This window comes from Aedes albopictus, chromosome 2 (assembly GCF_035046485.1).
Source record: "Aedes albopictus strain Foshan chromosome 2, AalbF5, whole genome shotgun sequence".
NCBI lineage: Eukaryota > Metazoa > Arthropoda > Insecta > Diptera > Culicidae > Aedes > Aedes albopictus.
The window spans coordinates 171,792,907-171,857,922 of NC_085137.1; the positions used below are offsets into that span (position 1 = coordinate 171,792,907).

General features: G+C 40.9%; 1 protein-coding gene across 1 annotated transcript; it reads right to left on the reverse strand.

Moving 5' to 3' along the window:
• Positions 1–3,732: 3,732 nt before the first annotated feature.
• Positions 3,733–60,347, reverse strand: LOC109404609 (protein Atossa). Its single transcript, XM_019677514.3, has 8 exons — positions 59,464–60,347; positions 27,434–28,285; positions 27,231–27,367; positions 25,181–26,241; positions 23,977–24,857; positions 22,712–23,632; positions 22,379–22,638; positions 3,733–9,359 (listed from the first exon to the last, which is right to left on the reverse strand). The coding sequence occupies exons 1-8, from the start codon at positions 59,521–59,523 to the stop codon at positions 9,167–9,169; spliced, it is 4,365 nt and encodes a 1,454-aa protein (XP_019533059.3). The 5' UTR covers positions 59,524–60,347; the 3' UTR covers positions 3,733–9,166.
• Positions 60,348–65,016: the final 4,669 nt, after the last annotated feature.

The window sequence follows — 65,016 nt, forward strand, 5'->3', positions numbered from 1 at the left end:
AAGAGTCCTAGGGTGTTAGTTGACCCTTGGTACTCCTAGGCTACATTATCAGCTACAACTTTGCCGAAAACCACATTTGAATCGGACGGCTCATTAATTAGTTATCGATTTTTATCCAGAATGAAAATCTTTGATCATGATGATTACACTATTCGATGGGCATCACTGCAATTTGCCTAGTGGTTTCTGCTTTTAGTGGTGTTGCGTGTACGTACACGTTGCATTACACGAACACTACATGAGTTACTGGTTGAAAATAGTAAACAAAAATCAGCTGTTCCCGGCAAAATCAAATGGGCATATTTTCAACCAGTAGATTTGCATTAGTGTTCGTGACGCCGCGCTGCGAAACCACTCTTGAAACATAGTAGCCATGATTTATGTGTGCTATCTTTGGCGCCATGTGCAGCAATGTTGCCTACTGGGAAGCTGAACGATCACTGTTAATGTTTCTGTAGCTGGATAAAAATCGATAACTAATTAATGAGGCGTCCGATTTGAATGTGGTTTTCGGCAAAGTTGTAGCTGATAGAGGAGCCTAGCAGAACCAATGGTCAACTAACTCTCTAGGGCACTTGGGGAAATGATATGGTCAATTGAATGAAAAACGTCCTTTTCTCATAGTAATTCCCATACAAACTTTGAAGAGCTTGTGCACTCTCAATTTTCAACCAAATCAGCTCATTTTTTGGGAGAAGGCTTAGAATCTGGTTACGAATCGAATAAGCGGTGTGGAGCAAAAACGATTTTTTGAACCACGCTACTGTGCAGTTGTCACCATTTTTCAAAACTGCATCCAGAAAGCATCAAAAAGTCGACCAAAACTGAAAACAGTGCTGTAATAGTTCATTACGCAACGCAAATCGGTACTGTAATGAACCATTACAGCACTGTTAATTTGATGTGGGAAAGTAGGCATTTTCCTTTCTGATTTGCGTGAGGTAAAACAGCCTATTACGATGAGAAATTGCAAAAAAATCTATAAAATCGTGTTTTCCCATCAGAGCAGACGTTGGTGGTTACATCGACTATGCGAATATGGGCAGTACATGGAGCCGCCAAACTACCCAAAATTGAGTTCTTTTGACGCAATCCCATAGTTCGGCCCAATAAGCCAAATTTGAGTAAATCGATTAAACTCACACTAGGTAAATTGCCTTCACCTCCAGCAAAAACATTTACTTAAGAGTAGGTAAATTCAACCCAAGACCCCCCCCCCCCCCACATTCAATCCAAATTTGAGTAAACCTGCATTTACCCAAAATTGGCTTATTGGGCTCAAGGACCCCCGTTGGGTAGATGCATCTCTGTTTGTTTTTGACAACATCGGTGAGGGAAAGAGGGAAAACAACCTAATTTTGGGTAACTAGTTTATTCGATACACTTAGCTTTGAGTAGAATCGACCCAAAAATTAGGTAGTTTGATTTCTCCGTGTATATAATTTGGACAGGGCTATTATTTCAATGTTAAGCCATGAATACTGATAAATATTGGAAGTAGTAAAAATTAACAACGCTCAACAAGTGGCACGGTTTACAAAATGGCAGATAACTTTTGAAACAAGAAAAAGACATCATTAATTTTTTAATATGTTATGTATAAATGTCTCAACTTTCAATTGATGCAAAAATTTTGAAAATTGGTGGTTGCCATCATGGTGAAAACAATGTTTTGGTAAAAAAATCCAAGACGGCGGCAAAATACAGTATGGTTTTGTTTTTTGTTTTTGTATTTTTTGTTAGAAGTGAGCACCCATGAAAACAAAAAGAACGGAGTCGATCGGTGCCGTAATCGCTTGTTTTCGAATAAGATAAAAATGGGAGCCTGAGATTACTGATGGAACACATACCCTAAATAGTAGCTCTATCTTTCCACGTTTGAACAACAATTAGTTAAGAGGTGGTTTTTGAAGAAACTTTCGAGTTATAACGGTTTAACCCTTTATAAGGCAGTGGCAACTATATTGCCACCTACTGTTTGTATTTTTTTTCTGTTTTATAACAAATTATTTCGAACTTTTTTTTTTGGTTTACGCAAAATTGGGACTACTAACAACGCCTGGTATTTTTTGGTACTAAACAAAGCTTTAACAACAATTTAAGAGCCATTTGTAGTCTAAAAAATGGCTAATTTTGACCGCGTGAAGAAAATTAGCTCAAACTTATTGTAAAATTATAGATTTGGTAAATATTTTAAGAAATAATCAAATTCTGGGTTGACATTACACAGTTTATATTATGGGTTAAGTCCCAATCCACTCTAAAATCTCTTTTCCGGGTTTTGTCGAAGTCAAAAGAAGAAAAGTACCCTGAACGGGCAGTGGCAAGAATATTGCCACCAGCGCTGGTGGCCTAAACGGGCAGTGGCAACTATATTGCCACCTCAAAAACTCGTTTTTGGGGTTAACGGGCAGTGGCAACAATATTGCCACCAGCGTTTTTGGCCTAAACGGGCAGTGGCAACTATATTGCCACCTAGATTTTTGAGAGTTTCTTTCAAACAAAAATTGTTTTGAACATGTAATCATGAATATAATCATTTGCATAATAGTATGCGATGACAACTCTTCTAGTTTCCTCTGCCTTATAAAGGGTTAAACGAGCTACCATTTGACCAAAATCGAGGCGTCTACAAAAATTGTTGTGGCTCTAGCTACTCGGATGGGATCGCGAACAAGACATCGTTGTGCAGACCTCTGCACGAAAATGCCCTGTACTGTGCTTCAATGAGGCCGTTGATTTTCTCAGGGACACCCTTGTGCTCGAGGGCTCTCCCAATTGTTTTCGTGATTGAAACGGTCGAAAGCTTTTTCGTAATCAATGAACACCAGGTAGAAAGATTCTTGGAATTCATTGCTCCATGATGATACGGAGCGTGACAATATCTCGCGTTCAGTATTATATAGGCGTATCTACAATGATCGATTGTCTCTTCATCGATGTTCTTTTCGGATTATTCCGCTAAATAAGATCAATATTCGGTATTGACGACTAGGACTAGCTTCTAAAACAACAAAAACAACCGAAAATAATTTGTCGGTCAAGTAGTTATTGACCAAAGAGAAAATCGATGAAGAGAAATCGATCTTTGATGATACTGCGCGAGATATGGTCCACACAGGATCATCCGACACGGAATCTATAGACACATTCCACGCGTTACGTTTTGGGCGAGAATCAAACTTTTGCTTCCAAAAACTGTTATGTTATTAAATACATGCTAACCAGCATATCAAACGATCAGATTTGAATAGAAGATTCATTTTATGCTTTTCAATTGGAAATTGGACCTTTGTACTTCGAGAGAAATCAAGAAATACAGCGTAACGGGACACCATCGCAAAAAATGACGATTTTTGACCGAACGACAAGAAATTTGCTACTTTTTAGAAGCAGTTTCTAAAGTTTCAGGTACTTTCCGAAAAATATAAGCAATTATCTTCATTTTAATGCAAAAAGAATCAAAATCGACAGCAAGAGCTCGGAAATATTGTTCAATGAAGTTCAAAAATCGCGGTGTAGAAGTGCGTGGAATGTGTGTATAGCTTGCTGCCGTCGGAGAGCTGCATCAAACTTCTTCTTTATTCGGTTAAGGATCACTTTGTTGTGGACTTTAAGAACGACACACAGTAACATGATGTATGTTATCAAATGCAGACGAAATTTTCAGGAAACTATTATTCAGGAAAATTTAGGATTTCTTTCAAAACTTTTTAGGTCATTAAAACAAAGTTTTAATTATTTTTCATCATTAACTGAACATCTAAGGGGAACACGATCGGTTCCCCGATGTATTTTATTCGTTAAATATTTTTCATTATGCTGAAAAAAAAGTTTGTATAAATATATAGCATGTGTATATGTTTTTTAGTATTTTTCATTTCTTTTTTTTTTCATCATGTAATTAAACGTCCATTGTTGCTTGTTCTACTACTGAGCTACTAATCACTACTTTACTACTACAAGAAATGTTGGTTTCTTTCTCCATATTTTTATCATCTCATCTTCGGTTATGCTTTCCGCGGTTGTTATTCTGAATGATCCACAAAAAATAAAAGAAAGTAAAACTTTCAATGATTTCCATTACCTGTGATGCAGATGTTTCTTTGTTCCTCACACAGGTTTAGTGTGGATGTAATTGTTATTTTTCCCCAACACTCGTATTCCTAAATTTACCATTTTCGTGTGTATGACTGCGTGAGTCTGTGTTTTAGTGTGGGTATCGGTATTATAATGCTTGTGTTTTACGTGACTTTCTTAAAAAATGATTGCTAAAACTTGTTGTTTGTTAGTTCTCGGTCGGTACCTATACTCCAGAGATTTTTTAAATTGTTTTCACGTCATCGCTACACTGTACTGTAACATATTTCCGTAATGGTGACACAATCATAATTGGAGTTTCTGTTGTATTGCATTTTATGTTTTCGTAATTTATCTTTTGCTTTTTGCTCTCTATATTTACATCTGTTTTAGTTTCCTGGGAAATCCTGTTTTCTATTGTACAGTTGTGTTAGTAAGACGATAAGCGGCACATTTTGTTTTGCACAATGGCCAGATCATTTCGGAACGTTACTACTGCTGCTGCTGCTTTGCTATTTTTTCTTAGCTGACTAGTATGCACATAAGGGTATGTGTGTGGATGTGACTCTGTGAATCGGATTTGTTTTAGTCAAGAAGAGATTTTGAGGTTGGTAATATAAATGGAGCCGCCAGAGAAGTTGTATCTGAATTTTGGGCATTGATTTTGAATTTAGCACTGTTGCCAGTACACAGGCTGTGTCATCCACAGTGCTGCCAACTTTAGGGTGTTTCATATAGTCGATAGGGTGGATATTTCCGATGAGATTGTTCTTTTTCTAGAAGGGCGTCATTGGTCTGGAAAATAAAGGCAAAATCCTACTCTGCAAAGCAGATTTTCCCGTTGCACCCGAACACAATTGAGATGAAATTTTACTAGAGATTGGCACACGGGAAAACGCGTTCATTGCAACCAGTTGTCTACTTTAATCGTTCTTTTTATCTACAGTACCGATTATTCGCTTGATTCTCTCCGATGAGTAGAAGAATGGAAAACAACGATAAAGGATTACACATTTGGATTTATCTATTAGTGGTAGAAAACAAACAAAAACGTGGTAAATATTTCTCCGGCGAATTGGCTATCGATCACCATGTTTGTCTATTTGCACGTCACGCGTGGGAAATTAAATTCATACTTATGGCAGTGTGTATCTCTTTCTACATTTTACTACGAATTGTTTATTGAAAGAATTTACGAATATTACGTTACGCTTTCGAAAGTGGTATGCTCTTCAATCGGTTATGACGCTAGTAGGATGGCAAACCCACCAGTAGTGATCGTGTGGTCTTGAGGGTTTTGGTAGTATTTGTAATTTGTTATGTCTAATATACTCTGTGTTGGTTAAAAACATCTATTCATAATGCTTTGAAGATTATCGGTTCGCTACATCAAATTCTGATATTAGTTTTCACCGGGAAGTGTGGTTTCTCGCATTGTCACTACTACACTGAAAGCGTTTAATTGAATGTCATTTCTATACAAACTTTGGAGAGTAGCATTTTTAGCCTGAATGCCACTTAATGTTCATAATGGGTTTCCTCATGTTCATCGGAACGGAGTGACTGTTTGCTCGTACAGCGTTCCGAAATTCTGAACGAAGTACTTTGGGTCTGACAAATACTATATCGAACTTGCATGAACTTTACGTTACAAAAAGAAGGGTTACAACAATCAGGCTTATTCTACGCGGCGTGTGATGTGAGACGGTCCCTTTTTTTCTCACTTGATGTGAGACGACTAATGCAAATCAAATGGGATCGAGTCGACTTTTGTCACCTCATTTGACTCGTCTCATCTCACACGCCGCGCAGAATAAGCCTGAATAAAGAATCTGTTGCTTAATCAAAGCACATGAAGATCGGCAAATTTCGCTGATTTCCCTCGTGGGATATGTAATCCCTGAAAGAATTAGTATCAAAAGGAATCTCAAAAGAACTCTTGGAGAAATCATTAAAAGAATCCTGAATAGATTCTCTGAAAAAAAACTTGAAAAACTCCTTGCAGAATCCCTAGAGGAAATCCGGGAAGAATAAATTAAGAAATCTCTGAAGGAGTACCTTAATGAATCTCGGGAGGAACATCTGGAAGAATGCCGAAAGGAATCCCGCGAAAATCCTTAAACCGTTGAAAAAATTCTCTTAAGGAAACCTGGAAAGAAAAATGAAAGAATCCCTAGAGGACTCAATGAATATAGCCTGGGTGGAAAGGAGGAGTTCCGCTAGGAATACATGAAGACGCAATTTCTCAACGATTCGTAAAGTAATCCCTAAAAAAAACTCAAAACGAGTACCTTAGAAAATCTCAGGAGGAATCCAGATTAGGAGTCTCTGAAAAAATCCCAGGAGAATCTCTGAAAGGAAGAATCCTGACAACTGATGAATAAGACAAATGGTTCATATGAACGAATTGTGTAAATTTCAATGAGCAATGAAATATTAGGTAATATAGAAGTGTAAAGTTCATGAAAAGTTCAATCTACAAAAGTCATATTCCGGAACGATGTATGAGTACCACAAAATTCGACAATGATACCAAAAAATATCCTCACCACAGCATTACCGTCTCGAACGGCATGTAAATGTATTGTTATTTCAATCGGTAAATAAATTCAGAATTTAGCTTACAGTTAGTTCGTTTGGACCTTAATTTAGGCGGATTAATTTGAACGCGAAACCTATAATTATAATATGTTGTATGTACCACTAAAACAAGAAGTATTAACAATATACACATTTCGCTTTTTGTTTTGTTTGTATCATTTAGAGATGGTCGGCTCTCTTTGGCAACCTACGAACAAGCTTCCGCTTTCTGCCGCCGGAACTGACCATCTTTGCAAATCACAGCATACGCGCGCAACCAATTTGACCCTATCGTTCGGTTTGAGTTCTAATTCTAAAGTAAGATCGAAGCTCGAGCTCGTTTTTTATAGTATTGTTTACTCGCACTGTCTATGATCGCATAATTGTCCCATATGAATAGGAAACCCAGCAAAGATGGGACTGATATGCGATCATGGGTAGCGCATCACTCTACAATACAACCGATTATGACGAAACAGAGCGATGATGGTTAGTCATGGATGATGATGCTTTTTTATTGCTAATTTGATTATTCCCGACGTTTCGATTCTATCTTCTCAATTTTACACCATAACAGAAAAGGTATGGTAAAGATCGAGAAGATAGAACCCGAATTCCAGACTGCTGGAGAAATAACAGTTTATCCGCATCACGATGCGATGGTCCATAATCGATCGGACTAAAACTAAACCAAGGCGAACGTATGACTTTTTAAGTTTAGAAAACCTTAAAGATTGAATCCTTGAAAAAGGTCCCAAGTGGACCGAAACGTCGGGAATAATCAAAAACTAGTTTTTTTTTGTCCATTCCCCCTAAGACTGCGAGGACAAACCGTAACAGTACATAACCTCAGTCGTATCCCCAAAATAATCACTAGTAAAGATTGTTATGCCTACGCTGGCTAGATGCACCGATGCGACGTAAGCTAGGATACAGCGACCAGGGGCCTACATCGTCGAAACCAAAACATGACGCTGAAAGCGAGCGCCCATCAGCATCGGACGGACGCCGACGACGGGAACATTCAAAACAACATGCATGAGCTTCGCTTCATCCGCCCTTCTTGTCACTTTCTCCGACGCAACGACGGGTGGCGGCTCATTTTCACACCGACTGGGATTCAATTGAAATTTTCAAATTGTCTAAAATGTATGTTTGCTAAATATTTTTATGGGTAATAAACTATTTCAGTAAAATATGCATAGCATACATAACCATTACACAGATTTGCCGGTTGTTACACTCATTAATTGAGTTATAACAGAGAAATTCATTCGATGTCGAACGAGCGTCCGTGAGCTTGTGAGTGCGAAACAAAGTGGCATCTGCGACGACGCAGCACCGTCGGTTCATCGGTGACGATGACAGTCGGGCTGAGCGACGACGACGGCGCCTTGTTTCCATTGACGATTGAAAACATTGTTTACAAACTTCGTCTGAAAATTTCAATTGAAATTGAAAATGTAGGGCCCTGACAGCGACACATGTTGTCCTTTACTAGCTTTTACTGAATTTGCGGGTTGTGTCCGAAACAATTCGCTCACAATTGTAATTAGTGGGCACAAACGCGAGGGTGTTATACATTGGCATCTAAGCCAAAAAAGAGATGGATTTGTGAAAACGGAGTCGGTTTGGCTTTCTGTTAAGTAGAATCCATCATTATTTGTGGCCTAGTAGGTTAAAGCGCTGTTAAAACCAACAGACTCGTGGGTTCGAGTCCCACCAGAACGCATTTTTTTCACAAATTTATCTCGCAATTTGTCAATTAACAATATTCTGTGCCTTCTAATTACAAGTTTAGGTAAAGTAAATCAAAAATTTTCACATGATTGACCATCAACGCTCTGTAACGAAATTTCAAAACAGCATCCTCTTAACTAGTCATCTCTATCTACTACAACTCAGAAGAACAAAAGCGTCGTGAAATCGGACACCCCTTGTAATGTTTCAACTCCAGGAAAGTGATAGGTAGTGTACTTCAAATTTCTATATATTATCAACAACAGAATTCACAACAAATGGTTACTTCTAAAATATGGATCGACTCGATAAAATATAAATTTCTAGACGTGCGCGGGTACTTCGTTGCTCTGTTACATCCCTGCAAGCAACGAAGGCCCCTCTCCGAAAGTTTAAAAACGAACTCGCAGCAACCACAATGTGCCATCGAGAGAACAGATTAAAAATTTGAAAACGTGATCATTTCCAATGTAAAAAAGATACGTGAACGTTAGAACGGTTAGAATCTAAAAAAGATACATCTCGGGAGACGCAACACGGACGCAACGAAAGAGGAAAAAAACGGTTTAAAATAGAACTATCTCGCGTGGTACCTACTGTACTGATGACGACGACGACCGAATTCAACAACGACGACGAGGACGCGACGATGGCTTACTGGCTGACGAGAGGCGGATGAGAGGATGAGGATCGGTCGGTTCTACTAACCATATCTATCACACGTCACCGGGGATCGGGAACGGATCCGATTCCGATTGGATTTCGACTACTGCTGTTTGTCCACCCGTAGACTGAATTTGGGATTCTCCGGTACGATGGTGACCACTTTGAGTGAGTCGCTCGGTGACTCCATGAGGTTCTTGGTGTAGGCCGCGGCCGTATCACAGTCGGTGCGACGGGAGATCAGACACCGGATGTCGGTGTGCAGCGTCAGCTTTCCGGAACGGGACGTTTGGAATCTGTGGAGGAAAAATGAACGTTGGAAGAAAAAACGTTAGGATTTGAAGCATGGTTGTAAATGGGTTTGTGTCATTTGGCATACAGTTATTTCTTATACAGTCGTTTAGCATAACGTCAATAGGTATAAAGACAATTAGCATAACGGTCATTTGGTATAATGAACACTTGGCATAACAAAAAAAGAGTGCATTATGTCAAATGTACATTATGCCAAATGACCGTTATGCCAAATCAGGCCAAACATTTCAATAGGTCCTATCTGCATTTGAGAGGCTCTCTTTGTTCACTTTCTCTTTCAATTATTGCAATGTAATGGTACACTTTTGAACTATTTTTTCAGTGCAAATCAAAAGACGATTGTTTTGACCATCGTTCAATGCAAGGAGACAATAATAATACAAATGAACAGCTGAGATATTAACGAAAGAGAGGGAAACCAAAGAGAGCCTCTCTTCTGCAGATTGGACCTTTAGACATGTTTGGCCTGAAATGTCTTCAATCAAAATGACCTAAATTTTGATATGCATCCAGTTATCTTATACTATATTCAAGTGAACAAGGCAGATTTATGATGTTTACTCAAAGATGTTGAACGTTCACAATCAAATGAGCATGTCGAATAACATTTGTAGAGATTGTACTGTTATAAAGGAAATTTGAACACACCTAAAATAATTTATATTAAATTATCTGAAACTTTAAGATTCGGACAAGAAATTGGTAAAATAATTTTGAAATTCGATTGAGTCATCGCTGAGATATAGCCAATTGAAAATTTAATTGCAACTAATCACTGTGCCGGGAGCGCTAGGGATGTTCATTTTTTTTCTTTCGACTAACGATGTGCATTGAATTATCTTATACTATATTCATTTGAATCACTAAGATTTATGATGCAGAGGCGTCTCGTGACTAGCAGACTGACCTGTTCTACAGATTACTATTTTACTAAATGAAAACACATTAGAGTTATTTTATACTATGCTTGCTGTTATTTTTTTGTTTTAGTATTGTGATTTTGAACATAAGCTGATTTTTATCTTCTTGTTTGTTAATAATTTTCTGAAAAATATCTTCCGCATTTTCATCGCAAATAATGATGCGATTCGCATTCAGATGCGCCTTTGAGCGACTTCCGAAGTTTGGTATCTCACATACTTTTAGAAAAATCCATTTTCGGTGGAAGTCATTTTTTAACGTTCTTCACACACCGACGATACTTGTTTTTTTCATGTCCAACATGCTCTCTTTTCCGCAAATGTTCGAAATTTCCACCTCCATAAATTGTTTTAGCTCGTATCATGACCTCGAATTTAAAATTTGGAAACCGTTGCCAACGAGCTAGAGCACATTCGGCACCCCCAGCTTCATCCACGCTGGATGTAATGCATATTATAACAAGCGCGCACGACATTGGGTGTGCCAAAATGTGCTCTAGCTGCGCAAGTTGTTCTCAGCCTACGTAGAACGATAAACCGGGAAGCCACAGTCCAAGCTTTCATTCATTTCTGGTTTTGCTACACACATGTAAACTTTCCACTGAAGAAGCTCTTTGCGTTTAGCTGTGTGCCTCTGGTATCCATCGCTTTTTTCTCTAAAGAGTATACCGAGCAGCATGCTAACAATCATTTACACACATTTGAGAACCTGATCGGTAAGCATAGCTGGCAAAATATTTATTTAAATACTGTGCAATCAATGTTCCTTATTCATTTTTTTAAAGATATTGTTAAATTATCCTTTAATTTCCAACAACGATACAACATACATTTTTTAGCATTCTAAAACTGTAAATTTTCAACATGATTTTAAAGACTTTAGTCGATCGCGCTTAGCGTGCGTGTACGCGTGAGAAGCAGGCGGGAAGTGAAAAATGGAAAGAAACGTTGACAACGCTGCTGCTGGTTCTAGACGAGTAGGGAACGTATGAGCGACAGAGTAAAGTGAAATGAATTCGAATGAACACTGCCATTCGGAGGCAAAAAAGGGAGAAAACTGTTGGTTTGGGAACAGTATCCATCGTTCGCATGAATCGGGGAACCGGTGGCATGTAGTTTCGAAGAGTCGAGCAAGAGAGAGCTGCGCAAGGCTGGCTCTCGCATGCTCTTGTTATATGGTTTCTGCCGGTCTTTCGTTCTTTATAAACCGGGAACGATGTTAGCGCCTTGTGTGCAAGTTGTTGTGGGGTATGTGCGGTGGGAGTTTTAAATTTAGTTTATTCTTTTGGTATATCTACTTAAAGATTATTTTGCGAGTTTTATTCTCAGCCTATACCCGTTCCAAGAACAGGTCGAACATGTGGACGAGGCGCCTCTGTTACTGAACTGTTTTGAACGTTTACAAACAGATGAGCACGTCGAAAAAAAAAATTGTATCGGTTGCACTTTTCTATAGGAAATTTGAACATCCTTAGAGTGATTTCTGTTCAATAATCTGAAACTTTAGGATTCGGACAAGAGATCCATATTTTTTTTTTGAAAATCGGTTGAACCATCGCTGAGATATAGTCATTTGAAGATTTGTTACAACTAATTTTCGATCACGGGGCTCCGCGTAACTTTTTTTTATCTCGGGGCTTCTAGTGTTAATTTATCCAGTGTTTTCATTGAACTTCATAACTAAAGAGAACTGTCGCGGTGCTCTTGGCAAGGCTCTGTTATACACGACCTGAAAACCCTTGTTATAGGCTATTCTTTATATGTAGCTTAACCATTAAGGGATTAGTTGGCGTTGAAAATACCTATGTTTTTATAAGAGATTTTCCTATAAGTTTAAACCATAGGCTGTTCTTTCGAGTTATACTGGAGAGTGGCAAGATTACTTAAGGCCGGACGAGACGGTGGTTGAATCGTCCACCATTGCTCTGTTGTTAGTGAGATGCAAATCTCAACTTCTACTTCATAATCTTGACTAGAAATTTGATCGTTCATTTGCTCACATGTGGTGCACAATCGACTAAAGTTTCAGCTACGTCAGTGCAGTGGAAATTGATATTTGCTTCTTCAAAATCGCGAGGCAAATTGCTAGAAAGAGAGGGAAGATAGGAAAAATTACACGTCGTCCCGTGCGGCCTTAAGTTCATCATTCCTTTTTAACCGGACGTAAAAAAATAGCCAATGCCCAAAGGCAGGAGAGGCGGAAAATCTAGAAAACAAAAAGTTCACAAGGCAGAAAAAACGCCTGACAATCGGTAAGGACAGCATCTGGAGCAACATTTGAAAAGGGCATACGAGCATTGGTAAACAATGACTTCATACGTCGCTCCTGAGCCCCAATCAGCTTATTCATACAAACTAAGACCATTATCAGATAGAGCAAACATCGATTTTTCGGATAACGGTGTTCATTTGCGTGGGCGGGCTGCTGTTAGGCCCTACGAAGCGTTTTCGAAAAAAGACACAAGACCTTTTGGGCCCCTTTCAAATGTTGCTCCAGGCAGCTTTCACCGTGCTACCTATCACGCAGAATCACGCAATATCGTTAGGTTGAACCTAAAATCTCTTTGCTTAAAATCTATCATTTTCGTGCGAATTGAATCAATTCATTTTGTTATTTGTGTCTGCTCTGGTAAATTTTTGAAACAACAAATTTTCTAATTGATTTCAAAACCAGTTCTCAATTTTTATTTCAACAAATTGACCTTATAGACATTGGCGTAACTAGAGGGGGGGGGCCAGGCCCCCTCCAGAATCCGCCAGGCCCCCCCAGAAATTTTTCATGATTTTATATATGGAAATTAGAAAAAATCTGAAAACCACTGTTGTGGTGACAAACATAGATCTATATTCTCAATTTAGTTGAAAATCGGAGTTTTCGACTAGCGAAGTTGGATTTTTCTCCAAATCCGTGCGTCGGACCTAACTTCGGAAGTGGTGCGCTGTATAGCGGACCAGGTTTACTATACAACGCACCACTTCCGAAGTTAGGTCCGACGCACGGATTTGAAGAAAAATCCAACTTCGCTAGTCGAAAATTCCGAGTTTCAACTGCACGTACAGTAATATAAATTTATTTGGCATAATATGTGTTGAAATTGACAGTTATTGGAGACAATTCTCAACTTGTCACTCATTACAAGATCATTGTCCAAAGTTAGTTTTGTTTGGAAATATTATATAATCAGAATTATATAAAAAGTAATACTTTGTACATCTTCTTTTTTAAATCGCTGAGAAGTTAAACCTAAATGATAATTTCCAGGAATTCCTGGATGGGTACCTTTAAGAATCTTTGAATTTTCTAGCAGCATTACTGCAAAATATGGTTAAGTGCTTCTTTATGGAAATCAAGTATCATGTGGGAAAATAACTCTGGTTGAATTTGCAATGGAATTTCAGCAAAAGTTTGTGAATTCCTAGTGAGAATAGATGTACGTAGCTGAAGCGTAAACGCGAGTGTATTCATTAAAACCATGCTGGAGGTGATTTCTGGTCGGTCACTATTAATTTCTTTTATTTCGTGGGCCAGGGGTATTTTTGCGTCTATCAAACAACGCACAAATTCAAATGGTCATTGAGGTTTTTTAATATATTTAAAAGCTGGTGCTGCAAGATGTAATCGTAAGTTTGAAGGTATTCATGATTGGTCTTGTAAAAGACTTGGTATTCATGAGATAATTGTGAAAGAATTCCTGGATGGCTTCTTGGAGAATTTCTTGGCTTCTATGTCCCTCTTAAATTATCTAAAAGAATTTCAATACAAATCGCTGGAGGAATTCCTCTAGAAATCCTTCAAATTATTCAAAAAATCTACAAGTAATCCTAAAAAAACCCTGGGGTGAATCCCTGAAAAACATTATGAACGGAATACAGTAATTTTTTAACTAACCGCTGAATAAATTAAAAAAAAAAACCGAGAGAAATTTCGGAAGAAATCATTACAAGAATTCTCGGAGCAATACCTGCAGGAATCCCTGGAGTAATTTGTAAAAGTATACCTGGAGGAATCCCTGGATGAATTCCTGGAGGAATCCGAAGAGCAATTATGCTAGGAATTTCAGGAAAAAAAAATCTGAAGAATCCGCATCAGAAATCCCTGTAGAAATTACTAGAATTTTTTTTTAGATGAATCCTTGGAAGAATTTCTGGATGCATTCCTGGAGGAATCCTTAGAGGAATTCTTCAAGAAATCACAGGAGGAGTTCCTAGATGTATTTCTGAAGGATATCCCTAATGCCTGGAGCATTAGGGATTTTTTTTTATTATCGTACAAATTGGTATGAAGTTTCTGAAGGTTAATGAAATTAGGTAGCGATCATATATATTTGAAAAACTAAATTGAAAAAATCAGGGTCGCCTAATTTTCCGGAAAACTCCAGTGAAAATCAAACATTTTCCACAGACACCACCTACTTTGAAAAATCATAGAACGAAGCATCATAGGCACATTTTTTTTTGTGAAATTATAAGCAAATTTTCTCAGCCATTCCAAGATGCATTTCTGGAGGAAATCCTAGAAATTTTTTTGGACAAATTCCTGGCGGATTCCCTGGAAAAGTTAATGGATTGATTGATTGATTTGTCTTTTTTAAAGAGACTTTAAGCCCTTGGCTTTAAAGTTAATGGATAAATTTCTGAAGGAGGCATCCCTGGAGAAGTTCCTGGAGCATTAGAGAAATTTCTGATGAAATTCCAAGATAAATTTCTAGAAGAATTCCTAGAGGAATTTCTGGAGGAATTCCAGGAGGAATTCATGGAGGAATCTCACGGAAGAATCCTTAGAGGAATCCCTGCAGGAATTTCTGGTATATTCTTGGAGGAATTCCTGGTGGAATTTCTAGAAGAACCCGTGAAATAACTCCTGGACGGATTCCTAGAGGAATCCCTGGAGTTGAAATTCATGGATTAATTCCCAGAGGAAACCTGAAAGAATTTCCGGAGGAATCCCTTGGAAAAATTCCTATAGAATTTCCTGAAGAATCTCCTGAAAGAATATCGGAAGCAATCTCTAATACCTACGGTAAATCTCGGTGGAATTTCTTGAGGAACCCCTGGAGACACTGTGGTAGTAATTTCTGAGGAATTCCCAGAGGAATTCCTGAAGGAATTCCTATATGAATTCCTGAAGGACTTTCTGCAGGAATTCCTGCGGTATTTCTGAAGATACCTCGTAAGGAATTCCCGCAAAATTTCTTAGAGAAATTTCTACAAAAATTCTTGAAAGAATCCCTGGAGATATTCTTGGAAAGAACCCTGGAGAAATCCCTGAAACAAATTTCTGGAGGAACCTTAGGAGGGATTCCTGGAGGAACTTCCGGACAAGTTCCTGGTGGAATTTCAGGAGGAATTTCTGGACAAATCTTTATAGGAAATCTTGGGGAAATTCCATGGAACTATTCATGGATGAATTCCAGGAGGAATCCCTTAATCAATTCTTTGAGGAATCCTTCAATGAATTCCTGGAAGAATCTCTAGAGGAATTCTGGAAGGAATCCATGGAGAAATGTCTGAATATATTCATAGAGAAATTCCTAAAGAAATTCCTAGAGAATTTCCTAGAGGAATTCTGAGAGGAATTTCTAATGGAGTTCCAGGAGAAATTTCCAGAGGAATTTCTGGAGGACTTACAGGAGCAATTTCAGAAGGAATTTCTGGAAAAATTACTGGAGAAATCATCGGAGCAATTTCTGGAGGAATCCATGAAATAATTCCTAGAGGAATGTGTAGAGGAAACCGCGGAGAAGAAATTCCTGGATTAATTCTTGGGGGAAACCCTGGAAGGATTTCTGGACGAATTCCTGGAACAATTCCTGAAGGAATTGCTGTACGAATTTCCGAAGAAATTCCTGGAGGAATTCCTGGATCCATTCCTGAATAAATTACCGAAAGTATTCCTGAAGAAATACCTGGGGTAATTGTTGGTGAAATTCGTGGTAGAACTCCTGAAGGAGTCCCTGGAGAAATGCCTGGATGAAATCCTGAAAGAATGCCAGGAGGAATACCAGGAATAATTCTTGAATAAATTCCAGAAAGAATTTGTGGGGAATTTTTTAAAAGAATCCCTTGAGGATTTCCTGGAGGATTCCTGAAAAAATTTTTGAATGAATTCCTAGAGATATCTCAGGAGGAAATCATTCAAGAATCCCAGGAAGAATTATTGGAATATTTCTTGGATAAACTCTAGGAGGAATTCTTGGGGTAATTTCTTAATGAATCCCTGGAAGATTTTCTAGATAAATTCTTGGAGAAATTGCGGTAGTAATTTCTGAAGGAATCCTGGATTAATGCCTGAAGGAATCCCTATAGAAATCTCTGGAGGAACTTCTGGAGGAATGCCTGGAGTAACCCCTGGATAAATTCCTGGAGTCATGCCTGTATCAATTCCTGGAGGAATCTCTCGAGAAATTCCTTAAGAAATCCCTGGAGGAAACCCTGGGGAATTTTCTTGAAAAATCCCTGGAGAAATTCCTGGACTAATGCCTGGAGTAATCTCTGGATACATTTCTAAAAGAGTTCCTGGAGGAGCAATCGAGTGCAATTTGGGGTTTTTTTTCTTAAGAACTCCCGAAGCAATCTCTAGATGAATTGCTGGAGAAATCCCGGGATGAGTCCATGGGGAAACTCCCAGGAGAAATTTCGAAAGAAACTTCTCGAAAAATTCCTAGAGGAATCCTTAGAGAAATTTCTAGAGAAATTCTTGGAAGAATCCTTGAGAAAATTCTTTGAAAAATCCCTGGAGGAATTTCTGGAGGAACCTCAGGAAGAATGCCTGGAAAGTTCTGGACAAATTCCTACAGGAAGTTCTTAATAAATTCCTTGCGGAACCCCAGGAAGAATTCCTGGATTAATCTGTAAGGGAATTTTTGTGGAAATTCCTTGGAACTATCCCTGGAAGAATTCTTGAATGAATTCCTGGAGGAATCTGGAGAGAAATTCTGGAAGCAGTTAATGGAGGAATTTCTGAAGAAAAGAAATTTCTGAAGAAATTTCAAGAGAAATTTCTGAAGAAACTCCAAGAGAAATTTCTGAAGAAAATCCAAGAGAAATTTCTAGAGGAATTCCCAGAGGAATTTTTGGAGGAATTCCAGGAGGAATTCCTGAAGGAATTGCGGTAGTAATTTCTGAAGGAATTCTCATGGGAGTTCCTGGATCAATTCCTGGAGGACTTTCTGAAGGGATTCTTGGGGTAATACTTAAGTAACCTCTTGAGGAATTCCTGGAGGCATCCTTAGAGGAATTTCTAGAGAATTACTTGGAAGAATCCCTGGGGGAATTCTTGCAAAAAAAACCTGGAGGAATCCCTGAAACAATTCCTGGGAGAACCTCAGGAGGAATTCCTGGACAAATCTCTATAGGAAATCTTGAGGAAAATCCGTGGAACTATTCATGGAAGAACTGCAGGAGGAATCCCTAAATGAATATCTTGAGAATCCCTGAATGAATTCCTGGAAGAATCTCTAGAGGAATTCTGGAAGGAATCCATGGAGAATTTTTTGAAGGAATTCCTAGAGAAATTTTTAGAGGAATTCAGAAAGGAATTTCTGGTGGAGTTCCAGGAGGATTTTCTGGAGGAATTACTGCAGGAATCATCGGTGGAATTCTTGGAAGGATCCATGAAATAAATCCTGGAGGAATGTGCAGAGGAAACCCTAGAGAAGAAATTCCTGGAAGAATTTTCGGAGTAATTCATGGAAGAATTCCTGGATACTTGAATAAATTCCTGGAGTAATTCCTGAGGAAATACCTGGGGTAATACCTGGAGAAATTCTTGGTAGAACTCTCTGGAGAAATGCCTGAATGAAATTCTAGAGACATGATAGGAGGAATACCTGGAATAATTATTGAAAAAAAAAATCCGGGAGGAATTTCCGAAGGAGTTCCTGGAGGAATCTCAAGATTCATTCCTGATGAAATACAAAGTTCGATTTCTGAGGGAATTCCAGGAGGATTTTCTGAAGAATTCTCAGGGGAAATACTGAAGAAACCGCTGAAATTCCTGAGGAAATCCTGAAATCCTGGATTAATTCCTGCGGGAGTTTCTGAAGGAATCCCAATAATAATTCTTCTAGAAATGTTTAAAATAATCTCGCAATTCGTGTTTGTAAGAATAACAGAAGAAATTTCCGGTGAATCCCTGGAGGAACTCTTGAAGTAATTTCTGAAGAAACCCGATGAGGAATCCCGGAAGCAAGCCCCATTAAGAACTCTTTATGGAATCTCAGGAGAGCTTTCTTAGCGAATACCTGGAACAATTTTTGTAGGAATATTCCTGGATAAAAAAATGAAGAAATCAATGTCTGCAGCAATTGTTGAAGGAATACTAGGATCCCTAGTGGAGCGGACCTGGTGGGATGGTTAGAACACTTGACTATCACGCGGAAGACCTGGGATCGAATCCCACTCCCGACAAACTCGCAAAATGTGAGTTCTTCCGTCGGAAGGGAAGTAAAGCGTGGGTCTCGAGATGAACTAGCCTAGGGCTAAAAATCTCGTTAATACAGATAATAAAACTAGGATCTCTAAAGGTTTTTTGTACAAATTTTTCAAGCAATTCTTGGAGTGTTTTTTAAGAATCTCTAAGTAAAATTTTTTAAAAGAATTTCTGGAATACATTCCTGTAGAAATACTTCGAATCATTCCAGATGTAATTATTGGAGCATTCTCTAGTAGAATTTTGGAAGGCATATGGAAATATCCCTGTAGAAATCTCTGAATACTTGCAGAAATACCTTAAAGGATCTCTGGCGAAATTCCTGAAGGAAACTTCGAAAAAAGCACTGGAACAATTACTGGAGGAACCTCTAAAGATATCCCAGGATATAGTTTACAAAACTATGAACAAATCTGAAAAAGTCATTATGATTACTAAAAACTACAATACTGATTTGCATATTCACATATCGGGCGCCCATCCCGCTTAAAATTCATCTAAGGTCAGGCCCCCCCTGGGCCCCCTCCAGGAAAAAATCCTAGTTACGCCAATTCTATTACATGATTTTGTAGAATCAAAAATATTCTTGCATTACGGCACCATTTTTATGTCTAATATAAACAGTAAACATTTTCTGTTTTCTTGTAAGTGTAAAAAAGTTCTGGTCGAAAAAGTAGGGATCACATAACGTGGAATCACCAAGAATCGAATTTATTCAGACGCTGATGCCTGTTTTTTTTTGCTTGGTAAGTATATAATTTCTGTATCCCATTCTGCATTGTAATTTTATTTATGTTTTCCTTCATTTTAGCTAATTGGTATCGAAGAGGTGGAGAAGAATTCTTATTAACGAGAAGAAAAAACTGGTTGAAAAAAGACAAAGGTAACTATAAATACGATTGATTAGAGTGTTTGATTAACTTATTAGTTTATCTTTCGCAGAATCTATCAGATTTTGATTTTGTGCTGATTGAACCACGACGATGGTACCGGCTACAGAGATTCGTTTTAAGTTACTGCGCCACATAACTACAGACCGGAATCGAATTAGTGACATACATTTTCACTTCACTTGAAAAAAAAAAGTGTTTGCATTCTATTTATATGTATGTAAACAAAACATTCAATAAAACCGTTTTTAATATCAACAAACTAGTATTGTTGAAACAACAAATAACATTTTTCGTTTTAATATGGCTCCTTTTATTATTTTAATACACTATTTTTGTAAGTTCGAAAAATCTTATTTTTGTTTCTAAAAAAATCTGTTTTGTTTTTGACAGCAGCATCTTTTCGTGCATTTTTAGAAACAACAATTACACTAGTTTACAGCATTTTTGAACTCGGTAAGCTGATGATCATTTTTTATGTAGAATCATGCCCTGAGTTCAGAAAAGCGAAGGAAAAAAATTACAGTAGAGCGGAAATTTTTTCGACTTTCCATACAAGGTTGATGGTTTGAAATCGATTTTTGTTCTATTTTTAAGCAAAGTCGCTCACTTCATACTTCTCATTCTCCGTAATCAATGCTCCGATTGAGCTGATTTTTTTTACTGTAACTTGCCTACATATGGTATGTGAAATAAACGTTGAGAAAGAATTTTTATATTGTTTTTTCTTATTAAAAAAATACATTTCTTCATATATTTTTGGAAATTTTGCTAAAATTTAAGGAGATCGTCCCTAAAACTTGCCAATATCTTGAATTTCATCAATCTGACGCATAACCTGTATTCAGATGATCGAATGGTATTGTATTCAGCTTTTAATTTATGGAAAAAGATTTAAAATTTGTTGAACAAAAAGCAAGTTATTTGAATTTCAGTAAATTCCATATTTTAAAAAGTTATAAAACTCGATATTGAGCTAAAACTCAAAAACTGCTCTACTTAAAATTTTTTGAAGCGTGTTTTCGAAATCAGCGCTAAATTGTGCTTCAAAAATTTTGGTCGTTGACAGAAGTTCACGACTTTCGTTTTATTTTGTAAACTAGTGTTATCATTGTTGCAATCAAATTTGCAAATTTATTGAATCAACAAAAATTACTGGTAAGCCCTGAGTCTACAAAATAATTTGTTGAATCTATTCAGATTTTTTTCGGCTTAACAATATTTTTTTCTGGCATGGATATTAGTGACTTTCGATGCAGCTAGAGGGATGACCACAAGCTGAGCCTCTTCAGAAATCCCACACATTCGGAAGCAACTCCGTACAAGCATCATGGCATCGTTTCAGCTCAGCTAGGAGAGCCTCGGGCACATCAGAATCGATGCCAGAGTGTGGCATGGTATTCTGCATGCCCCCACTCGCATTAATATGGGACTGTTATGCGAGTGGGGGTAGTATACTGGATAACGCAATGGGATTGGTAACCGAAATAGTATGTACACGCTTTGATAATCATGCTAAGGTGAGCTGGTAGCTCTTAGTAGGGTCGAGTGACACTGACCTTAAACAGCGGAAAAGTGGAAGAATGTGATGTGTGATTGTTCAAGTAGCCCTCTTGGAAATTTGCAAGGTACCTGAATCTACTTAGAATATGATGCCATCCAAGTATGTAGGTATAACATTTTGAGTCTAAAAGATTCGACGAAGTTATTTCGTTGAGGCTAGCTACTATTGTAGGTACCTAGGTAGGGTAAGAAATCAAACTTTGAACTAGTCAAATTGTAATCTTAATTTGAACCATTTCGAAATTCATTAAAACGACGTACTTTTTAGGCAAATATTATCCCGAAAAAGATGTTAAACAGCTTTCAGTAATATAACCTGATAACATGGACTTTAAAAGCATTGAGAAAGGCGTTTTTGTCATGGAAAACAGGCTTTTGAAAAATCACTGTGATTTCACCCATTTCCCCCCAGAGAAAGCACATTTTCGGTGCACTCGTACAGCCCATGCATTGTATCAAACACAATATGTGAACGCGTCAAATGAAAGCTTATTTATCGTAGAATCGACCAACCGAATAATATTTCGCATTATTTGTCATAAAATTATCAAATTTAAGTAATTCTTACTTGGAGAATGTTATCTTAAGTTGAACCATTTGTAATCTAAATTTGAACTAGTAAACGGGGGCGAGCTTCCAGTGTTGGCCACCAGACTGCGCTAGTGGTTGTTTTGTTTACTCTTGGGGGATGAAAAATTACAAATTAGTTTCCAAGTTCCTGAAGAGTTTAGAACATTCTTAGTTGAAATTCCACTGCCTAATGAAAAATAGTTATGGGAATTAGCAGATCCATGTGTTTTTCTATTGTTCAGCACGAAATTGGCTGTTGTGGGAGATGCTCGAGCTGCTGCCGCCAGTAGTTCAAATTAAGATTAAAATTGGTTCAAATTATGATTACGATGGTTCAAATTAAGATTAAAAATATTGTTGACGAATAATCGAATTTTTCAATGAAATTCGGTGTAAATTCAAACTTTTTACCACTGAACAAGAAGCTCATACCCGTGGCTTTCATGTGCATAATATTTTGCCGTAGTAAATTATTTCCATGTGGGAGAAAAAATCACTCAAAATTTGCGCTACTCCGGAAAGCCGTAATTTGGTTCAACTTTTGATTACCTACCCTACATCTGATTTTTTTTTCAAAAGGACTTACTTTTCGCATCTTGAACTCATCGTTGGACACTATAACTTACCTCAAGTGGATCGCATACCGCAGCAGCTTCATCTGTTCGGCATTGCTGAGCTGTTCGACGTTCTCGATCGCCCCCTTGCTGGTGTCGTCATCCGCTAGGATTCGCTGCCGGATGAACGTCATGGACATGGCTGGCATATCGCGGAAATCGTACGGCACCACAAACATGCGCACCACGGTACCGAGCGGGTTGAGCAACGTGGCCTGTACCGTTCCCTGCCGTGGGATGGAATAACCTTTCCTTGGAAGACGTAGTTCACACTGGGAAGAATAGAAAGGAAAATGTTTTTTGTTTTCTGCTAAATGTAAGCGATAGCAGATAATAGATACTTACCACATAGGGTGTAGTTAGGTGCTGCCCTGGCAGTTCGTAAAAATACGACGCTACCGGTATGGTTAGCTGCGTTGGACAGAAGCTCCCCGAGGCGCCAAGCAGCACCTTGAAATCAGCAACCTGGAACCTTGGGGCGATTCTGCGTTGCAATAGCGACTCCTCCAGGGACCCCAGCAGCGGTAATCGTCCAAATTTGAACAAATTTTTGCTGAAAGGTTTGCTGAACGGTCGTTGAGCGAGGCTACTGGCCTTCAACGGTGTACTGGGCAGTTTGCTAGGGCTGAGACGAAAATTGCTGCCGTTGCTGGAGTTGCTGGTTAAATCCATCAAATAGGAATACTCTTCGTCGGAGAATTGCTCGTCGGAACCGATGGATGAGCGCTCCGAAACGGAGCTCCGTTCCGATAGGTGACGTGAGCGATGGTTCTTGCAGGCGTGACGAAGGAATCTGGGTGATAACGATCCCGGTGACAGTTGGCTTGTCGGAGCAGAGTTGGATTTGTGTACGTTCAATCGGTTGGAATTTGGAAAATAGAACACACTCCCATTGATGGGAATCGGGCTGGAACTGCTGATGAAGCCGGAATCCTCCCGGGCCAAAGGTGACACGTTGAATACATTGGTAAGGTTGATTTTTGGGATGGTGAAATTCGAGGAAGACGACGACGACGACTTACTACCGACCAGGAGGCGCGAACTGCCGGCCATGGCTGCGCTACAGCTGAGTATCTGTTTCTTGTGGGGTGATATGCTGCTGGCCGTGCTGACGGAATAGTCGCTTTCCGTGCAGCTGACGTAGAGAGGAAGTTTGCTTGTACTGTTGGCAGGAGTTGATGTCTGCATCCCGTTGACGATCGGTGTGGCAAATGTGGAGGGACGACGAACCTGACGATCAACCGGTGAAGGTTGGGCGAACATCATCTGAAATGGATTATGAAAGAAGTTGTTAGTCATGTATATGTATGTGTAGTTGTTTACCTAAAATTAGAAACAGTTGTTTTACCTAGAGATCTACACGATTCTAATACCTATTGACTGCCATAACTACTGATTGTTAGACAAGGCTTATTTTAGGAGTCCAGTTTTTTGTTGAGTATATTTGAGGATAACTCCGAGATTATTAGAAAACCGTATGATTTTTTTTCAGAGATTTGATTCAAAATATGTGACGTAAACGGGAGTTGGTTGGAAAATTAACTTTTTGCATAACTAACGACGGAATTAATGACCATGTCTTGCTTTATCATCATCAGTAGTATACGTACCGGACATTCGCAGTTTGAGAAGGTGGCATCGTTCCGTTCGTCCTCATCTTCATCGTCATCCACCGTGCCACCAATCGGAATACCCGAACCGGAGGATGCTGGCTTTCCGAGTGCCACGCTCAGATCAATGGTATCGATGACATCTTCGGAGAAAGCTCGGCGGTAGCCTTTCTTTAGCTGCTCAAAGCTATCGACAACCGTCGCTCCAGCTGAACTGCTCAGAGCAGCACTGAGATCGCTAACGTCCTTACCGCTTTGGCGCGTTTTATGATAGGATGCCGAGTCGGTTTCATCGTCCGCACCACCCGGCGACGAAGACGATGGTATGGTAAAGTGGCCGACCAAACTCTCCGACAGCGTTCGACGACACCCGGGAGGACTATTGTTGGTACTGCTGCTACTGCTACTGCTACCACAGCTGCTGCTATCCGACTTGTTGAGAGCTAACTTAAAATTATGCTTCGTTTTTTGTCGTTTGCATAAACGACAGTCACCTAAATCTAGGGCGTTCTTACTGAAAGTAAAAGTATCACATTCTCTTCGCTCACACTTTGCTGCTGTATCACTACCGGTATTGTTATTATCATTGTAACTGCCACTATAGTAATTATTGTTTTTGAAATGGGCCACATCCGGTAGCTGGTGCTGGTGGTCGTTAATGATGGCTGTCCTTTGGATGGCCTGCAGAAGCAGTTCGGCCTTTCGAAGGCCTCTTGATGTTTCCTCTTCTTCATCTTCATCTTCTATATGATGGCGCTTCGACTGCTCATCATGATGGACCACGGCTGCCACCTCTTCTTGTTGGCTAATATCACAGTCATTATAATTACTATTAATATATTGCATTTTGCTATCACTGTTTGTGCTCGTTGATCTCCCGGCTGAAAGAGAAAATACGAAAAAATAGTTTCGATTAAAACAAGGTTAAGTAGTCTATCTGAAGCGGGCTTGTGTTAATGGTTTGTTAAACAACAATCTGTTTTTTCTAATTACTTCTCAAGACTTAGCAATGTGTTTACGTGATTCTTCCGTGACCGCGCTTTTTGAAGTTCTTCAAAAGCGTTATTGCATTACATAAATTCTCCATCCGTAGACTAACCTTAGCCCAAAATTTCATCATTTGCTATTGATGATTATGCGTCATCTTAAGTTTAAAAGCCCTATTCCTTATTGTTGAAATTCATAAATATTACTCTGAACATACCTCTACTCGGCCTATGACCATTCACCGGCTCCGGTTGCTGCTCTGCACAAAGACAACAGCACCCACTCGCGTCTGTCTGGGTGGCTACGGTTACTACGTTACCGCCACAGTTGGCCATGTTGCTGCTGCCGTTGCCGCTGAGAAAGATGGCAGTCTGAGTTGCTTTCGTGTTGCTGACGGCACACGAGGTTGGTTGGTACAGATCATCGCAATTCGAGTACAGTGGCGGTTGGATCAGATTGATTGACGAAGTATACGGCGAGGAGTTGCTACAGTTGCTGGCATGATGATGATTCACGGTCGGAATATTCAGTGCCGGTGATTTACACACAGGTGGGGTAACCATCATGGGCACCGTCGATTCAGCACGACTACTACTACCGCTCCCATTGCTTGCATCCGGTGCCGTAGACTTCTTCTTTTTCTCTCGTTTCATCATACGTTTCTTGTACTTCATCAGCTGTTTCTCACGGTGACTCACCGCAGCAGGCGACATGTCATCTTCTCCCGTTTGAGGATCTTCCTCGTCCTCGTCCCGGAAAGCACACCGATGCTTCCCCTTCTCGTGGCACGGTAAGTCCATTCGATCGTTCATTTTGGCATCCATTTCATCATTGATACTGGGTATCCGTTCCAGGCGCGGTAAACTCTTCAAGCACACTTCTATAACGTAGTTATCGGCAATGATGGCATCGGGGAAATTGTGCACATTTGGATTATCATTGAAGCAGGCCGTATTGTCGTAACCTCGGATGCGAAACAAAATGTCCAGCTTCGCTTTCGGCAGTACCAACGGCGACGTCCCTCCCCCACTATGGCCTCCTCCGCCTACTCCTGGTCCTCCGCCTACGCCATTGCTACCGATTGGGATGGGTGTACTAACCGACGCTCCGCCCCCTAGTTCACCGTCGACCGATACCTTTTTGATACGTGGATTGTTGAAAATTTCCGGTTCCAGAGAATTCTTTATCAAATCGGTCCAGGCGGATATTTGCGAAAAATATAATTGACTACGGATGGCAGCACAGAGCGATTGTAGCGTCATCGTTGATTCAGATGTTCTGAAAAGGGAAAATATGGATTTTAAAACTGTGTACTGTCTATTTAACTTTTACTTTGGGTTAGGCATTAGTCATGGTTAATTTGTTTTTTTTTTTAACTGTAACATTTCTAGATGACCATGACGAATTTCATTTCTAGGCTGTCACTATCATACTCCAACAGCAGGAACAATTCCTGACGGAAAGATGTGAAGAATCCCAGAAGAAAACCCTTGAAGTGTCTTCTGAGGAATCCTTGGAGGAAGCTCAAACAAGGAGAGAAAAATATTAGAATCTAGGAATGCTTAGAGGAATCTCGAGAGGGATAACTGGAGGGTTTTCTGAAGAAGGAAACGTTAGAAGTATTCTGGAAAGTATTCTGGTAGGAATACTGGAAGGAATCCTGAAACAAAGCTGTGTCCCATTTTTGTTTCGAAATCTTTGGAGGAAGCCCAATTCTTGAAGAAATGAGAAAATTCTAGAGGAATGGCGGAAAGAATCCCTGGTGGCATTTCTGGAGGATTTTTTTAGAGGAAACCTGCGCGAAGTTCCAGGAGGCATCTCGAAGCAAATCCGATTAAAATGATTCCTTTGAGAAATCATTGTAGGAAGCATAATCTCGAAAAAATCCTAGAAAAATCTCTAGAAGAAACCCAGGAGAAAACTCAAAATTAGTTCCGGGATCAATCTCAGTGGGAATACTTGCTGGATTTCCGGAAGAATTACGAAACAAACCCAGAATGAATCTGCTGAAGGATTCTTGGAGAAAGCACGAATGTCGAGGAAACCCCCTGGAATATCAATCAAACTCAGAAATTCCGGTAAGGACCTTAAGAAGCGCGCAAGCAGCTAAAGGAATTCCAGAAGAAATACTATTTATACCTCTTAACCGAACCGAGATATCGATAAAACAGTTGATTTCATTCCCGTCCTACATTAGGGTTAATTCAACTTCAATGTTCCCCTCTGTCAATAAATACACAACTTGTTTTTGATGTTTCAATACTTACTTCAATTTAAGCTTCAAAATCCATTGTTCTAGCAGAATGGCATGATTTTCCGGTCCAAGGTATACTTCTATACAGATCGCTTCACCGCAAGTAAGAATTGACGACAGTTGTTTGAAATAAGCCTGCCAGCGTAGACACTGCAATAGGGAAAAATAATCGCATTAGAGAGCATGATGGTTCAATTAAATCGATCACAGCCTTACGAATTCGTTCCGGTAGCTGCAGCTGTGCTCCGTTTCATCGTTGGGATCCGCCTTGATCACGCCGACTTTCTTCAGAAACTGCTCACAGTGGGGCCCCTCCCGGGAACGTTGCTTGCTGCAGCTGGCTGCTGCTGTTGCTGCCGGAGACGGAATCCCAATACCGGCATCGGATTTCTTCCGGTTCACATTCGATGAAAAATTGATGAACGGTGTAGCGGCAGTCGGTGGAACCTTGATCGGCGAAACGGCACCCAGCAGCTTCATCTTCTCGAACCCACTGTAGATATGATCGCGACCCCATGCCTTGGCGCTGGTCAGCAAGGACGTCGTCTCAGTGGGATTGTGAAACGTCTCGACTCCATATCCGTCTCCTCCATACCCGTCCCGATCGTTTGCTCGGCGACCCATTCCGGAAGAACCGGCGACCACCTCTACGGCAATCATGTTTTCGACGACATCCTTGCTCGTACCGGGACAGGCCCTAATTTGCTGTAGCTTCAGATTGATCCGTTGTGCAGTATCGGACATGAACGACTGCGGCCGTTCGTTGACAAGCAATTCACCCTCGCACTGCACCGATTCCACAAAGTTGTAGTTTCTACTCCTTCCGTCGTCTACCGGTCTATGAAACCCACCATCCTCGTCGGAAGATCCTCCACCTCCTCCCCCTCCTCCACTACTACCACCACCGCCACCTCCGCCGCCTGGACCACCACCGGCGGTTGAGCTATCGCCCGAACGCGCCGAACCTTCGTCAAGGATCGCTGGGCGGCCTTCGAGGACGATCGACGCTATGCCGATCGACACCGGGATGGCCGGGTGTTTGGCTGAGATGTAACTACCGCTGTGCATCTGGAAAAATACAGAAGATAAGGAAATAGAAGTTAGATAAACTGTCGAACATGTAACATCGGAAAAGTATAGTTTACATCGGTTTACATTATAAAATGATAGCAAAAACAATCAGTTGGATTTGTCCTATTGTCAACCAAACTTCAAACGCCCATGGGCTAATGACTACCGAGACTAAAAATGTCGTCAGAAATCCTTCATAAACTTCAACGTTTGTCTTGACTGATCCACCAAACATTCTTCTGATAAAACTGATAAAACTGAATTCTCACTTTAGATAACCACAGATAACAGACGTTCATATTGACGTACAAAAATAAATGTGTGTAAACACTTTCGACCACCATTTAAATCATGGAACGAATGGAATCTAACTGGCAATTATTTGGAGATGGCACAACGATCGCATTCATAGCGTTTTTGCTGTTTTTACACAGGCATTGAGTTAAATTTTGTTCTAGGATAAGCATCTGTTATGTGTGAGATAACCTTTCAGGACGCCCCAAGCACTGTAAGCTTCAGTCATTTGCTTTCTGTTGTGTAACCATCGAATTGAAGCAGTCAACGCTGAATAAAATGGAAGCTAGTCAATTATAAACCATAAGCTAATACACGACTGCAAAACAAGCACCATACAGCTACCAAACTCGGTTTTCAGAAATCAATAATTTTCACTGTGCTGCCTTTACTGCACTTTATTCCAACTTCGGGAGATTTCCCGAAAGATGTAAAAACTTGACCAAATCGAATAGGAGTCCCCACAAACAAAACAGCTGCTATAACTATACAGCTAGGATAGGATGTGACAACGGTAAAGGCTGGGTATGCTGCGCACTAGCCCACTAGCCTCTGTCCAGCAACTCCTATCCCTACCTCCTCGTGGTATCGGTAGCGAAGATTGGGTAACCAACCCGGGTGGGAACTTTGGTCGTAGGCTGACAGGGAAGGGGGGTTTTCTTCGGCAAACCTGAGCGTCTGTTCCCCAGGAGGAGCGGCTCACAACAGCGTCTGATCCCCATGTTAGGGGCGGCTGTTCAACGTCCGAGTGCCAGGGAAGGACTCTAAGCTCAACTGTGCACTGTGGTCCTCTGGAAAGTTGGAGTTGGTGTCAGACCCTACGTAAAAAACCTTTGTAACGGAAAATCAACAACAGAATAATTCGACGAAAGAATGTGCTGGTTGAGGATCAAGGGCCGATTCTTCAACTTCAGCATAATAAACAACTCACACTCCGGAAGCACTGATGATGACAAGGACGCATTTTACGCACAGCTCGAACGCGAGTACGATCGCTGCCCAAGCCACGACGTCAAGATCATCATAGGAGATTTAAACGCTCAGGTAGGCCAGGAGGAGGAATTAAGACCGACGATTGGTAAGTTCAGCGCCCACCAGCAGACGAACGAAAATGGCCTACGACCCATTGATTTCACCGCCTCTAAAAATATGGCCATACGTAGCACCTTTTTCCAACACAGTCTCCCTTATCGTTACACCTGGAGATCACCACAGCAGACGGAATCTCAAATCGACCACGTTCTGACTGACGGTCGGCACTTCTCGACATTATCGAGGTCAGGACCCTATCGTGGCGCCAACATCGACTCCGACCACTATCTGGTAATAGTAAAACTGCGCCCAAAACTCTCCATAATCAACAATGTACGGTACCGGCGACCGCCTCGGTACAACCTAGAGCGACTGAAACAACCGGATGTCGCCTCAGCATACGCGCAGAATCTCGAGGCCGCGTTGCCAGACGAGGGCGAGCTCGATGAGGCCCCTCTAGAGGACTGCTTGAGTACAGTGAAAGCCACCATCAACGACGCAGCCGAGAGCACCATCGGGTACATGGAACGGAATCGACGGAACGAATGGTTCGACTAAGTGTGCAGAACGGTTTCGGAGGAGAAGAACGCAGCGGGGGCGGTAATGCTGCAGCAAGGGACCCGACAGAACGTGGAACGTTACAAACAGAAGCGGAAACAGCAGACCCGCCTCTTTCGGGAGAAAAAGCGCCGCCTGGAAGAAGCGGAGTGCGAAGAAATGGAACTGCTGTGCCGTTCCCAAGAAACACGGAAGTTCTATCAGAAGCTCAACGCATCCCGCAAAGGCTTCGTGCCGCGAGCCGAAATATGCAGGGATAAAGACGGAGGCCTCTTGACGGACGGACGTGAGGTGATCGAAAGGTGAAAGCAGCACTTCGATCAGCACCTGAATGGCGTGGAGAACGTAGGTACGGGAGACCACGTTAATGGAGGAAACAACGACGCCAGTGCAGCGGAGGACGGAAATGACCCAACTCCCACGCTGAGGGAAGTTAAGGATGCCATTCACCAGCTCAAAACCAACAAAGCAGCTGGTAAGGATGGTATCGCAGTTGAACGCATCAAAATGGGCCCAGAAAAGTTGGCCACCTGTCTGCATCGGCTGATAGTCAGGATCTGGAAAACCGATCAGCTACCGCAGGAGTGCAAGGAAGGGATAATCTCCCCATTAACAAGAAAGGCGATCATTTGGAATGTGAGAACTTCAGAGCGATCACTATTTTGAATGCTGCCTACAAAGTGCTATCCCAAATGTCACCTTCCGTCGTCTGTCACCTAAAACGAATACGAACTCATTCGTTATCAGCCGGAAGTTATCAAGCTGGCTTCATCGACGGCCGGTCGACAACGGACCAGATCTTCACCGTACGAAAAATCCTCCAGAAAAGCCGTGAATACCAGGTCCCAACGCATCACCTGTTCATTGACTTCAAAGCGGCATACGACAGTATCGACCGCGCAGAGCTATGGAGAATCATGGACGAAAACGGCTTTCCTGGGAAGCTGACTAGACTGATTAAAGCAACGATGGACGGTGTGCAAAACTGCGTAAGGGTTTTGGATGAACTATCCAACGGACTCTCATGCCTACTCTTCAACATCGCTCTGTAAGGCGTGATGCGACGAGCCGGGCTCAACAGCCGGGGAACGATTTTCACAAAATCCGATCAATTTGTTTGCTTTGCGGACGACATGGACATTATCGCCAGAACATTTGGAACGGCGGCAGAGCTGTACACCCGCCTGAAACGCGAAGCAGCAAAGGTCGGACTGGTGGTGAATGCCTCAAAAACAAAGTACATGCTGGTAGGCGGAACCGAACACGACCGGATCCGTCTGGGTAGTAATGTTACGATAGACGGGGATACTTTCGAGGTGGTGGAGGAATTCGTCTACCTCGGATCCTTACTGACGGCTGACAACAACGTGAGTCGTGAAATTCGAAGGCGCATCATCAGCGGAAGTCGGGCCTACTACGGGCTCCAGAAGAAACTGCGATCGAAAAAGATTCACCTACCACCAAATGCATTATGTACAAAACGTTAATAAGACCGGTGGTCCTCTACGGACACGAGACATGGACCATGCTCGAGGAGGACCTGCGAGCACTCGAAGTCTTGGAGCGACGCGTGCTAAGAAGGATCTTCGGCAGTGTGTAGGAGAATGGTGTATAGCGGAGAAGGATGTATCACGAGCTCGCTGCACTCTACGGCAAACCCATCATCCAGAAAGCGGCCATAACCAAAATGAACCGGCGAGCAGGGCATATTGCAAGAATGCCGGATAACAACCCTGCAAAGTTAGTGTGCGCTACTGATCCGGTTGGGACAATAAGGCGTGTAGCACAGGTAGCACGATGGGCGGACCAGGTGGAGCGTGACTTGGCGAGCCACAAATCGAGTATAGGCCGCTGCATTGTTTTGATCTTGCATGGGATTTTGACGTTTCTTGACTTTGGTGTTTCTGTAAGAGTGAAAGAGTATAGATTTTCATACAGTGCCCTATTGTGGCGTATATTTGTATTGATTATGTCTTATCTTAAATGCGATGTTGAGCAGAAAATACATGTATGTAAACACTGCAGGCCTGCAGGGTTACCAGGAAGTTATCCAGCAATATTCAGGAAATTCTTCAAAAAAAAAACTCAGTTTCATTAAGAATACCTACAGGAAATCATTTGATAGCATCCATTTAAGTAATGCTGAAATTGACGTTTTTTGACTCGTTAACCCATGAAGATAGTATTAGTCGGAACGCTATGCGGACATTTTATACAGGCTATAGCGCACGGCGGAGGCATGTGCTATGAGTTATTGACAACATTGAAGAGTTTATTGATTGTTCAAATCCCACTTGACCCTCAAATGAGGACAACTGGGAGAATTGCTGTAGTTGGGAGTCAGTAGTAAACACCTTGCTACCACCCACCAGCGCAAACAGTGGGCATGAGTTTCCCTTTCTTCCGAGTGACTGAATTACCTTGCATACATGCATCATCGAACAGCTCACACGTGTTCTTGTATGTATGCGGCGCAGCATGTTACACGGCGTGTGTATGGGAAAGGTTTATAACAAAAAATTGGGCATCGCCAAATTTTTCGCTATTCAAAAATAGAGACTTCCAGCTTTCATTTGCACGGTCCCTCAAAAAAATCCACCGAGGGATCTCGAACAACTTTTTCAGAATACTGTTTTTCCCCATACAAAATGAACGGTTCCAAATTAATCCCTATTTCTACTTAACAAACATACCCAATTTTTGTATGAAAAAGTTCCCCCGATGGAATATTTCGATGTTGGGCTTGAATGAAAGCTAGTAGCGTCAACTTTCACGTAACGTAAAAATTAGCGATGCCTATTTTTTTGTAATAAATTTCTTATACCAGACACACCGTGTGTTGAATGATGATACCGTTCAACGCCAGCACCATCCGCCATCCATCATCACTCTCCACCATTATGAGAGAGGTAGGTGGTGGGCTGTTTGGCACATAGATGGGAGTTACCCATGCTGCGATGCGATGATGATGCAGGGCGACGACAACGTCTTCACTTTCATATCCAACTGTACGCGGAGTGCGCAATGTGCAGCAGCTACCTCTATATGTGTATCCACCAACCGAACGGGGCCCGTGTGTTGCACTCCCCTTTCGTGGTGGATTTCTCACTCCAATTCCAAAGTTACCTCACCGCGCACTACTAGAGCGCTCAAAAGTAGGTCATTCAAAATTCTGGTTCATGCAACAGAGAGTACATAGGTACATATGTAAATGGCAAAGGGGGAATTCCGATGGTTTGGTTTGGATAGTGTGGAGGATCCGCCTAAGTGGTCACATGGTGCACCTTTGTCATATCCAGATGAAATTTGTTAATGTTGTCTACGAAGTAGATGGACAGCTATCAGAGGATCCCTGCAACCTTGAGATTTTCTTTGAGCGCATCTATGTATATGAATAGATAAAATAAAATAACATAGTGTTTGTATGGCATGATTTAGCTCGATGCTTTCGCGACTCCTGTTCACCAGTCTAAGTCCTCTTGGGGAGTCTTTAGTTAGCGAATACCAGGCTGATTTTCGCGAAGACCGATCAACGATGAATCGGATGATTAACTTGCGAATGCAAGTTATATGCTATAGCAGATAATTTCTGAGCATGGGTTTCCGGCGAAACTAATTAGGCTAATATGCGCAAGCCTGGCTGGACCAAAATAATGGGTTCAAATCGCAGACTTCAGTTCGTTTATGAACTTTTATTATAGAATTAGTTTTGCCGGAAAACCATGTTCTGGTATTCCTCGAAAAACCAATTTCTTGAAGCACACTTATTTTTGAAATGCCAGTTTGGTACTTTATGTCAACTGTACGCTGAACTTGTTCAATAACAACAAGTTTAGCTACCCTTTCCACATTTTTGACAATTATGTTGTACTGAAGTCCAGGAACAAGCAATTACCGAAACTACCGAAATAGGTAGTACTGCTGCTCAAGTTAGTAGTCTGGCGTACCAGAACAATCACGTTCCAGAACAACACAATCGAAATGTAATGCGGACATTACGAAAAAAGATAAAGATCTATGAACCATCACTTATCATGTAGGTGCAGTACTTGGACCTTCATCATGACAAGCAACATAATTCCATTCACTTTCTCGCAAACCTGTCCCTATCAATTGGATTCGGCTTCACATGTCGTAACAGTCCCATGCCAAGATAAACTGTGTTAATTTAATAGCATTTCCTCTTCCCGCTGAAGCCCATAAAATGCCTTCGGTGGACCGCGGTAGGTAAGTGTAAGGTACTCCCTTGCACACGTCTCATACCACCCTCCCTCCCTGCAGTTACAGATACCCGTTACTCGGTCAGTAGTCGCATATGAACAAACGGCACGGTCCCAGCTCGCCGACGAACCCAACAACAATCACTTTTTGCACTTACCTCACAGCAACGCAGCGAGTTAGCCGTACTCGTACACAGTAGGTACGTATTATAATGCTATCATAAACAAAAGCGAAACTAGGCATACTGACTAGGCAGGCAATGCCCGCAAACTGCAATAACAATAAAATGCATCGCTAATGGGAGACCCTACGAAGGAGAGGAAGCAAGAAACATGTTTCACAGCGGACCCCTCATTTGATTCGTCATGCATAGAGATAAAGAAGGAAAAATCCGCTGGATAGTCATCCCATAGTGTATGGTGGAGTTTCATGTACATGAGATATTTAAATGATCGTCTCGATGGTGTAGACCATAGGTTCCTAAACTTTCAGGTGCGCGACCTCCTTTAACCAGCAGACGTACTTTTCGCGACTCACCATAGAAATTCCCTCATTTGTTGTCCCCCTGGATGAAGGCCGGCGACCCCTGGGAGGTCGCGATCCACAGTTTGGGAAACCATGGTCTAGTCAGCAATGATATCATTCGAATGATCCATAGAGATGTAGCAACGGCCGATTCTAGTCATGTACAGATTAAGAAACTGTCTTACATACAAAACTGGAACGGGACATTTGGCATGCAGTCATTTAGCATAAGGGACATTTGGTTGGCAATGCTCAATGTCTCTAATGCCAAACGACCGTTATGTCAACTTTTCCTTATTCCTATTGAACTTATCCCAAAAAGTCTTATGTCAAGGCCTTATGCCAAATGGCAAAGACTCGCAGCAAAAAATATACTGAAATACAGAAAAAATGGCTGATTCGTTCAGGAAACTCTGGTTTCGACATTTCTCAAATTTATTTTTTTAAACAAATCAAATAAAGAGTACAGTCAGGTTTTTTTACGCGGGGGATACGTACCGCGTAAAAAAAACTCAGTTAAAAATTCAAAAAACCGCGTAAAAAAATCTCACCATTTGTCGACGAATCATGCAAAAATAAGACGATGATTTTTTTTTGTATGGAGTTTTCATTTACGCGGCCGCATAAATGAAAACCACGTAAAAAAAACCTGACTGTACTTATTACACTATGTGTAGCATAACCAAACGTTAAGGACAGACTTGTTAGAGTCCCAAATGGCCGCCACAATGGCCGACTTTGGTACCTACTCACGATTTCGAGGGCACAAATCTCTTCGTAAGCAAAACCAGCACACCTGAGCTTCTCATTTTAAGCTTATTACAAGTGAGCAAGAACAGAATAATAAAATGTACTGTTGTTTGAAGCTTGCTTCTTGAAATTTGTGCTTCTGAAGTTCTGATGCATTTTTGAAGCGGGATTTTAAGACGTTTGTCCTTAAAACACTGTAGAAGTTAGATTTTAAACAGATAATAATTTCTAATAAAGTAATTGATTTCTATGGGAAGATTTACTGAAGAAATACTGAGAGACAAATCTGGTAGAATTCTGAGGGAACCACTACTGAAAGCTTGGTGGGAATCCCTGAAATAATCACAGAAGAAACTCCGGGGGAATTACTGTATAAATCCCGAGCGAGGATCCCGGCTCGTAGAAAGAATTCCATTAGGATTCTCTGAACATGTTTCAACAGAACACTTTGAAAGTATACTAAAATGAATGTGTGAAGTAATTCCATCAGAAATCCATGAAAGAATGGTGGTTAAATTTCTAAAAGAATCCTTTCAGGATTTTCTGAAGGAATTCTGGCAGAAATCCCTGAAGTTATTCCTGAAGGAATCCCGTAAAGAATACCTGATGGAATCCTTAGAAAGATCATGACAGGAATGCCGGCCAGAAGTTGAGCAGGTATTCCTGCAAGAACCATAGACGATGTCTCTATGATCTAGCATTGCCTAAAAAATATCTAGGAAGAAATCTATATTTCTTCATATTTTTTTTTTTTCTGAGAGGAGTTCTTTAAGGAATCACAGCAAGATTCCTGGAAGGAATCTTTGAAGGAATTCCAGCACAAATCCCTAAATTCCTTCAGAAAAGAATAACTAAAAGAATCCTTTCAGGATTTTCTAAAGCAACCCCTGAAGAGAACTTTTCTAAAGCAAAAATCCCTGAAGAGAACTCCGGAGCAATCCGTACAGCAATCTCGGAAGCATCAGACATCCCGGGAATAAACGTGGGAAGATTCTCGAAAGGAATGCCTGAAGAAATCCTGGAAAGAATTACTGAAGGTATCTCGAAAAAACCTCAGTTCATTTATTCTCATATTAATTCTTCACCCTACTCTCTAGTCTCTAACTTTCTGTCTTCTTTGCCCTCTATTCCAACCCTATATCATAACATTCAACCCTACCATCTGCCCTATCCTCTACTATAACCACTGCCGTACCCTACGATACGTAATCGTACTGTCTACCCTACTCTCTACCATAACCTTTTTGCTACCCTCAATCCTACTCTGTATCCTACCCTCTACCCTATCGTCCACCCTATCCCCTACCCTAACCTTCTACTCCCCCGTTTACCCAACCCGCTACCCTACTATCTACCATGAATCTCTACCCTTATTCTCATAAGTCCCGATCGATAGATACTCATATTGCATGGTCCCATAGCTCAAACTAACATACTGTAGCCGCAGCAATCTTGGATATGGCCCGCCATCTTGGATTTCAAAATGGCGTCAAATATTGATTTTTGACTTCTACTCATTAAGCCCGATCGATGTTTTAAAGTGATCAATTTGACCCCGGATTACGGTACCCATATTGTATGGTATCATTGCTCAAACTACAATAGGGCACTGCATGAAATTATCTCCTTCTCTTTCACTCTTACAGAAATTTTGTAAACAACAAGGCCAAGAAATGTCAAAATTGCATACAAAATCATTACAATGCAGTGCCCTATTCCATGGCCACCATCTTGGACATGATCCGCCATCTTGGATTTCAAAATGGCGTCAGATATTCATTTTTGAGTTCTGCATATGAAGCCCGATCGATAGATACCCATATTGCATAATATTCGAAGCAGCATTGCCGTTAAAGAGCATATAATCTGGAGTTTTGACTGCCATCTTGGAACCTGAACCGCCATCTTGAATTCCAATACCCCTACTACCACTTCCATATACAACTCTGCCGAAGAAATGAACTATAAATTATTAACCATTGTCAAGAATTCAGGGAATTTTTTTTTCGCATTGGAAATGGAGCTCATAGATCGTGACAATATATAATCTTTGCCGCATCGTTCACGCCACCTAGTGAACCAGTCACAAACTATATCGTCCACTATGTGCAAGGTATGGGTGTGGAGAACATCTTCTCTGAAGAAAGTATTCTGAAATTTTGCGTAATTCTGAAGATATTCACATCAAAAGGACTGTCCTGTTTATAAGACGCTGGGCGTTCGGGGCATCTGTCCTATAAATAGGGCGCTGGGCGGATATGAGTTAAACTTCATAGTAATAATCGCCCTAATCTATCGCCTTACGCATGGCATCCACGCACCAATGTGTGAACCCTCTGCCAACCATATCCCACCAACACTCCGACATCCGCATGTGTTTGTGCAGACGCAGAGGTATTTTCGGTCTGATGTGGATACAAACGATTGCAATCAATTCCTTCCACTTCCCAACATTGACCTGCAACCCGACATGGCACAAATATCCCAAATGGAGGAGAACGTGCCTCTGGAGCTGACCTACTGATACCTGAACCTGACGTGGCAGGCGCCATTGTCGTCTAAAAAATAGAAGATCACCAACGCTCACACACTGAAGATGCCTTCTAGTCCCCAGCAGATAATCTCATTGGTTCCTTGTGTGAGTGTAGTTGGTCTGGCGGTACTGGAGTAGCATCTACGGGCGGTTAATCAAGCTCAAGCTCAATCGCAATTGACGGAACAAAGTAAAAGTAGTGTAGGATAGCGAGCCACTTGGGCAGTGGCCGGTATTTTGGGCACTTTTCGCTTCCAAACTAATTGACTTGAAATTTTGTACACGGTTACAAACTACACGTCATGCTACACGTATCTCACCGCGTTCCAAAAATTGTATCAATTGGTTCAAAATTGGCTGAGTTATAGCAGAAAAGTGCCCAAAATAAGAGCCTTGCCAAGATGGTTCCACTTCACTATATTCCACTACTGCGATAACGAAGGCCCTTATATTATTTCCACAAATGTCACAGGAAGTAAAATTTGATGTTAAAAAGGCAGAATCATGTCCGCTTTTATACCTACATTATAGCTTACATTGCGTTTTATCTCCTATTCATATTATTACTAATATAATTTTCGAACGCATAGATTTTTTTATCATATGATTCATTTGAGCTTCCAAAATTACCACTACTAACATAATTTCACGTAGAATTGAAATTGCTATCAAATCTCATCTTCTTTCGTTCAGCTAGAGCACACTCTTCAATTTTTGTTATCGCCGCCACTCGCAGAGTCATACGGTTATTATAACAGGGCAGATACTCTCACTACCAACGCATATGGAGTAGAATCCAAAGTAAATTGGAAAACATCTGATTTCAAAAATGTAGGTATATAGCACCAAGCACATAAGTGCTTTTCCCTTCTTTTGATTTCCTTCTCCTGGATGGTGTGGAAGGTAACCTGTGAGAAGGTGCTATTATCGTCATCATCAACCACCGTCATCGGTTGAGGTAGGCAAGGAACTGCTGGCAAAGCCAAAGCAAAAATTGAAGCAAAACAGAAAAACAAGAGAAGCGATAAAATACATCTAGGGTCTGGGACCACTTGGGCAGGGGAACCCAATTGGCCTATTTTTTTCACACGAAGACCACCGTACAGTATCTATATGTGCATAAAATTTCATACGGAAAGGTGAGCATTTGTTATAGCGGAGAGTGTCCAAAACAGGTTCCCTAGCTCAAATGATCCCAGAGCCTACCTTGTTATTGTAGTTTAGTTAATTCACGAAGCGTACAAAAGAAGGGAGGAAAGTTTTTACCCCGATACGGGTTCCTCTAGAGACCTAGGGTCCATCAAGTCCAGTCGTTGTTGGTTGATCTCTCGTTGGTTGAACGTTTCGTTGTGGCGGCGACGGCCTAAAATTACTCGGACGATCCCGTCTTTTCAACAACACACAACATTTGGCGTGGAAGGATCAAAGCGAGCATTTATTTTCTTTCCGATTGTTTATTTTGCTTTTCCATCGATTCTCCAACTGTTTTTTTTATGGACCGTCTCAATTGGGGGTCAAACGAGTCGAGCTGTGGACGATCCGGCAAGCGAACGGAAACGTGCGGAATGTGCAGGCAGTCAGCAGTTTTGGAAACATTTCCGATCGGTTTTTAAACATTTTGCATGATTGTTTTAAGGAAAACAGGAAAAGGGACATCCAAATCAGACTGTCTTGGTAAAATACATTAGGCTGTTAGCACCGTACTTAAGCGTGGTTAAACCCAGACTTTCAGGGGCTCTAGGGAGGTTGCAAAGAGGTTTCGAGATGTTTCAATGGATTCCAAGGGCTACCATAGAGTTTAATAAAATACCACGAACAGTGGCATTTTCTGAGCTTCAGTTTATGATTTAAGTCTACGTTTTTTTAGAGTGTTCTAAAGGATTTCAATGCAGTTCAAGGCGGTTCAATGAATTTCAAGAAGTTTCCGCATATCTTAAGGGAGGAAGGATTGTCTGAAGAGTAGGGGATGTTTCTGAGGGGTTTCATTTGGGTTTCATAGCGTTTCAAGGCGATTCAGCGGATTTTAGGTGGCTTCTGTGGGCTTCAGTAGTGTTCATGGAAAGTCTACGGGTATCTAAGATAGGTTTTCTTCGAGGTTGCAGAACATTTTAAGGTGTTTCAGTTGGTTTAAGGGAAGTCTACAAGAATCTCAGAGGCGTTTTCTGAGGTTTCGAGAGGTTTCAGGGGGTGTCATTGGGAATTCTGGGGATTTCAGGAGTTCTTCAGGAGGAGTTTTTGAGGGGTTCTTGAGGAGTTTCATGAAGACATTGATAAAATACATAAGCATGAGCCTATTTGAGTATAAATGTTATTCATAATAGAGTAAGAGATCACTAGTTACGCTTTTAGAATGAATCACTGCTTCACTTATTTAAATTCTAGTTCAAATCGACCGATTTTTTTTTAGTTTGCTATAGTCACAAATTAATTTCCCCATTGAATAGTTCTTCACCATGTATATCGGTAGTAATTTATTTAATAATTGTTTGAAACATTTAAAAAAAATCATAGGAAATAGATAAACATTTTAGGGGTTATCTGTCTTTACCCCAAAGTGTGGCTCTATGGCATCTTCATCATAATTTCAATTTACACTAATCTGCATGCTGCTTACTTATTCCTAACTGTCACAGATAAGATTGTAGGTTAGCTTTGTACCGTTCAAAATGTGATAAAGGCATACGTACATAAACATAACACAATTGGATTTATACTGCACGTGTTCACACATGCAACTTGCATCATTAGCCACTACTAAACAAAAGCTACAGTTTTGAGAGAGCTCCATGCTCTTGGTCGTTATCGATCTATCCTCTATGCACCACACATGCTCTGTCACACTTTTCGATTCTAATCGCCATCTAAGAATAGCTCGCTTCTATTCTGATTTCCATTTTCCCACTTTGTACCGCATACGACAGAAGCACTCCGCTCCGTGCTGCAGTAGATAGTTTCTGCAGTTTGAGCAGCAGCCCTAGCCTGTCTGTCACCACCAGTTCAGTTAATATGTACCAACCGACTTGGACTCGATAGAGACGGCAACCAGCGAGACAGTGCAACAGCTGCTGCTACAACTGTATTGGTGCACGTTTCTGTGTATTGAAAGTGCACTTTAGATTCAGCAGTCGTCGTGCAGGGCTTAATGCGAAACACGCGCCAACTATCTCCACCAAATTGCATTATTTGGGTCACGAGCAAGCATATCTTTCACGACAAAGCTTACAACTTGACCCTTTCTCCCCCGACGAGTGGTGAAGGGATTCTCGCTCGTGGGGTGGAAGGATTCAAGGCAATAAGCCACCCTACCCACCACCACCCAGTCGCGAAGTTGTTGGGAAAATGAACCAGCAGTAACGATCACAAGGTATGCATATGGCCCGGGGGAAAATAGGATGACGTGTAGGAAAGGATTTTCCACCTTCGCGAATCGTTATCATCGTGGGGAGAACAACTGGAAACTTGCAACGACGTCATCATACTTTGAATCCGGAATTCTGCCAGCTGCGAATGGTAGGAACTGACAGATTGTTGAATAAATCTATAGTTCGATATTAACCTTCCTTTTGCATCACACTGGAAACAGCTCGTTGACGTAGTGTACGGCTTGGGTAAAAAATGACCCTTATGCCAAATGAGGGTGAAGTTTTCCTTTGCGGTGCATATTGAATGTTTCTTTTACCCAACCTTCAGTAGTATGAATCGGTTCTTTTGACTTAATACAGTCGATTTTTTCAGCGATATTATTTTCCCATTTGCAGCTCATCCAAACAAATTCAGATTCTAAATTACACTAAACGTTTTTACAAGAATTTAATAAGGATTTAGATTTCTGTAAGAAGTCATTCGGCCTTCTATTTGTATGCTTTTCCACTAACTCATTTAATCTCATCCATTGTGAGTGGTTCCACAGCTTGGCCTTCATAGACATATACACATCTTCGTTGTTACAATACAATACATCCTAGAAGTGCAGCACATTGCACAGTTTCATAAAACTTTCACATATTGTTCCGATCCATGCTTTCCTGGGCTTGTGTAACCACATCCTCTTCGTGCTGTTTTTTTTGCTGCAGTGGATTCGCGTTTTATCCGTAAAACATGTAGGTTCGTATTACAGTGGTGACCTGATTTTGTCACCTTATTGACCCGAATTTGTCAACCTTTTTAAAAATTTCAGCGATGCCTTCAGAAACAATTTCAGAGTTTTTCAATGTTTTAAAAGCTCCTTCAAAAATTTCTACTGGGGTTACTTCGGAAATTCCTCCAAGGATTTCTCCAGAAATTCCAACAGAAATTTCTAATTTCTTCAGTTGTGAATAAGTTTCTGCATAAATTCCTCCAGGAATTTCTTTACACATTCGTATTTTTCGGGCCTTTTCTAGATTTTCTTCCGATAAATCCTTTAGAAATTCCTTTAAGTATTTTCTCAAACAGTCTCCAAAGAAAAAAATTCACCGGGGTTTGCATTAGGAATTGCTCCAGATTTTTTTAAAATCTGAATTTATGTCAGAAAATCTTCATGGGATTTCCTTAGAAATTCCTTCAAAGACTTTTTAAAAAAGGTGAGATCCATTCGGCAGAGATCCCTATAGCAACTGCTCAAGGGGTTCCTTCACAATTTTTCCTTCGAGGGTTTTTTTTCAAAAAATCTTCCATAGCTTTGATCATAAATTCGACTAATAATTTCATCAGAAATAATTTTTCCTCCAGAGATTTTCTCCAAATTTCTCCAAGGATAGCTTCTAAAAAACTTCCACGGATTTTTCGATAATTCTTTCATGGCCCCATGCTGAAATCCATCCAAAGATTCTTTTAAAAATCTTTCACGAGTTTCTGAAAACAATCTCCCAGGTATTCTTAAAGAAATTCTTTCGGCGGCTCCTTTGGAAACTGCTCGTAAATATACATAAAAAATCATCCAGGAAATCCTGAAGAAATTCAATCAGAAATTCTTTTACAAAATCTTCTAGGGATTTCTTTAAAAATTCCTCCAGAAATCTATCCAATGACATCTTAAGAAAGTCTTGCACGGATAGCTTCCAAAAATGTTGCATGGATTCCTTTAGAAAATACTTCAAGAATGCCTTTCGAAAAAAATTGCATAGATTGTTCCAGAAATTCATCTACGAATTTCTTCAGATTTTTTTTCTCATATAGATTTTCCCAGAAATTTTTCAAAGCGTTCATCCAGAAAACCTTCTATGAATTTTGTCAAACATACTCCGCACATGGATTTTTTATAGAAAATTATTCACGTTATAAATTCTACAAGAGAATATTAAGGTAATTCCCAAGATTTCTTCGCATTACTTTAGATATTCCTTCAAATATATCGTTTCCACAAATTTCTCAAAGCATTTCTTAAGAAATACTCCAAAGATTTCTTCAGAAAGTTTTCTACAGATTATTTCAATGATTCTTATAAGGATTCTTACGGAAAGGCTGGAAGACAATCTTGCAGAGATTCCTGCAGAAATTCACACAGAGATTTCATCGCCGGGTATTAATCTACAGTATCGGACAATAAAAATACACCAAAGCCATATCTCAGGTATCTCTTAACCGATTATTTTCATTTCTCTGTGACGAACTACAAAACATTTCAATTATCAAAAACTATTGAAAAAGTTTGATGATAACTATTGATACAAAAAATACAGATAGGTTGAATTTTGACAATAAAAATGCACCAAGACAAAAAGTTGTAGGGTGGGGCGGGGCAAGATGGGTCAGTGCCATTTTCGGGCGCATTACTCATGTTTTGATTATGTTAATAATTTTGTTAGATGACCAGCGTAAATATACAAAAGCTTGGGGCATTGATTGAAAAATTATTCATTCTCATTTGAAATAAAAAATAAAATGGTTTTTAGCCATTTTTCTTATGCGATACATTCCATATAATCTCCATATAAACGGCCGCGGGGCAAGATGGGTCACCTTCAATTTTGAACGTATTTTTGGAGCATTCAAAAGTTATTTATTTTATGTTACAAGACTATCTCATAAATGACTTCAATCAAGCGGAATGAACGCTCAAAATTATAACATAAAATTATGATAATTTTTTAGTGAAAACATCGATTTTCAAGTCGTTTTAGGACCACTCATATCGTAAAGTTTTTTATATTCCAAATAAATTTATAAAATGTTTACTAGTAGCTTTTGTTTACTCAGTATGGATATGGAGCATATATGAATGCGGAAAAAATCTTATATTTTGACGTTTTACGTTGAGAAAATGTGAATCACTTAAAAGGTGACCCATCTTGCCCCGCCCTTTTTTCACGGCCCAATATCGATCACTTTTTAAAACTGCTTGTTTAACATCATATTTTGTATTTATTGAACTTTTTATCGGCTTTTAGCATAGCTAACTAGTGTATTAAAGAGTAGCGGACGAATACAAACCAATACGATTTGTATTTACAAAGTTATGGTGATCCATCCTTAGGTGACCCATCTTGCCCCACCCCACCCTATAGCAAAAAATACTGAAGTCATATCCTGTTCGTCTCTTCAGCAAATGTATTCGTCATTACACAAGAATAATATTTTCCGACGACACCATAATGATATGACGTAACCACTTTTTACTACAGAACTTTTTGACTTGGTGCATTTTTATTGTCAAAATTCAACCTTTCTGTAACTTTTGTATCAATAGTTATCACCGAACTTTTTCAATAGTTTTTTGAGAATTGAAATGTTTTGTAGTTCGTCACAGAAAAATGAAAACAATTGGTTGAGTGATAACTGAGATATGGCAATCTAAAGTTGACTATTTTGTATGGGAAAATGGTTTTGGTGCATTTTTATTGTCCGATACTGTATGTATTTTCTAAGAAATTCCTCCAGGATATCCTTCAGGGATTTCTCAATGGATTCCTGCAGGAATTCGTTAAAAATGTTTAAGGATTTTTTATTAGGGGATTTCTTTAGGATTTTATCCAAAAATATTTCAAGAGGTATATCACCAGGTATATTCCAGATGTTTCAGCAGCTTTCCTCCCAGAATATCTTCAGAAAATCCATCAATGAATACCTCACATATTCCTGCTTTTTCAGATTTTTTTTTTAAATTTAGAAATTTTCCTCACATTTTTTTTTTTTAATTACTTCTGAAATTTCTTTAGTGACACTTACGGAAATTAGATACTTCTCCAATATTCCTAGAATTACTTCTTAAATTTCAGCAGGAATTTCTTCAAAAGTTGTTCCATGGATTCTATCAGAAGTTGCTCCAACAGTTCACACAAAGCGGGAAATATTTATTAAAAAAAATGAAGTCAGAAAGGGAAGTAAAAGATTAAGCTCAATACATAAAACTATGACATACATACTTTGGTATATTTTGACGCTATTATGGATGCTCCACAAAGCAATTTATTGATATTAAGTGCCCCCCTTGTGTCAAGACACTATATTATCGAGGGTCGGATAAATCGAGGTATACCTGCATGTCTTTTGGCGACATATACAAATTACGTAACGAACAAATCTTCTTTTTCCTGGCGTTGCGTCCCAATAGAACAGAGCCTGCGTATGAGCTGAGTGTTCTGTGTATTCTTGCGGCGAATATATAAATTATTACCTCACGGATTTCTACCATAAATATCTTTTAGTAATCCTATTTAAATTTCTTCGGGAATTCCTGTTGAGTTTGTTTATTATATTTATGTTGGGATTTCTGCATAAACTCAAGCTGAAGTTGCTTTAGAACTGCTCAAGCAATTTCTGATGAGGCAACTTGAGCTCCCCCTTCTGAGCTATCTCCAGAAATTCTCCCAGGAATTATTCTAACGATCCCTCTAGGGAATTTCCCAGGAATTCCATGATGGATTCCTCTGAGAAGTTATTCTAAGAATTCAACCAGGCACTCCTGCTGGAATTAGTCCAAGAGTTTTAGCTGGTGTTTTTCAGGAATTCTTGCTGGGATGCCTTCCGAAATCCCTCCTGGTATTCCCCCAGGAATTGCTGCTGTGATAACTTCAGATATTTTTCTCCAAAACATAACTTTAGATTTTTTTAGGAATTGCTTCAAAAATTCCTTCAGCATATTGGTATTTCTCCTGGAAATACTGCTGGGATTCTTGCAGCAATCCCTTCTATGATTCCTGCGTATATTTCTCCAGGGTTTCCTCCAGCGATTTTACCTTGAGATTCCTCCTCTGTTTCCTCACAGAGATCCTGGGATTCTACGTGGGCACACTCCAGGAATTCCAGGATTTATTTTTCCAGAAACCCCAGCTGAGGTTCACCGAGCAATTCCATCTAAAATTCCTCTGGGAAATCTCCAGATTTCTTCAGGGGTTTTCCCACAGTTTACTGAATGAGTTTCTCAAGGTACTCCTGTAGGGATTTTGCCAAGAATTTATTCAGAATTCCTCCGGAGGATCCTTCACAGAATTCTCCAAGGTTTCTTCCAGGAATATCTCTCTGTATAACTCCAGGGTTATACCACGTGTTGGGTTTCGGTGGCGAAGAAAGGGAGGTTTCCGAGATTTGCAATATCCGTATTTTAGTAGATATTTTAATATCCTGCTTGTAGGTTTAAGGTAATTCAACATTGTGTTTAAAGTACTTGTTTTTCGTTACTTACGTCTAGTCAATCTTCGTTCTTTTGTCCTTCTCAAGTCGAAAGTCCCTGACTAGCGATGTGAGGTCTGTTTACATGTATGTTAAGTAAGTATTTATGTCTATTTTCCACATTTTAATCTATTTACCTTCAGGCTAACGTGTATGTTTAGGTTAGCTTTAGTTTAAGTATTTGTCCAAAGTCGTTGTCGCATGAAACTATAGAAATTCATTTAGTATTAAGCATTTCTAGTTTTAAGATCAATTTCACTACCTTACTTTAGTCGTTATATTAGATTTAAGAATTATTTATAGTAATAATATAATAAGAAACTAAGTATGGAAAAATTCACTGCTTGCTTCTTCAATGACTTTGCGGTTTGTTGTCAACAAAGTGGAATTCCCTATCGCTCTCATTATTTGCCCTCTATTCTTCTCCTGTCATCTCTCATCCATCGGCGCGCGACCATACCGGTGCATGAGGTACGGTCAGTTGAGTAGCTAGGAGCGACACAACTTGAGGGGTTGTAACACTCCCCCCCGGTATGCCAACTCCAGGATTTGGCCTACCTATTTTCGCTCCAGATATCAAGGACCGCCAGCTTGACCGCTGGTCGCTCGTACACTCCCTTGCTAGTTTGAACAGTTGCTCTACGTACCTGACTTCCTTTTTCTACTGTACCGATTACCCGACCCTTAGGCCAGCAGTTCCGTGGTAACTCCGGGTCCACAATCACGACGATATCCCCCACGGCTATGGGCTTTACCTTCTTAAACCACTTGGTTCGCTTAGTGATTTCGGGTAAATAATTCCGAAGCCAACGTCTCCAAAAAAGATTCGCCATCATTTGGGACACCTGCCATCCCCGTCGCACAGCTTGAACGCTGTCATCGAATAGTGTCAGGGGTTTGGAGCCATCCGATGACCCCAATAAAAAATGGTTGGGAGTCAGAGCCGGTTCCGACTCATTGTCCACGGGAACATCAGTAAGTGGGCGACTGTTGAGAACAGATTCGATCTGTGTCAACGCACTGCGTAGTTCCTCATCCGTTGATCGCCTACACTTCAGCACTTCCGTCAAGTTCCGCTTTACCGATTGAATCAACCTCTCCCAGCTACCGCCCATGTGTGGGCTGGATGGTGGGTTGAACTGCCAAGACGTAGCTGGTGTTGTGAACTCCTTCGACATTTCGTGCTTATCAATCGCCTTCAGAGCGTCGCGAAGCTCTTTGGACGCGCCGACGAAATTCGTCCCTCTATCGGAGTAAAAGCACACTGGTGTGCCTCGACGAGCGATGAAATTGTTCAACGCCATCATGCATGAGCTGGTGCTAAGGGAGTTAGCAACCTCAATATGAAGAGCCCGGACAGTTAGACACGTCAATAAGACCCCCCAACGCTTCTCGACCCTTCGCCCCACTAAGACTTCAATAGGCCCAAAGAAATCTACGCCTACATGGGAAAATGGCCTGGTGAAGGCAGCCATTCTCGCCGAAGGAAGTTCTGCCATCTCTGGTGGTGCAGGTTTCGCATCCCGGTTCCGACACCATTGACATCCACATCGCATCTTGCGAAGTGTTTGACGAAGTCGTGGAATACAGTACCGTCTACGCACCTCGTTGGCCACAGTAGCATAATTGCGATGATGGTACCTCTCATGGAAATCCACTAGGAGAATTTTGGTGACCGGATGGTTGTCCGGAAGTATTATCGGGAATTTTTCGTCCGGAAACAGGAAAGAGCACTTCGCAGCTCGGCTGTTCATTCGCAAAACTCCGTCTTCGTCCACGAATGGGCTCATCTTGTAGATCTGACTGCGACTGTATTGTTGCCATTGCTTCCGCACGTTCTCTCCATTTTTCGACCCCTCCTTCAGCACCAACATCTCTTCGTGATACACCTCTTGTTGCGCCTGCCGAAAATGGTACAGCTGAGCCAGTCGCAATTCTTCACTAGACAATGGTCCTTGATGTGAAACTAATCCCTGTCGTTTCGCTTGTAGATTGTACACGAATCGCTGTACATATGCCGTAACTTTTAGCAGACGATTCCAGCTAGAGTAGTCACTAGCCACAACCACTGGATCCCGAACTTTCCTGTGCACCAGAACACTGGTACGAAGCTCTTCGGTCGTAGTTTCTTGGTTGTACGGGATAACTGGCCAATCTCGCTCCGCTTTCTGTAAAAATGCCGGCCCTAGAAACCAACGATCGTCGGACTTCATCTGCACCTGCCCGGTCCATTTCGTGCCATCATCTGCTACGTTCCACTCCGATTTGATCCAGTTCCATTCGTTAACTTCCGTAGTGTCTAGAATTTCACTCGTTCTCGCCGCAACATACTGGCTGTAACGACGGTGATCGGAACGTAACCAGCACAGTACGTTACGTGAGTCACACCAGAAGAAGCGCTGCGACACTGAAAGAGACAATGACTTCATAGTACTGTTGGATAATCTCGCTCCGATGACAGCAGCCTGGAGTTCCGAACGCGGCGTTGACAGGTACTTCAATGGTGCAACCCGTGTTTTCGCCCCGACTAAAGCGCATTCGACGATTCCATTTTCTTCGAACCGTAGATACACGACTGCAGCCATCCCTTTATCTCCAGCGTCCACGAATGTGTGCATTTGAATCTGGGCTCCAGTTGTTGTGATCTGGCGGTAACATCGAGGTATTTGGAGTTCCTCCAGCTTCGGTAGCAATTTTGTCCACGTCTGCCAATCGTCGAGCTGCTTGCCTTCTATCTGGTCGTCCCATTTCAGTCCCTTACGCCATACTTCTTGGAGTGTAACCTTGAGGATCATTAGGAATTGTGAAATGAGTCCCAACGGATCAAAGATACTCATCAGGATCCGAAGAAGTTCACGTTTGGTAGGCGCTCTGCTTCCGTCAAACAATACTGCGTCAAACCTGGTCCAGCAGATCTTAAAGGTGAAGCAGTCGGTTGAGGTGTTCCACCACATCCCCAAGACTTTCTCCGTCGCAATGTCGGCTGCAATGTTTAGGGACTTCTCACTCGTCGGGCTTTCGTTCAGCGCATTCAAAACTTTGGCGGAATTAGATACCCAGTTCCTTATATCAAAGCCGCCTTGAGCATGAACGTGTTTCACCGACTTTGCCAGGTCGATGGCTTCATCTTCCATTTCGGTGCTGGCAAGCATGTCGTCCACATAGTGCTTTTTTTCAATGACTTCAACTGCCACGGGGAACTCGGCACGGAACCTCTGAGCATTCTGGTTTTTAACGAATTGCGCTGTAGTTGGCGATGACCGGGCCCCAAAGATCATTACGGGGACTACGTACGTGCTGGGTTCTTCCTGATTCACGTTGTCGTTCCATAGAAACAGCTGGTAGAACTGGTCCTCTCGACGTATTCCGATCTGGAGAAACATTTCGCGAATGTCTCCACAAATGCCTATGCGGTTTTCCCGAAATTGGTTCAGGACGGCCACCAACGAGCTTAACAAGTCTGGACCAGTAAGCAGCATAGAGTTGAGACTTACTCCATGTGCGGTTGCTGCTGCATCCCATACAATACGGATCTTTCCTGGCTTGTTGGGATTTATAACCGGAAACGTGGGAAGGTACCAAGAGTGACCTTTGTTTTGCTCTATCTCCTTCTGGGTTACCTTCCTAATGTACCCTTTCGTTTCGTATTCTGCTAGTTTCCCATCGTAGGCAAGCTTCAGATCGGCATTTTTGGCTAGACGCCTTTCTAGACACTTGAGCCGCTGTAAGGCCATTGGCCGGCTGTCCGGAAGGCGAATATTATCGAAACGCCAGAGCAGTCCGGTTTGGTATCTATTACCGGTGACCTGCGTGAGCGAACTGAGCAACATCAAGGCCCTCTCGTCGTCTTTAGATACTGAGGCCGCAACTGGCATCATGATTCCCAGGCTATCCAGGCTGAAGTACTGCTTCACTGCCAGGTGCAGTTGTTCATCGTTCTGTAGGTTGCACGCACAAATGTGATATGGCTCCCGCCGTTGCTCGATTCTTGCTTCGACCAACCTCCGAAGATCGTCCACCCCAGATGGGTCTTCACGGCGATGGGCTCGCCTTCCTTTCCCTCTCGGCACCGTCTTACCAACGAAACATTGGCATGCTTGACTCCTATTAGGATCCTTGGTTGGACACGATTATACGACTCCACTGGGATACTGCGCAGATGCTTATACTTCTCCTGAAGTACCTCGACGTTCAAGCTTTGATATGGTAGCTCAAGCGCTTCAACCGTCCGCACTCCGCTTAGCTCAAACCTTCTTCCCGCCGATCCGGAAATTCCGATGTCCACACATCTTGACTTCTCCTCGAAGCGGTGAGTTCCTGCAGTCCACTTCAAACACAACGGCTTCGCACCACCGATCAAATCCAAATCCTTGGCGATCTGCTCATCCAACAACGTCAGCTCGGATCCATCATCAAGAAAAGCGTAGCACTCCACTTGCTTCGTCGGCCCAAACAACGTTACAGGGATGTACCGGAACAGTTCTAGGCCAGTTTCGACGCGGTGTGTGTTGATACTGCGTTCTTCATTCGCCTTGGCCGGGTTAGGGCTACCCGGGCTGCCTGTGACTTCACCTGGTGCAACGAGGCTCTTGTGCAAAAGCGGATTATGCTTGAATGTACACCCGTTGACTCCACACGGCTTGCTGTTGCAGTTACCTCCATGCTGTCATAGGCAACGACGGCATATTCTGAGCTCGCGAACGGCTGCCCATTTTGCTTCATATGAGAGATCGAGGAAACGCTTACACTTCGCTGCAGTTCGACAGCTGCCCTTGCAAGTAGGGCATATGGTCGGTCCTTCCATCGAGGTTTTGCCGCTAGAAACGACGTTCGGCCGATTGCCAGTAACCTTCTGGCCACCCGCTACCGATGGAGAAGATTCAACGTGAGTGTTGACGAAAACCTTTCCTTGGCGCTTATTGCGTGGCTCCTGCTCGTAGCTGTGGGACTTTCGAGGGTTTGCTACGATGCTTGCATCTTCCGCAATCGAGAAAATCCAATCGGAGAAGGTTGATAGGGTCACCTTCGCTAGTGTTTTGCTGTGCCTCGCCCAATCCAGTTTAATAGCGGAGGGAAGCTTGCAAACGAGTTCTTGCATCAGAGTCGCATCACGCATATACTCCTTCCGCCCACAAGCATCGATAGTCGAACACAAGTTCTGTACGGCAAGTGCATAGTCTACTAGCTTTTCGATCGAATCAGTTCTAATCGGTGGCGTAGCTAGCACCTTCTCGCGCAACGTACTGATGATCATATGCGGTTGACCAAACCTAAGTTTCAGGACGCTAATCGCTTTCGATACCATCGACGGATGCATCAGAAAGCTCCGCACAGAGGCAAACGCTTCGTCTTTTAAACAGTTTCGAAGGCGGATCATATTCTCCTCGTCCTTGTAGCCACACATTCTCGTCGTACTTTCGAATGTCGATATGAACATCGGCCATTCCTCTGGGCTGCCGCCAAACTTCGGGAGATCACATGGCACAACCTGACGTGCCGCAATCTGGTTGCGTGAAAGCGTGGCACTAGACCGGGAATACTTCACCCGATTTGACGTTCTGGAAGCCCTCACTTGTACCGGAGTTGAACGTTCCCTAGGAGAAAATCTTTCCTCATGGTGTTCATCACCTCGCTCGTGGTATGACTCGTCTGCTGAGCTAGAACCGTCTTCGCTATCGACGCTTTCCGGTTCCGTTTCGCCCGACGAGTTGTCACCTTCTTCGTCGGCCGCATACTCCGAGCTTGATTCGGTATCTCCGGCGTCGTCATCCTCGTCGTCGTCCATGTTGTCCTCCGTATCATCGTCGCTATCGTGCTCATCGTCATCCGCCGCTCCTGATTCATTTTCGGCTTGATGCTGCTTCTGGAGCCAACCTTTCACCTTCGTTAAAGGATCTGTTGTTCGGGCCCCTGGTACTGGACAGCTTTGTACCTCAGCAATTTCCTCCATCAGCTCGCACTTTTTCTTCATGAACTCCCGTCGTCGCTTCATCTCCTCAAGCATCAACGTTTCTTCGGCCAACACTTTCTGCATCTGCAGCTTCAGCGATAGTGCCGATTTGCACGATGAATTGGACACTATAGACTTCGCTTTCGTTGAGACGTTCGCCAACTTGTCGATTTCAGCGGCCAACATAGCATCCACGTTCGCTGATATTTCGGGGGCAGAAGCTTTTGGTTTCTGTCGGCGATCCTTAGAGGTTGAATCCTTCACCGATTTATTTGGTTTACCAGAATCCATCCTCTTAGAACTTCTCCTAATCGGCTTCGTCGGATGCTCTGCATTGGTGGTCTTCTTCTTGGACGTCTTCTGCTTATCCTGGTGTACTTTCGCGGTTTCGCATTTCAAGCAACTCCAGTCGCAATCCGCAACGTCCTGGGAAACTCCTGCACAGCTGACATGGTACCGACAGCCACAAGTTTTACACCGAACTAACTCACCATCTTCTACACCCGCGCACATAACACAGTGTTTTTTGGAAGCTCGAATCCGGGAAGATACTGGTGATTTATTGTCACCCGCGCGCGATCGGGAACCGACAGACGTGTTTTTCTTAGCTTTAGGGTCGCGTAGGGGGTCGATGGGGGGGTCTTTATTTGATTTTTGCTTTCGAGAGGGACGTGTCTTTTCGGGCATCTTCTTACCTTCAGTACCTCTGCTGGTCGTAGGGGTATTTTGCTCGACCGGATTGGACATCTTCCACCTCCTCCGGTAAACGATATTAAAAGTTGTTGGGTTTCGGTGGCGAAGAAAGGGAGGTTTCCGAGATTTGCAATATCCGTATTTTAGTAGATATTTTAATATCCTGCATGTAGGTTTAAGGTAATTCAACATTGTGTTTAAAGTACTTGTTTTTCGTTACTTACGTTTAGTCAATCTTCGTTCTTTTGTCCTTCTCAAGTCGAAAGTCCCTGACTAGCGATGTGAGGTCTGTTTACATGTATGTTAAGTAAGTATTTATGTCTATTTTCCACATTTTAATCTATTTACCTTCAGGCTAACGTGTATGTTTAGGTTAGCTTTAGTTTAAGTATTTGTCCAAAGTCGTTGTCGCATGAAACTATAGAAATTCATTTAGTATTAAGCATTTCTAGTTTTAAGATCAATTTCACTACCTTACTTTAGTCGTTATATTAGATTTAAGAATTATTTATAGTAATAATATAATAAGAAACTAAGTATGGAAAAATTCACTGCTTGCTTCTTCAATGACTTTGCGGTTTGTTGTCAACAAAGTGGAATTCCCTATCGCTCTCATTATTTGCCCTCTATTCTTCTCCTGTCATCTCTCATCCATCGGCACGCGACCATACCGGTGCATGAGGTACGGTCAGTTGAGTAGCTAGGAGCGACACAACTTGAGGGGTTGTAAGAATTCTTCTACGGTGTGTTAAGAATTAGCCATAATTAAAATTCACACATAAAAAGGAGTTTTAAAAAATCGTCTATGGATTCTCACAGAATCACCTTGAACCATCAATCTTGAAATACCTGTTAGGTTTGCCTCCAAGGATCCCTCCAGAGAATTTCTCTAGGATTCCTCTAGGAATCCTCCCTGAAACTCTCCAAGAGTTCCTCTAGGGGTTCCTCCGGATGTTTTTTCAAGTATTCACCGAGATTTCCTCCAGGAATTGATCTCGTCCCATCTTTCGTTTTCCTTTTCACGTGGGACTGTTATGCCAATGGGGGCAGTATACGTCATCTGAGTCGTTACTTGAGTTTTGAAGATTGATAAGCTTTAAGAAAATCATAAAAAAACTCATAAGTTGTGAAAAATTTCATGGAGTTCATTTGGTGGTGCAAAAGAGTAATGTTTTTGTCTTAAAATACGTACGTTTGACAAGGCATTTTTATGCATTCCACGTGATACAGGAACAGAAAAGGTGGTGAAGGAAGTTCTCTTTCAAGACTAGTAGGAAAAACCCTAATTAATCCACCTAGCGGTGATGGTGCCTTTCTCGTGCTTTAAAATATCCTTTCAACAAAACTCGAGCGACATGTTGATGACATTGACATAAATACAAAATGAAAACTGCTTGCTAAATCTACTCAATATGGATACATTTTATATTAGCATAACATCCAATAATCAGAAAATATAAGACAACGATCCAAAACTAAAACCAAACAAGTGTCATGAAGCCGCAAAATTTTGAAACGTCATTTTAGATTTTCCGGCCATCATTTTATGACTCCGGATATCTATCCCAACTAAACTAACCGCCATCTTGAACATTGAGACACCATCTCATCCAGAACCCATATATCCATACCAGAACATCCAGGTATTCATTTTTGGATTCTGCACCTAAAATTACATAAAATAGTCGCCGTATTGAATTTTGGCATGTCGTTTATGATTTTCTGGTTACCAGTTTTGGACGAAGACCGGCATTCTTCCCCATTCAAACTATAGGCATATTGCAGAACTTGTGAAACAGCGCACAGCTTGGGTTTTCTGATTACAAATTTTGAATTCTGGACATATTTTCATACAAAATATGCCCATAATGCAAGATTTAAAAATCCTATAAAATAGGCACTAACTTGAATACTGGGCCATTATCTTGGACTTTGGACCGCTATTTTGGATACTCTGGTGGACTCCAAACAAATTTCCCATACCAAATAGACTTATTTTACATAGTTTTAGAGCTCAAAATTCCTTAAAACAGCCACCATCTTCTGTTTACGCGATCAAATTCTTATTTTTCCATTCAACGTTGACCAATCCTGCTATAACTTTACACCTTAGGAATCTGAAATGGTACGATTTGATGAGATCGCTTTAGTTTTGTCTATATTTTGTTCTCATAAGGACTGTTCATTTTATAAAGAGGACAACTTTGCAAGGCTATAAAAAGAAAACGCGTAGTTCAAATTTGAGCAGCCTTGGTTAGTTGCTCAGTACATTATATTAGCAGATAATAACCATAAATAAATTGGGTTAAAATTATTGAACTTCAAAGAAATGTGGCAAAGTGTTTGGAGAGATCAATTTTTCAATTCCCAAAAACTAAAGCTAAACACAAAATTTCTGTAGAACATCGGTGTATCGTTTTTAATTGCATAAAAGTGTTTGCCATGCTACAGCAGTTGGAGTGGTACATATTCTGGCAAAATATAAACCTAATCGGAATAATGGTTGTTGAGATATTAAAGTTACAAGTTGGACTCGATTTTCAGAATAAAATTTATTTATTAAACAAAAATGTATAAAAATATTAACTTTTGAATGTTTTCAATGGATCTAGTCGAAAGTACTAATAATGCAATTTCAAATGCAGAAAACCGCTTCTTGATAGCATTGTTGGCTTGGTTACTGTGCTTCATGGCAATTACCGGAGATAAAACCGCTTCGTTCTTTGAAGGTTCTTCTAAATAACGATGTACTCTATTGCAAATACAACTTAACAATGATGTCGAAAACAAAAATTAACATGTAGTTATTTTCAAATAAGGTATATAATCACATAGGGTCAGACCGTGCTGAAAATAAATAATAATAAGCTGCTCTAGAATCAAAAACTTGCATTTATGGAGCAAAAAGTATGGAATTTTTCATTATGGCCATCATTAAGTATTAAATTTATGATGAAGAATGTACTTTAAAGCATATTTTTCTTCGGTATCATTTAGAATGCGATTCTCTTTTATACTGGACAAATTTTGAACTGATTCCGTAGTGTTATTGCATCACTGGACTTAAATAAGTATTTTTTATCAATTTCATTGATAACAAGGCAACTTACTATATCAAGCTGTATAATGCTTGGTGCATTATTACTGACCAACTATTACACTCTACCTTTAGAAGAATAGTATTAGATCCCAACACATTGGAAAGTTCCTGAAAATTTTAAAGTTATGTATGTGGAAAGTTGTGTAGAATTTTGAGAAATGGGGTTTTATTGAGTTTTAACGAAAACCGCTTCAGTTCCATAACTAAGGACAATTTGTATAATGTTATATTTTTCCTACACTGTAGAATAGCTATGGAAATTTATGCAAAAAACCGATAATGATTTTATTGAAAAATAAAAAGATATCACACAAATAAGGTGTCCTCTTTATAAAATGAACAGTCCTTATATGAGAACTTAGACCTATTCGTCACTGTTGTTCATACCTAATGTTTATCAGGCCATTAAACAAAGCCACGATTTAATTTTTCACATGAACGTTGGTTCTGCTACACAACAGATAGTCTCTAATGTGATCTAAGGCTATTTTCTTGGTAACCGTTCATTAGATTATCAAAAAATCTGCGATCTGATGTGTCGTATGTATGTGTTTGGTCCATTTTTATACTTGGTAATTTCCTGTGGGATAGCCGGATTTGATTCCATGAGTCATGGACCATGACACTACCGGTTGTCCTAATTATGGTCTGAGAATATTTTATTGCTATTTATTCACCTTTACCTAATCACCGCGATTTGTGTATCGCATGAATGGGTTTGCTTCACTTTTACTTCTAACCACTTTCGAAGCCACAGCTGAACCCGCAACACTATCGGGAATCTAATGTGGTCTGACCCTATTTTTCCATCAGGTTGTCGATAAGTCGTGATCAGTCTTCGTTCTACTGCTCGTGTTGTGTGTAGGTAAGAGGTAACGATAGCGCACGAATGTAACAAAGCCGACTGACACCCGACTGCGGCAACGAAATGAAGGTAGTAAAAAGTGTCGAATGTTTACAAGACTGGTCGTGATTTGATGTACCGCATCCATGGGTTTGGTTAAATTTTACATTTTACTACCCGGATCTGATTCCGGGTAACTACCGGCTGAACCAAATATGGTCTAACATTATTGTCTTGTTAACTGCTCATCGGTTAACCAAAAACGCTGCAAATTGAAGGTGCCACATGCAGGGTTTGACAATTTCGACGGGACTCTCGGAACCAATTCCGGACCACTACCAGTGACGTAAGGCTATTTTCTAGCTAACTGTTCATCAGGTTATCGCAAAAGCCACGATTTGTTGTGTCACATGCCTGGATTTGGTTCACTTTTACATTTGGCCTCTTCCGGCCACTCAAAACCGATTCCGAAACACTTGCTGACCGTTCATTAGGTAATCTAAAAAGCCGCTATTTGATGTGACGCATGCACGGGTTTGTTTCTCTTTCAGATTTAACCACTTCGGCGGGAACCCCTGAACGGGTTCCGGAACACTACTGGTTCAGATATGATCTTTCCTGCTGGTTTTCCTGCTCATTGTCCATCAGGCCATCGAAAATGCCGTGGTTTGATGTGTCGCATGTATGGGTTTGGTTCAATTGTATATTTGGCCACTTCCAGCGGGACGCCTAGAACCGGTTCCGGAACACTACCGGTTCAGGTATGGTCTGAGACTATTTTTCTGCTTACCGCTCATCAGGTTATCGAAAATGCCGTGGTTTGGTTCACTTGTATATTTGGCCACTTCCAGCGGGACGCCTAGAACCGGTTCCGGAACACTACCGGTTCAGGTATGGTCTGAGACTATTTTTCTGCTTACCGCTCATCAGGTTATCGAAAATGCCGTGGTTTGGTTCACTTGTATATTTGGCCACTTCCAGCGGGACGACTTGAACCGGTTCCGGAACACTACCGGTTCAGATATGGTTTGAGATGATTTTCCTGCTCATTGTCCATCAGGTCATCTAAAATGCCGTGGTTTGAGGTGTCGCTTGCATGGGTTTGGTACAATTGTATATTTGGCCACTTACAGCGGGACGCCCAGAACCGATTCGGGAACACTACCGGTTCAGATATGGTCTTAGACTATTTTTCTGCTTACCGCTCATCAGGTTATCGAAAATGCCGTGGTTTGATGTGTCACATGCATAGGTTTGATGCATTTGCATATCTGGTCCCTTCCTGGGGTATCGTTCCGGAACACCTAAATGGCCATATCTCCGGAATGGCTGAACCGATCCGAACCATTTTCAATAGGAAACAATGGGACCAGATTCCGCGTCGAATGAACCGTCGGTCATTGAAATCGGATGAGGTTTACTGCCAAAAAGTGATGTGAGTTTTTTTGTACACACACATACACACACACACACATACACACACACACACATACACACACACAGACATCACCTCAATTCGTCGAGCTGAGTCGATTGGTATATAAGACTTGACCCCTCCGGAGGCTCTATCAAATTTTCGTTTTTGGAGTGAACATATAGCCTTTCGGTACACCTTGGTGTACGAGAAAGGCAAAAAGGATAAACTCAAGAAGCGACTTCTCTAATGTAATAAAGATTCAAAGGGTTTCAAGCTTGTTTAGGCTTACACTTCACACGTTTTTTTCTTCCGCAGATTTGTACTTTGATGTTTCTTCCTTTCTTTTCTGTTTCACCTTGCTAGATGTACCAGAAAGAGGGTCAAAGTCCGGGTAGCATCAGCGGAGCTTTCTTTGTAAAACAAAACTTAATTAGTGCTGGCACGATTCTTCCTGTCTGAAAAAGAACCATGCAGGGGAATGTGGTTTAAAATGGACTGTTATTCACATTCAAGACGGTTAGAATAGTTGTTGATAATAGTTTCATAACGCCAAAAGTATACACTACTCACAAGCCAAACACTTCAATTATTTTTTTTTTCGGAACTCAATGCAAGTGAAAAAAATATGCACAATTGCACATTTACTTCACTTTCCCCTATCGCCATTACCTTCGTGTCCATTGAGCTGTCCACTCTCGCAGGCGGCAGCAAATTATCGCGAATCCACATTTTCAACACAGAACACTGACTGACACTACTTAAGAGGTTCAACGAGGAGGAAGCACCCAGCACCGTGTGTATTTTACGAGGTAAAATTACAACTCGTTGTGGCGTGGGTAGTTTCGTCGTAAGTACTGTCCACAGCCGACGTACTCTATTGCACCGCTCTGCTTTCCCTTTATAGGGTACGACTTGCTTGCACACCGTGCTCTAGGAGTACAGGCAGACACTGAATACGTTCTGACTGAGAAAGTGCTCGCTTCTCACTGGAGAGGTTGCTGCCTTTGCTTCATGCCTATCGGTTGGTTGTTGGGGATGAAAGATGAAAGAATCACGCTGGCTCTGCTGGTTTGACTGCCCGCAGATAACCTTTCTCCAACATCATCAGCATCAGGGCTTTATTCCGGCGAACGAACGGCGGGCGCGTATACTTAGGTATAGTCAGTCAGTCAGTCAGTCGATGCAGAAGAAAAGCGAACGAGTTCCTTCTCAGATGAGCAGGGGTCTGCAGGTCTTGAGGTGGGGCACTTTACTAATCAATCGATGTAACTTACGCAAGCGAGAAAGATCATGCAGAAGGTATCCGGTTTCGATTACAAATTGATCCAGTGTCTATCAGCTCCTGATTACGTAACATCCATTTTAAATTGGTTGTTGCAATCTAGTGTGATTTTTCTCCAATATTGTAAAATAGCAAAAAGCAGGCATGAAGACTCAACATCAATACAATACAATCCCTGAAGACGGTCACAGCCAATAGGCCGAAACGTCGAAACAGTATATATAACTAAGATAGCCAATCCAAAACTATCTAATCGGTATCCAGTCGAAATCGCCATAACAAACTCCAATTAATTGCTTTTTTGTCTACTATTTAGGTCACTGCAGGCACTAATTTCTTGTGAATTTTATGATAATGATCATGAGAAACACTTTTGCTTGAATTATTGAAGAAATTCTAGGAAATACTTATGTCAGAATATAAACGAACATTTCCAGTGGAATTCCCGAAGAAATCTTTGAAACAAAGGTTTTCGAAACTTTTACCTGAAGTTTTTTAAAGTACTGAATTGTTTTGTGAAAACCCGATTCATTAGGGGTCGTACATAAATTATGAAACGCTACAGGAGAATAGAGGAACAGTATTGTTACGTTTCATATGTAAAATTTTAAATGGTCACATAAAAGATGCTCGAAAGGTTGCTTTCAAGATCATAGGTAAATATATAAATTCTTGAATTGAATGCCTCATATTATGTACTACTCAAAATTCTGTAAATTAACTGTTTGAAAGTCTAGTCAAATTGTAGAATAATTTCCAGACAGTGGATAAATTCCTGGAAAACCCCGAGCGTGTAATGGCGTTTAAGGTTAGACATTAAGGTCAGGAAACATGGTGTAAAATCCTCTGTCCCATTCCTGAAGCTGATGACCAAGGGGTGACATTAACCTTCTTAGCTACGACACTCCCATCGATTTAAATGTATTTTGTTATCAAAGAAACGGAACGGGTGGTACGAGATGTCCCCGATCTATGAATGTGGAATCAATTTTGATTTCCACAGCAACTTTTCATAATGCATGTAATACATATTCAATGTACTACAAGTATTAATAATGACAAGAAATATGAGAGAAGTAACTTAAGGCGAAACTGGAAGCATTTTCTCATTTTTTTCGATTTTTGATTTTTTGCGTTGCGTTGCGCGTTGCGTTGCGTGGTAATTCGTAGATTGCATACTGAAAGTTGTCATGTTAAAACTTTAATACTCCTATTCTAATTGCTTATGGAATGCTATTTGGGAAGGAACAGCTATCCAACTAGAGGTTGAAGTAAAAAAGACATGAGAACTTCCATTGCCGGCCACGCCCATCTTCTCCGTTACGAGGATAGGAAAGGATGTGATGATATCCCAAGCAACACACATGTCATATAATAGTTACGGCAGCGCGAGTTTTGGTTGTATAGAAGTAAATATAACGTAATTTTAACATCTTGTTAAAATAACGTCAAAATAACTTTTATACAACCAAAACTTGCGCTGCCGTAACTTTAATATGACATGTGTGTTGCTTGGGATGACACCTACTTTACAAGAGGTCAGCGACTCACCGACACTCCCATAGGTGTCAAGGAGTTGGATATTGGGAATGGGGTGATTTGGGAATCACTATAAGCGAGTGATGCGACAAGATCCAGATTGTGTAAGTGTATTTGAGTTAATCATGTAGATGTGTTTGAGTGAGTGAAAGTGATTTAGTATATTTAAACACCAACGTTGGGAGTGACATGGCTAAGAAATTTTGTCACTCCATGGGCCGTTTTGATTCCTGGATGGGGCACAGGCATTTACACTGTGTCCTGGCTAACAAGCCTAGGCTTAACCGCCATTGATCGGTCTCTGAAACGATAAGAAATACGTTATGTGGATGGGAAAGGATAGTAAGGAAGGGATAACTATTCATCGAGGTGCCAGCGACTCACCGACGCCCTCGAAAATAGAAAGGAAATGGGATTTTGGTACAGGAATGATCAGGAATTCAGTATGATTAAGTTATGCGTTAATTTATAGCTTAATATGTTAAAAACGGTCGCTTTAATTGATTGATAATTATATAAAAGACCTCCCCAGAAAGTATGGACGCTGGTATTTCAAAATTATTGGTGACTAGTTCTTTTTGAAGGCTACATCCTGTTCGTCAGTCTAACTTCTCTGCATTTGTATAGCAGTTTATGCGATCCCGATAGTTTGTTTCAAAATACATGAACTTACAGGGGAACATCGTCGAAAAAATGTGAACAAACAATGTACAGTGCTTGAGAGGTCACTTAGGAAATGAGCAAAAAATGGATGGAATAAGTGAGAAAACCGTGCAAGTAGCTAGCAGCAGTCACGTTGGAGATATCACGTTTGATCATAAGCAAAAATTGATAAAAAAAAATAAAGGTCCTGCTGACTCTCGTTTGACTACAAAGGTTGATGAGCCGGGAAACACTCTTTCTTTCGACGGGGTTTCTTATGGGAGTTTGAGTGAAAAAAAAGCAAAAAATCTTCCCTCTTTCACTTTCTCACAGAAAACCGCAAACAAAATCATCACCTTCGTAGTCCCCAATTGAAAAACCAGAACCAATCTTCACTTAAATTTGACAGTTCGATAATTATTTCATTAGGAGAACTGTCAAGTTTAAGTGTCGAACTGTCAAATTTAAGTAAAAATTAATTTCAATTCTCCAATTGGAACAGACCCTTAAAATGGTGCAGATATGAACACAAAACTAAACAAATAATTAGAACCCTCTCACCGGATTTATGCCGCATGCTTGACTCCGCCAATAAAGCTGCTCCGCTCACATCACTCGCATATTTCACTCAAAAAGTCTATTCACTGGAAACTCTTTTCCGAAAAAAAAAAAAATATGACAGGCGCAAGAAAACACGGGGGTGAAAATTTTTGCGTCCGTCTTTTTTTCGATTTTTGATTTTTTATTAAATAACGAAGCAATATTTTCAAAATCGGTTTTCGTGCACACGTAGAGTATGGATCAAGGTATCTTCTGATTTTTTTTGAGGTGGAAAATGTTTTCCATTTTTGCAGAAACCATTTTTTCGTGAAATTTTGTTCAAACATGGTTTCTGCAAAAACGAAAAACATTTTCCTTTACAAAAAAAAAATCAGAAGATACCTTGATCCATACACAGAAAAAAAGAATTAAATTTAAACGATATGTAAATGGCAAACGTTGTGAATTTAAACGAATTTAAACTAAAAAATGATTGAAAATTGAGTCGAATTTGATGCACATAATGAGAGCATAGAAAAACATACAATTTTACACTTTTATGAACTTAAAATTCAATGGCACATCAATTTCATGTTCAAATTGAAAAGTGAATTGAATAACATTCGATTTTCTGTTAATTAAACAATAAATTTCAATTGGCGTGTAAATTTACAGCGACACTCGTTTACCATCAACACAAATGGCGTCTCTGTTTAACCCGTTTCGGTCCTAGTTGGGAATTTAATTTCAAAAAATCACTGTGACTTCATTTTCCAACCAATTTTTACGAAATTTTGTACGAAGATCGCGCTACATCTCTAGTTGTATGGAAAAATATTAAAATGGTATTTTGGTCCTTGGGGTCTGAGTTATTGAAGGGGTTATATGGGTCAAATCAGGTCAAAAATGGACCAACTTCCTTTTAACCACTGATTACTTGTAAAAAACACATGCAATATGATTGCAAACATGTTCAATTATATTTTATTATTACAGACGCATAGTTTGAGTAAATTGGGATTGTCTGGTTTCGGTTCCGGATGTTCCGGGTCGCGTTTGGGGTGCGTTCGGAGGACACTTCTCAAACGTTCCCTACACATGACATTTTTTCTCGCATAATTCTAAAAACAGGCTTGTCATGATTCATTCTTCATAATTTTGTATACTAAGTATATTGAAGGAATATTCAAAGGTTTTTTTGACATATTGGCCGTCATCCCGGATGTTCCGGGAACCTGAGACCATCCGGGGAAGTGGCCATTTTCCAAACAGTTATGAAACATGGCTTGCGACATATCAATCTTCATGTTTTTGCCAAACAAGTATGTTAGAGTAGAATTCAGAGGTTTTTAGACATATTGTCCGCCATCCGGGATGTTCCGGGAACCTGGGACCGGGGAAGTGGCCATTTTCCAAACAGCTAAGTAGCCATTTTCCAAACAGTTATGAAACATGGCTTGCGACATATCAATCTTCATAATTTTGCAAAACAAGTATGTTAGAGGAGAATTTAGACGTTTTTGTGCATATTGGCCACAACTCCGGATGTTCCGGGAACCTGGAACCACCCGGGAAGTGGCCATTTTCCAAATTGTTATGAAACATGGATTGCGACATATCAATCTTCATGATTTTGCAAAACAAGTATGTTAGAGGAGACTTCATAGGTTTTTGGACATATTGGCCACAATTACGGATGTTCCGGGAACTTGGAACCACCTGGGGAAGTGGCCATTTTCCAAACAATTATGAAACATGGCTTGCGACATATCAATCTTCATGATTTTGCAAAACAAGTAAGTTAGAGTAGATTTATGAGATTGTTGAACATATTGGCCGCCATCCTGGATGTTCCGGGAACCTGTATCATATTTGTTTGAAAAATGCCCACTTCCTCAGGTGGTTCCAGGTTCCCGGAACATCCGAAATTGTGGCCAATATGTCCAAAAATACCCGAATTCTACTCCAATATACTTGTTTTGCAAAATCATGAAGACTGATATGTCGCAAGCCGTGTTGCATAACTGTTTGGGAAAATGGCCACTTCCCTGGGTGGTTCCAGATTCCCGGAACATCCGGAATGGTGGCCAATATGTCCAAAAACATCTAAATTCTCGTCTACCATACTTGTTTTGCAAAATCATGAAGATTGATATGTCGCAAGCCTTGTTTCATAACTGTTTGAGAAATGGCCACTTCCTTGGGTGGTTCCAGGTTCC

Coding starts and splice junctions, on each gene's coding strand:
- LOC109404609 (XM_019677514.3), bottom strand. CDS start 59,523: ATGTGGATTCGCGATAATTTGCTGCCGCCTGCGAGAGTGGACAGCTCA. Junction 28,286..59,463: donor ACAGCTCAATGGACACGAAG/GTAATGGCGATA, acceptor GTATTTTTCCAG/ATGCACAGCGGTAGTTACAT. Junction 23,633..23,976: donor TCTCAAACTGCGAATGTCCG/GTACGTATACTA, acceptor AATCCATTTCAG/ATGATGTTCGCCCAACCTTC.